We start from the raw sequence: 72089 nt of genomic DNA on the forward strand, positions 1-72089 counted from the left end.
CCAATTCACCCGAAATGCATGTTTTGGGAATGTGGGAGGGAACCAGAGTGCCCGAAGGAAACCCAGGTAAACACAGGGAAAACATCAAACTCCACACAGGAAGGTTTGATCTCATGACCTCAGAACTGTGCCACACATACACCAACCACTGAGCCGCCGTGCTGCCTAGCATTATTCTTATTTATTCCAATTCATCAAATCATCAAATGTCACACAGTAAAATAAAATGTGTAAAATAAAATAAGCTTTTGTCTGAAGAGTAGGTATAGTGGTTTTGTTAAATGTTGTCTCATAATTTAAGGTGACGAGACAATCCGTGTTTTTCTCCCCAGGGGGCATCAGTTTGATCTGTCTGGAGCACAACATAGAGAACAATGAATAGCCATTTTCTAAATAAAGAAGCCGCCTGAGTTGAAACATGCCACTAATCTTAACAGGGATTTGGCTGCTCCGAAACTCAACACCGGTTAAAACTCAGTCGGATTTGCCATCTCATATATAGACCAACATGGCCGCCGTGCCAGTGAGCGCAGTTTGTGAAAATTAGCCTTGCTCAATATTGGAATCAACATCACGTGAAAAATGTTACAATGTTAGTCTAAGAGACACTCGATGGTCAAGCGTAAACTCCAGGGGCGACGATTGATGCAATTCAAATTGCGTTAAAGGGACAGTGTGTATCATTTAGTGCCTCCTAGAGGTAAAGTTAAAAAAAAAACTTTACTCATTCAGAAGAAAACAATATTGATTTGAATACTAAGCAAAAATAAATGAACTATCATATAAATGTGGATATAAAGAGGGGTTGACATATTTGCCGGCCATCTTGCTGCTAAGGGTAGCCCTGAAAAAAAATGATTTTTTTCCTTCTTCTTCTTTGTTTTCTTTTTTCATGTTTATTTCATTCTTTTCCCCTATATAGTGGTACCTCTACTTAGGAATGTCACTGCTACGAAGGTTTCAGGTTACGAAGTACCTAAACAAGAAAATATTGCCTCCAGTAGTTACAAAGGCGTTTCAGGATACAAAGTCAAAAATCCAGTACACGCTGCTATTAGCCACTCCCAGAGTTTCTGAATGTAATCAAACTGCCCATTGCCTAAAATCTGCCTGGCTACCCAGTTTACATGCGTGCTTCCAGCATGCTCTTCGTGTCACTGTCACAGTTCAGAGTTGACAAGGAGGAGGGTCTCCCACAAGATAGCAGGAAAGAGGATGGTGCCACCATTTAATAAACCCAAATTAAAGACATTTTTGCAAAAATCCATATAGTTTCGGAATACCTGGAATGGAATCGCTCAGAAAAAGTGTTGATGAATTGGGCTATCGCTACGTCTGCCTTGCCCATTTCTGATGAATTTTCAAAAGCCAGCAAAAGCAGAAGTCATTGAATCAGTTTCTCAATAAACACAGGGCAAAAAAGTAATTGATTATTTTATTATTTCCTTTATTCTATGTTTTTTTTTTTACATTATGTGCCTCTCGTTTTATGTTTATGGTCCTGTTGTATGTCTTGGACAAGTACAGTCTGGTGGCGCCCATAAGAACTTCTGTGATAAATCTCATCTCATTAGCTACACCGCTTATCCTCAGTAGGGTCGCGGGGGTGCTGGAGCCCATCCCAGCAATCATCGGGCAGTGGGCAGGGGACACCCTGAACTGGTTGCCAGCCAATCGCAGGGCACACGGGGACAGGCAACTCGCTCGCTCATTCACACCTAGGGACAATTTGGACCGGCCAATTCACCTGAAATGCATGTTTTTGGAATGTGGGAGGAAACCGGAGTGCCCGGAGGAAACCCACGCAAGCACGGGGAGAACATACAAACTTCGCACAGGAAGTCTGGAGCTGGATTTGAACCCACGACAGGTTCCCATGACATGAACTGTGCTGCACAAGCGCTAACCACTGCGCCGCCGTGCTGTGATAAATATTATTACTATTTAATTACCAGGTTGCAATTACAAGGAACTAAATTAAAAAGAATCATGTCAGTTAGAAATCAAATTTACTAGAAAATTGCTATGAACCATCATCGGGGAGCTACTTTCAGAACCTGTCCACGGGCTACTCAGGTGTTTAAAGGTGCTGACTACCTGGTGCAGTGCATTGCAACCAAAAAACAATCTACAGAGACTCAGAATGATCAAACCTCACCGTATGTCTGCTTCTTGTAGGTGAGGCCCATGATATATAAAATGGATGCAAAGTTCTTGACCTGTGAGTATTTTGAAAATGCGTGTCTCTATCATAGTTTATGTAGGTATTAAGAATAAGAGGATGGGTGAAGGGTGCAAGGCAATGGGTGTGCTGAACGGACCGTTCAAATGTAGAGATCTGCGAATGGATGCAAAGCACGGATTGTATAAGGTGTGGTGGTACCAACAGTGACGTATGGCTCCAACTTATTAGGCATTATTTCACGCAGTAGGAGGAGTCTAATTTCCTCATATTTCTCATATAATTTTAGAAGAACTTAAAGTGCGTTAACAGAAACCAATTACAGGTTGTCGACCCAAATTAGATTTTCACTCTTTGGCAGAGCAACATTTATAAAGGCACCATAGAAGCGTGAACGGAAACCAAAACAAATGCTGTTTTTAAATCGGAACTGGGACACACTTAAACTGATATGCATTAATGGAAGTCTAAGAGGTCACATATCAATATCAAGTCAGCCTGATGAGTATTCACACCTGGCCCTGTCTCAACAACATCAATGCTGTAAGTCAAACTGCATTGAAAATAAAGGTAAGATATTATGATCAAAACGTGCAATTTCAGCATAAATACGATTTACTTGATTTTATACCGTTCAACTTTACAATCTCCACTAGAAGTTGAATCGCTTATGTGCAGTAGTAATGATATCACGTATACTTTTAAAAACGTGGTTCACTATAATTGAGTGTTTCTCAGCTGGGGGTCAGTACCCAAAAGTGGACCACAGAGCCGTTTTCAGTGGGTCCCGGGCCTTTGCCCTGTTAAAATAATGCTAAGAAGAGGAAAAAAATGAGGGTCAATTATACAGTAGATGGCAATAACGGACGGCTCAATCCCTTCTTCCTGTTCAGTCAATCGGTGCCGTCCCAATCGTGTGTGAGAGGAACAACATCTCATTTTATTGTGATTTTGTTTCTTTTATTTCCTTTTCTGCCCATAAAATGGGTCCCAATATATTTTTAAGGTATGGAAAAGTAGAAAACAGTGATCAGAACAATTGAGTTGAAGAAGGAAATGATTGCAAAATGTGAAGATATCGCACAAGTGTCTGCTTGAAAGTACAGTAAATGGTTTGAAAATGTTATATTTGTAGTTTTTTTAACAGTTTATTGCTCTTTATTATCTACACAATTAAGTAATTCTTCTTCTTTAGGGACACTTTTAAAAAAATATTTCAAGTACAAACGTCTTTTAGCATGTGGCTTTTTTCAAGCATGTTTAGGCTGTTGCTTGTATGCAATGGTAAATGGTGATAGTAAATGGTTTGCATTTATATAGCGCTTTTCAAGTCAATGAAGACTTCCCAAAGCGCTTTACAATGTGCTTCACACTTACCAATTCACACACACACTCACACACCAATAGCGGCCGTGCAGCCATGCAAGGCGCCAACCTGCTTATTGGGGGCATTAAGGATTCAGTGTCTTGCCCAAGGACACTTCGACACAATGCAGGCTTATATGTGAGGTACTTTGAAGTTTTTTGTGTTTTGCCAGTTATTTTGTTTTTGGAAGAAAAAGGTCAATATATTCTATTATCTCCGATTTAAACTGCGAAATCCTTTCATTCCATATATTTAAGAAGTGGTATTTTTCTTTAATTGGGTCACAGCTTGTCATCAGGGTGGAACGGTTGGTCCTGAAGTCAAACCAGTTAAGTGACCACTGCTCTAATGATTCGGAAGATTACAAACATCATTCCAAAATTTTTGTTGCAAGTTCAGCCAAAAATTCCAAATTGCATTTCTATGTTTTCCTCCCTGAATCAGATATGTGGTGCAACTCATCAAGCTTTTGTTTGTTAGCTTCTTGTTTAGCAATCAACGACTTGTGACATTCATAAAGTAAATTTGTTCTGTGTTATTCTAAACATAATTGCATTTAATGATTAAGACTGTAATGCACTGGACTATTTCTTAGTCCAGCTTTGTACAAGTAGGTGCAATGGAAAAATAAAGGCAAACGTTTGTGTACGGGCATAGATTACATAAGATAGACACCATTCTCACCACAATCAGTAGTGTTCCCTTTGACAATTAGAGAAGGCTTCAAACAATTTTGTCCCAAGACGAAAACTTTATTAAGGGGCTCAAGTCAGTCACCAGAGTCCATTTCCGGCACGCCATTGTTTGTCATGTTTTCCAGAATGATCAGATTGGATCGCTGATGAGTTGCAGGAATTCCAGCGCAATTGCTGTCAGGCGTTGTAATGATTAACAGTCCAAAAGCGACACCGGGGTCCGTCTTCCCTGACCTTTCCATGCGGCCTCTTATGTCAGCAGCACAAGGACGCAGCAGGCTGAAGCATCGTTGGACAGCTGCACTTTTATCCCTTGGACTTCACAGCTGAGCTCGGCACCCGGTGGGCTGGGGGATGGTTGGGTGGTTCACGATAGGCCAGAGAGCCAAAAGTAATGGGACGCCGTGCAAAGTTTGCAGAATAAAAGCTTTCAGGTTTCTGCAAACATTTGTAGAATGTGCCCTTGAAGTTATTTTCACACTCAAGAGCACATAAACAGTTCAGTACGCTTTGACACTGTGATGTTTCCTGACATTTTCTAGTTGGATGATCCAAATCATTAAATGCAGCCACAAATCTTGAAAAGAAAAGTGCATCAAGGTTTGTGTTGTCTGGCAAACTAACTTTAAAGGGAGTGAATCTATTTCATGTTCCAATTAAAAAAGTATGAAACCTGCACAATTATTCATGTAATAACCCAAAACAGTATACTACATAACCAATCACATACCAATCCACCAATCATTCCAACTACCTGCTGTACATACATTCCCTCCTACATACTTTGCCATCTATTCTCATCCATCGATCCATCCATCCATCCATACACCTATTAATCCACCCATGGATCGATCTATTATTCCATCCATCAATCCATCAATCCATCCATCCATCCACTCATCAATACACCCACCCATCCATCCATCCATATATCCACCCACCCACGCATCCACACATGCATCCATCCATCTATCCACCCACCCATCCATCCATCCATCCATCCATCCATCCATCCATCCATCCATCCATCCATCCATCCATCCATCCATCCATCCATCCATCCATCCATCCATCCATCCATCCCTTTACCTAACCAATGCCTCACTATCAATTGTCAGGCCGTCCGTATGTATTCAGTGTACGTATGCAACTGTGTCTGTATGTCCAACTCGTCCTGATGTTTGTCTGCCTCTCCCTCTAATCCTCCATCAATTCATTCATCCATCTGTGTGTCCTTCCGTCTGTCTTTCCATCCATTCTTTCGTCCGTGTATCCCCTAACACACAATTGACAGCACCTAGAACTAATTCTGAGAACCTAATGCCCTTAAACTTCTCATCTCATCTCATCTCATCTCATTAGCTGCACCACTTATCCTCAGTAAGGTCGCGGGGGTGCTGGAGCCCATCCCAGCAATCATCAGGCAGTGGGCAGGGGACACCCTGAACTGGTTGCCAGCCAATCGCAGGGCACACAGGGACAGACAACTCGCTCGCTCATTCACACCACAATTTGGACCGGCCAATCCACCTGAAATGCATGTCTTTGGAATGTGCGAGGAAACCGGAGTGCCCGGAGGAAACCCACGCAAGCATGGGGAGAACATACAAACTCCGCACAGTCCGGTAGCTGGATTTGAACCCACACAGGAGGTTCCCAAGACCTTAGAACTGTGCCGCACACGCGCTAACCACTGCTCCGCCGTGCTGCCCGCCCTTAAACTTATTCTCTTGAAATTAAGTCTTCTACGAAAACAATTACAGCTCAAAAATAAGTAAGATAGTTGATCACAAGCTATTTGACAATAAAGGTATATTCTATTCTATTCTATTCTATTCTATTTTCATGTTGCATGATCTGAAGGGCATTTCTTGTAAAAGTATTACTTTTTTACTACATAATATTACTTAGATCTATTATATTGCATATGAATAACCTATATTTTTGTTGACAATATCTGTGTATTGGGAATGTCAGGCTAATCGGCCGGTCCAAATTGTCCCTAGGTGTAAATGAGCGAGTGAGTTGTCCGTCTCTGTGTGCCCTGCGACTGGCTGGCAACCAGTTCAGGGTTTCCCCTGTCCACTGCCCGAAGATGGCTGGGGTGGGCTCCAGCACCTCCATGATAATGGATGAATGGATGAATATCTGTGTATTATTTGTTATTGCAACATCCATTGCTGCCTGGTTATCCTGGACGGGGGATTACCTCATGTGCGGTCCCTTCTCAATGTTTCTTCATTTTCCTCATGTTGAGGTTTTTGAGTTTTTCCTCCTTGCCCCCGTGTAGGTTTTAGATCAGGGTATGGTGTAATAATAGTTTGTGGTTTGCAATAATCTTTGGTCTGTGCAGCCCTTTGAGGCTCTTTGTGATTAAGGGCTATACAAATAAACATGACTTGACTTGACTAGATCAAAAAAGAAATTTGTTCTTTGATGATGAACATACTATAGCAAAAAAGCTTATTTGCATCCAAATATGATGTTTTAAACAGTTCGGCGGTTTTGTTCCACATTTCAAAATCGATTGATTTGTAATGGTTTATCATATTTAAAGGCTTATGTCATTGACGTCATTGGCAATGAAATAGAATTAGGCCTGATCTCTTTTTTGGTCTGTCTCTAACCTTATGTCGTCAACTACTGTATGTTGCAATGTTCTTGTTTCACAAAGATATACAGTATGAATGACATTACGTCGCATGTCGGTGACAGGCAGAGTAATCCAATTCATTACTAGTCCTGTTCCCCTTAACAAGTACAGCATGTTGCTCTGTCTTCTGTTCAACTACGTGCCATCTGCCTTCAATTAGGGCCAAATTGAGTCAAAGGACGAGGCATCCATTTAGTATGACTTTACTCAATTTCAAATCATAGGATTTACTATGGATCGCTTATAAAATGAATTTATTTTCATTAGAGCGCGTAATCGGGAAGCTTTCAATATATTTAGCCGGTTATTGTCGTATGTGCTGTATACAGATGTTCAGCTCGTATTCACATTCATTTTTATATAATCCATGTTATTGCATACTTCAAAATCAGCTATCGTGTTTTTTTTTGTCCATTCAACATTTCATTCTGACTTACAGAGAGTTTTTCTTTCTTCAGTGTTATAAAAAACGTGTGCACATGGGTACAGTGTATAAAACACTTTGAAATAATCCGTGTTCGAAGAGATATTAAATAGCACGGCTGATTCTGTTCTAAAATCTTGAGCAGTCACTGATATTGGTGCCTGGTACTGATACCACAGTACATCTATTACTCTTCCTGGCTAACATTTCTGAAGAAATCGCTTTAAATCCCAACATTTCCCAACAAAATATTTCCTTTTAACTCATGGCAATATATTTTTTCTTGCTGAATTTTAAGCAGACACAAGAGTGCTGCCTTTACTGTTATCAGCCACTGTCACAAGAACCAATATCTTAAAGGGACAGCGCGTAATATTTAGCGACTCCTGGCGGTTAATAAAAACCCTTATCCGTTAAAATACACAATATTTATTCACAGTTAAAAAATAAGTAAACTACTCAAAATCTCATCAAGAGGATCACATTTTTAGAATACCGGTACTTGTAGGTCGAGAAACTTGCATATATTGTTGCAGTACAGTAGCAAATGTTATCCTTGATCAAGCATTAATTTTTTTGTGTATATTGCTTTGCCTTTCTCACTCTAATGCGGACATTGAGAGGGTTTTCTGTCATTGGAGGAAAGTACATACAGAGTATAGGAAGACAATGGCAACTGATTCTCTGACATCTTAGTTGCAAATTAAATTGAATTGTGACAGTTTCTGTTACTGAGTAGAACCATTTGTAGAATAGATTATATCTGTGAAATCCTGCTCTACTACATACAGTAATTCACACTAAATGCAAGTAGAAAGAATTATGGAAGATGCTGAAATAATTGATTGTGTTGTTTATAAAGTATATCATTTTTTTTTACACAAATTATTATTGTTTTTGTTCTATTTAGTCTTTTTGCTATGATTATATACTGTAGGTGCTGCATTGCCTAAACCTGTAGGGTTTATTATTTCTTAATAAGAGGAATTGTGGGATTAGTAGGAGAAGTAATTGCCTGAATTTGATAGGTATTGCTTATTATGTTTACGCTATGAAATCACATTTTTCTATGCATATCATTTTTTGAAATACTTTTTAAGTATAGAAATGTTCCTTTTTTTCTTTTTTAACACAAATACCTTCTTTGCCTTTCAACAGGCATGTCTAACTTGGCTCGGGGGCATGATTAAAACTTTACGTTCTCAGGTGGGTCGGATCCATAAGATAAATGTCAACGCCAAATATTCAGCTTCTTTTTTCAGTATTATGCTTCATCATTCAGCCTACATTAACAATTTACTGTACATATTATATAGATGACAAGAGATCTTTTACAAACACAACTTAATTATTTAAAAACAATGGGAAAAATGATTTTCACGTTTGGCATTGAATGTTCTAAAATCTTTGTTTCTTTTAACGGTTGAGTAAATGCAGCTTTACATCTCAACCAACACGGAACAAACATCCCACTTATAAACATAAACTGGGAGTAAATAATAAACTATATGCTTTCCCCAATTGTGATACTGCCTCAAAATAAATAAAAAATAAATATAAAATGAGCGTTTTATCAGTGAACAGGCAAAATCATCAGCCCAAACTACTAGGCTGGGCCTACTGAAACTGAGAAAATACTGCACAATATTGTCTTTAACATTAAACTAGACCTCGACAGCAGGTCTTTTTCAACTTTACTGCCTTCTAGCAGCAGGAAGGAGTCTTTCTTTTTGTATTTATCACAAACAAATTATAACTTTTGATAAAAAGGAGCTAGAGATTTTTTTTTTAAATAAATCACCCAACAGGCTGCATCCGGCCCATGAGCAGTATGTTTGACACACTTGCCTTATGGCATGCAATATAAGAGAGCTGTTGAGCAGTTAATACATGGAAAGGCCTCGGATGGAGTTGCTGAGATCCACTTTTTGTCTCCCCCCACAAAAACTAATCTCTCTGTGGTGCACCGCAAATAGAGCACTCGGGGCTTAGTGAAGCACTGCTGACGTGTTTCTTGCTGGAGAGAATCCAGGTACCATCGGGTCAGGAAAACTTGAGAGAACCACTGAGGCTTTGAATTGAAGGACCCACTGGAGGCGTGTGCAAGGCTGAAGAAAATAGCGCCACAATTTGGCAGAGTGGGGTGTCTTTCATCACCTGGCCTGGAAACAATATCCAACGCTTTGGAAATTTATGAATTGTGTACGACTTCCCCAGTGAGCGGTGCTAGAAACAGATAAGTTACATGAGCGGGAAGTGGAGGTCGAGAATCCTCTTGGCGGGACACACAACCCTTTGGGGTTGTCCCATCCCATGCAAGAAATAATGCAGAGTTACACAACAAATTTGGGGTCATTTGTGTATTCATGTCATCAGTTTGAGAATAAGGAAGGTGTTCCTGAAACACGATTACTTTTCTCGATAGGGAATACAGTAACGCGTTATTAATAACATTTTATAACTCAACTGTCGTTATAACTTGGTGTGTTACTCTGCTGTTTTAAAAGCGGTCCATAAATTATGAAGTCTTCTAATCTTTCACTGTTCCTTCTTCGCTCACATAGTAATATTTGAACCAGAGTTTACCTAGCAATCAAATACTGATAAATACAAGCAAGAGGGAGTATTAAAGGTTGTCACAAAATAGAACTGAATACAATTACAGTGGCACAGTCTGAAGCACATTACGAGAACATGTAATCTATCCCTACTGATATTCTCTCTACTGTATATCTTCGCATCCAAGCCGTATTTTACGATTATAAGGCAAAACACTGAAATCAGAGGGTCAGTTCATATGCGCAGTTTAGGCGCGTGGGAGGGGGGGTGCATTAAACACGAACAACAAAATCAATGGGGCAAACATTAGAAGTGAGCAGAAGATTTATGTAAAAGATTTCTAAATTTTGGACTTTTTATTTGCCAAACAATTTTTGCAATACACCATTCCTGGAGAAAAGAAGAACACTTTTTGAACATTACCCAGAAATGGAAGAAATATTCGAGCGGTTTTAAGATAAAAGACAAAATATATATGGAGTGTCTCTGCTGTGTTACTTTGCAAACTCTTTGCAAGCCAAGAAATATGAAGGGTTCAATGCTTCCACAGTTTGGTGTACATGTTTTCTTCTAGTCATTTTATTATGTTTGGAAGGTTTTAAGGGTTAGGGGTTGGGGCGGCATTAGCTCAGGAGGTAGAGCGCTCATCTTGGGACCAAGAGGTCGCAGGTTTGATTCCCGGCTCCACCGTGTTGTATGTGGAAGTGCCCGGCACGACACTGAATCCCTAATGCCTCAATAAGCAGGTAGCCTTGCATGGCTGACTCCCTATTGGTGTGTGAGTGTGTGTGTGTGTGAATGGGTAAGTGTGAAGCACATTGTAAAGAGCTTTGGGAGGTCTTCATTGACTTGAAAAACGCTATATAAATGCAGACCATTTACCATTCAGCTTCAATCTGAGTATATACAGCAATTTGTAACTAGTTTGTTAGTAACACACACTACTTTTTGTCATCAGTAATCTGGGGGGGTAACACAAGTACTCTTTAAATGAGGTAAGTGTAACTAGTTACTTTTTACAGTAGTGTGCCCAACACTGGTCATCAACCCCAATCACACTCTAATAAAATAATACATTTTCTTCAAGCAGGAAACTCTATGACGATTATTAGAATAAAACACTTTGCAGTGATTTGTTAAAATAGATAGCATATTGTGGTGATGGTAAACTGCCTGAGTGACCGTAAAAGGCCACGTGGTTGAACTCCGGGGGGCAGTGAGTGAATAGCAGGCCTCGGGGGTTATCTCTGAGAAGTTCTGCTATATTTATAGATTAGTGGAGAAAAAAGCACAACAAACACACACCCTCTTTTAATATTGCTCCTCCTATTTTTCCAATTAGCCCCTCGTGGGTGGAGTAATGCAATTGCCTAAAGATCCTCCGGCGGGTCTTGCCCCACAGTCTGATCCAGACCACGCACAGGCACAAACTTCTCACACAGGAAGGTAAGACTGATTCATCCATCATCTGCTCATCCCCAATCATCTTCATCTTCACCTCCCCATCCATCCTTTCATCTCACTTCCATGTTCTCTTCACCTTTTCATCATCTTTCTTCACCTGCCATCCCCAAAAACGCTGCTGCTCTTTGATTCTTATCATCTCAAATGTTACACTTACTCACCCCAGAGGCCATTTTCCATCTCTTCATTTAAAAAATGTTCACATCAGAATGCTTCAGGCTTTACTTAGGTTATTAGAAGAAACTCTGATCTAAAGAGCAAGTTACATTTTAAGTCATGACTTGGGCATTTGCACGTCACACTGGGTATTTGTATATTGTATTCTTTTGGCTTTATTAGTGTATTGTTCTCAGCTCAGGGATGCTGCTGGAAATGTGAATTTCCCTTAGGGGATGAATAAAGTATCTATCTATCTATCTATCTATCTATCTTGATGTAGATAATGTGACTACTGTAATTGGACATCAGTAATTTGCGTTTTGAGGGTTTGCAGCATCCATAAGCATTATTCTATTTTCGGGCAACCTTTATATGAAAACACGATTGTAAGAAAGCCAAGGTGTTTGAGAAAAAGCCAGAGGGTAAGAATAAATAACAGTATTAATATATAATGCATTCAACTCTGTGATTCTAATTTTATAATAGTAAAGCATTTTTTGATTGATTTTGTTTTTAGTATATTTTCTCTTCTATGCAATTTCAACTATATTATCGTGAAAAAAATTGCTTGAATGATATATTTGAGAAATGTGGGATTCACATCCACGTAAGCCGTTTTGGATTAATGGCCGATAGAAGATTGCATTCAGCTGCTTGGAGTGGTTAGGTGCTGCAGTACCCAATTTGGCCTCCAGGGGGCGTTAGAGACCCCAGGCAAGACAACCACACAAGAAGCAGATGTTTATTGATTTTTGGGGTATTTATTGGGCTTGTATTGACACGAAACCTAGCTGAAGACACTCACAAAGGCCTAAAGTACACCTGTGTACATTTTCAGGATTCAGTTTTTACGATTTCATTTCAGTTCTGCCATTTTGGAGCCTATACGTCACACACAAAAACATACACAAACACAGACACACAAACATAAAACAAAAGGTAGGAAAAATATCACAAAGGGATAATATCACAAATAGCTGCATCAGCATCAGGTTTTAATGTATTTTGATCAGAGGCGGATGTATTTCCTGTTGATGTCAATTACAACAATAATGTATAGAATCTCGTGTTTTTGAAAGGATACAAAATCATGAGTAATTGTGATTATCAATATTTTGTTAATTTGTTCCCCCCAAGACACACAAATTGAACAACTGGCTTGCGCTTTTCTGCACGAACACATTTTATTTTTTTATTTTTTGGGAAAAAGTGTGACCTTAGTAAACAGTTATAATATGCACATTTTGTTTGTTTTTAACCTAATTACATTATCAACCTGCATGCAATATTATTGTGGGGTTTTTTTGCAAATAATGCAAGATTATTTACATTTATATTCATGTATGCGTATTTTCTGGCAAAAGTGTGCATTTATTAAACTAAGTAACAATTTTAAAACGTAGACATTTGGTGGTTAAACCTTTCCAAAATACCTAGTTTGTCATTAACCTCATTACATGATCAATCATGCATGTAATATCATTGATTTTAAAATAATGCAAGATCAAGAATATGTGTGAGTATTCATCAATAAATCTCAAATTGTTCCTCCAAAAACACACAAATAGGGTATCTTGCTGACATTTTCTGGCAAATGTATGAATTACTTAACAAATATAGTAAAGTTTTAATATGCACAATTTAGGTAGGTGATCTTTTCCAAAAGACTTATTACCTCAGTAAACTATTAATAATAATAAGGGGAACAAGGAACTCCCACTATTCGAGAGGGAGCAGTGAGGGCTGGATATCTATCACAACGGAGTGTCTATATATGGAAACACTGCAGACAAATATCATTGGCATCATAGAATAATTGTGCTAGCATTAAACTGTAATACCCAGCCCGAACATGCAGGCCTAAAGAACAGGTGTGGTGGTCTTAGAAGGTTTAGACCTCCAAGACCTGCAGGAGAGGTCATCATCTCTTCGGCTTTAGCATGTCCACCATCAAAGAGACCAAAGTTGAAGTGAAACAGCTGTCGGCCATGTCCCTAAGGACCTCACATATTGCATTTGGGGCAGTTCAGATTAGCTGTTTTTATTTTTAGGAGGCAGATAAATTCTCATGTAAGCTAGGTGAGTCATGATGGGCAGCGACAGACAATAAGAGAATGTGGGCTGGGGAGACGGAAAGTTAAAACCACTTCGGCTTTAGAATATTTTCGGAAACACCAGCGGTGTTTATGCGGATTGAGTGGGACAAATTGAGAAATTGTGAAACATTATATGTCACAGAAGACAAAGTACAGCTATTTTCTCAGGTCGACGGGGAAATTATGTTAACTATTTGGGGGTGATGGACCCAAGTGGGGGAAGCAGGAACTAGAGGCAGGGGTGTTCAAAAAGAGAAATGATAATTGATAACAAAAGGAGTAACAAAAAACAAGGGTTTAGAAAGCAACAAAATGTCCAAACTAAACCAAACCTTAAAAAGTCCGAACCAGAAACAATGACCAGAACCGGAATTGGAAAATGCAAGGAACAAAGTAAAAAACTAGTCCCCAACATATTGGTTGTGTAGTGCCGAGTTTGATGCCACAAAACTGTATTTTCTTATATTTTTTATTTTACAAGACCTTAAATATCGACTCATTTTTGCCATGTAGCTGATGTCCAATACAGGTAAATACTTTAAATATTGTCAAATCATTATAAAATAACTTCTGCGAATGTGAAGCCTGTCAAGTAACCAGATAAAGTATTTATTGTATTAGAACACGGGTGTTTTACTCATGGTTTTCAGGCCAAATGTGGCCCTCTACATCATCTTTCGTTGCCAGTGAAAACGTAAAACTGTCCGACCATCAAAAATAAACTCGTCAAGAGTGCTTTGAAAACAATATTTCCCACAATGCCTGTCTGTTCTTAACATTAAGTATGTGTAATGACATATTTTCAATGCAACTTTAATGCTTGTGACTTGAAATAAATCAATTCAGGGTTATTTCACATGGAAGCATGGTAGAATTTTTTTTATAAACTAATTACATTTTGTATGAATTACATCGGGCCCTTTAAGGGCAGCCATTACGTAGGTGTGGCCCTTGGTGAAAATAAGTTCAATACCCCTGTCATAGAAATACCGTGAATAATACTTTACTCAAAATCACTTATATTGGAGAACATGTCAGTATTTTATTGGATCCAGTAATATTCTTTATTTTTTCATTTTACAGTATGAAGTTTACATTGCAGTTGCGGAGGAATTTAAAGCCGTGATATGTCGTGTAATTTCAGTACAATATGTATATATATATATATATATATATATATAAAAAGTTAATAAAAAATATGAATAACTAAGTCAAAAAGTTAAGAAAAAAATGGGCAGTGTCATGTTTGCACGAGGTTGAGAATATATATTTTTCCTTTTATGTATTAATGTCTAACTTTAAAAGGGCCTGCCAGCAAAAATAGTATAACGACACCTGTAAAACGACTCACACGCTGTAAATTTTACCCATTTAGACACAGGTTCCAGAAGCAGAGTTAGGTTTACTACACAAACAGCTGTGGTAATGGGTATCCATTTTTCCAAGTGCCACTTCTACACACGGTGACAAGAGATACTGTAGTGATGACAGCTGGAGGTTAGCTGATAGATGCATACAGTAGCAGGGTCAGCGTTGGTATGCACAAGTTGTGTGTGTATGTCTATGCACACCCCAAGTAGACTGATAGGGCTTATTTATAACCTCCTGCTCGGAACCAGAATAAAATAAGAGCCTGCTGAAAGAAAGAGTAAACATCAAGAATGTTGAAATGTGGAAAAGCTCACACAGTCGTAACAAAAGACGATCTCTCATTATCGACTCTGTCTCTTGCTTTTCTATCCTAAGTCGAGTGATCTGCGAGTGAAAATGACGGAGCGCTTCGACTGCCACTACTGCAAGGAATCCCTGTTTGGGAAGAAGTACGTCTTGAGGGAGGAAAACCCCTACTGTGTGAAATGTTACGAGAGCCTGTACTCCAACTCCTGTGAGGACTGCAAGAAACCCATTGGCTGCAACACCAGAGTGAGTACTTGTGGATATTTCAATAAAACACACACACAACAATGGTCACTTTTAGTGAGGTAAATATTGCTAAAAACAGTGTATGGTGTTAAGTTTAAACTTTACTAAACACTCAATATAAGGCGAGAAGACATCAATGGATTTTGAACTTGCAAAGCAAGCCAGGAGAAAAGCTCTCAGATAAGAAAATCGCATCTCTTCCCAAAGCCCTCCTCAAAGCAGCCTCCTTTTATTATATCGTGAATATCAGACAAAATTGTTGTTGTGTAATGTTTAGCCAATCACTAAAGAAAGGTGAGAAGACATCAATGGATTTTGAACTTACAAAGCAAGCCAGGAGAAAGACTCTCGGATAAGAAAATTTCATCTCTTCCTAAAGCCCTCCTCAAAGCAGTCTCCTTTTATTATATCGTGAATATCAGACACATTTTTGGTTGTTTAACGTTTAGCCATTCACTAAATAAAGGTACCAATGAGGGATATTTAGGATATCTGTTAACCTTTAAAAATGGAAGTACTCAAATCACGAGTAGTCATTGAAACGAACGCAAAATACCAGGGATGGACGAGTACCAATGCAGTGGCCCCTCTACATATGCAATTCATTTGTTACCGGACTGAGCTTGTATCTAGTATTTCTCGTATCCCGAATGAGAGGTGCAGGAGGAGTGAGGGGAATACACAACATTGTTGATGATACGTAAGTAATGTAATTAAAAAAAAAACACAACCTAAGAGCACGGGATCAAATCTATACGGCGGAAAGTGCACGTGCTAACTGGGACAAGCTGACGTTGACATTGAGCGGTTCCAGAGCTCAGCCCCCGAGTGGTAGCGTCTAGAAATTCTCGTAACTTGAATTTTATCCCGTATCTTGGACAAGATTTTTCTTGAAAGACATTTTACATCTTGAATTTGTCGTAACTAGAATAGCTCATATGTAGATGATATCGTGCCTAAACCCAAATTGTTTTAACATACTGTACTCCCAATGTTGGCCGTTGCCCCTGGAGGAAGAGTAAATTGCCATTAATGTTATGCACCTTTAAACAAAAAAAAATATTACATTTGAACATATTTCTTTAAAAATATCTGTCTGGGTGGCGAAGGAAGTTTTAGATGAGTGTTGTATTGGTATCAACGACTACTCAAGAGTTGAGTATTGATTCTGAAAAGTGTTAAAGAACCCTCCCAAATACTGATATATTAATGAATACGACACATTTGAAAAAAGAATAAAGATAAGATTAATGGCATTCTTTTAAATGTTTGTAATTTATTATTCCGGATCGCAAAACTGTCATCTTTGTAAATATTGATACCATAAAAAGATCAAAATCAAAACATGGTATCGATATTAGCCTATAGTGAGATTAACAGCATACTCAATATAGATTCCAATGTTGGAAAATGTAGAGAACATTTACTCAAACATTTTTTTATTTTTTTTTTGCACATCAATATTATTATTCATTTGTATCAGCATATGTAATGTATGCTGAATGAATACTACAACAGTTTTGTAATGGAAGTTTTTCAAAATCATAAATATTGTTGTTTGGCCACTTTATTCAACATTTTGTTCAAAGATTAGATTTTAAATATATTCATTGTGTTAATAAAACGCTTTTTAATTACTTGAGGATTGTTTAAGAAACAAATAACAGAAAATAGTCCCACACTAACTTTAGCTTTGGTTAAAGCAACATAAATTGTGCTCAATTTCTTTTGATACATCACCAAATTGGATAACACTGAAAGGAAAAACAATGCAGACACTTGCTGCTTGTCTATGTCCACAGGACAAATGTTTTAAACACAAAAAAGGACTGGCCGTGGATATTTCATACTTTGTGAATGCTAGTTATTAGATTCAACACAATTCCACTACTGAGCATGTATTAGAAACAAAATACATCATAGAAAGAGAAATAGCCTCATCTGTTGGTTGAAAGGGGGTTGCACCAATCCCACTAAAATGCCAGATCTCACTCATATATTTTTTTTTAAATACATTGAAAAAAAGTCGAAACATAATTGAAAAGACATGAAAAGGCCAGATTCTGTCCATTTTTCATTTGGTAAAAAAAGTGAAAATATTTCTTTTGAGGGACTAAACTGGGACCACATTGGATGAGGTGAACGGAACACAAGTTTATAGTTTAGTGGACACTCAAAATAGGGAGAGAATAACACAATGAATGTTGAACTTGCAAGGAGAACAGAAGAGGACTGTACCAAAAACACAATCAAAAAAATCTTTTGCAATACAAAATTCCAAATCTGTCCTAAAAGCCCTCCTCCTAAAGGCTGTGGATATCAAAGAAGAACCAGATTAGTGGCCGATAGTGATAACAATGTAAATAGTGCAAAATAGTAAAAACAACAAACAACAGCAAGCAATAATAGTCAAAATAACAAACAACCCTAGACGCAATACACTCTCAGGAATCCAAGACTAAAAACAGAACTCCATTCTTTATCGACAGTGAGCAGAATCAAGTTATGCAGTATGTTAATAGTTTAGTAAACACTCAAAATAATGAGAGAATGTTGACCTTGCAAGTAGGAGAGGACTTTACAAACAACCCTCATGATACAAAATTCCAATCTTTTCTAAATGTCCTTCTCTGAGCCCTTTCTTTTAATTAATAATTCTAGGTAAGAAAAGGAAGAACCTCTGTGGCTATCACAGCAACATTATTGGCCGATAGTGCCAATGATGTAAACATTGCATGATAGTCAAAATAACAATGAGGAATAACGAACTAGCATGTCCTTTGCGTGTGTCCGATATTACAAGAAAAACAGGCTAAATTTAACCCATAACACAATGTCTAGGAGACTTCTATTCTCAGACTGGTTTCTGCAAGCCTTGGTCTTTCCAGTGATTGAGCAACCTTTTCTGGACAGGATCTGTCTTACAAGGACCGCCACTGGCATGAGGACTGTTTCAAGTGCTTCCAGTGCAAGCGCTCCCTGGTAGACAAGCCCTTCTCCACAAAGGACGATCAGCTTCTGTGCACCGAGTGCTACTCCAATGAATACTCTTCCAAGTGTGACGACTGCAAGAAAACCATCATGCCTGGTAGGGAAAAAAGCGAAAACACTCGCTCCCGCCTAAGGGAGGTCCTTTTTCCCACCTTGCTTTTCTCACTGTGTTGTTATTGCCGTGAAGGCTCCAGGAAGATGGAGCACAAAGGCAACAGCTGGCACGAAACCTGCTTCACCTGCCAGCGATGCCAGCAGCCCATCGGCACCAAGAGTTTCATCCCAAAGGACAAAAACAACTTCTGCGTGCCCTGCTATGAGAAGCAGTTCGCCATGCAGTGCGTCAACTGCAAGAAGGTACAGAGTAGGGCTTCAACTCAAGACTATTTAAATATGACTGGTCACAGACTATTGCAAAGAGTGGTTGAATAATTATTCCTTTCTTGAATTAAGCAAAAAGTTGATTTAATTATGTGGAAAATGAAAACACAATAACAATGGGTACATTGAAAAATACATCTTTCATTGGACATACTGCAGATTTGTACAAAAATTAAATAAAAATGCCTTATCCTAAACAAATTAGGCGCAGTGCTTGAGCAGTAGAGACATACAGTATATAAACCTCTGTCCATTTTTTTTCGGGACAAGCACATAGTTAAAAAATTAAAATCAAGTAAACAGTTTTGTATCCCTTTAAACCAGAAACAGTAACATTAGCAGCAGAAGAACAGTAAATTAAACACATTTTTGCATTTTGTGAAGTACATTTAATGGTCAACAGCAAAGTCTGTACCAAAAGGACTTAACACTTGTCACTGGTTTAAAATCAAACTGCTTTAGTCATTTCTTCTTTGGACTGCATGCATTTATTTTCAAGCAGTCCGGCTTAACATTTGAGTTCCCCTTCAAAGTTGGATACAGTGGCTTGCGAAACTATTTGGCACCCTTGAACTTTGTGACCTTTTGCCACATTTTAGACTTCAAACATAAAGATATAAAACTGTAATTTCTTGTGAAGAATCAACAATAAGTCGGGCTAAATCATAAAGTAGAACACACTTTATTGAATATTTTAAACCTTTTTAACAAATAAAAAATGAAAAAGTGGGTGTACAAAATTATTCAGCCCCATTGAGTTAATACTTTGTAGCGCCACCTTTTGCTGCAATTACAGCTGCAAGTCGCTTGGGGTATGTCTCTATTAGTTTGGCACATCGAGAAACTGATATTTTTGACCGTTCCTCCTTACAAAAAAAGCTTGAGCTCAGTGAGGTTGGATGGAAAGCGTTGTGAACAGCAGTTTTCAGTTCTTTCCACAGGTTCTCAGTTGGATTGAAGTCTGGACTTCAACTTGGCCATTCTAACACCTTGATGTTTTTGGTGAACCATTCCATTGTAGCTTTTGCTTTATGTTTTGGATCATTGTCTTGTTCGAAGACAAATCTCCATCCCAGTCTCAGGTCTTTTGCGGACTCCATCAGGTTTTCTTCCAGAATGGTCCTGTATTTGGCTCCACCCATCTTCCCATCAATTTTAACCCCCTGTCCCTGCTGAAGAAAAGCAGGCCCAAACCATGATGCTGCCACCACCGTTTGACTGAGGAGATGGTGTGTTGAGGGTGATGAGCTGTGCTGCTTTTATGCCAAACATAACGTCTTGCATTGTTGCCAAAGTTCGATTTTGGTCTCATCTGACGAGAGCACCTTCTTCCACGTTTGGTGTCTCCTAAGTGGCTTGTGGCAAGCTTTAAACAACAATTTTTATGGATATGTTTATGGAATGGCAAGAAGGAAGCCATTTCTTAAAGGCCAAATTTGTGCAGTATACGACTGATTGTTGTCCTATGGGCAGATTCTCCCACCTCAGCTGTAAACCTCTGCAGTTCATCCAAAGTGATCATGGGCCTCTTGGCTGCATCTCTGATCAGTTTTCTTCTTTTATGAGCTGAAAGTTTAGGGGGACGGCCCGATCTAAAAATAAGTCTAAAATGCTCCTAAACTTTAGAAATGATTGTATGCGTACTTGATATGTTACCGCTCAAGACATAGCTACTGCGCATAAGCAACTCTCAGCAGAGAAAGAATTCATGTAAAGTCATTTCTCTTTTGGAATAAACGTGTCTGGCGACTATAGTCGACAGTGGAATTTATTGTCAACAATTTCTGATGTTGATTTTTGTTAACAACGTCGACTAATCATTGCAGCCCTAGTAAGGAGGATGCCAAAAGTTATTTAACAATCCAACACTGACATCTCCATTAATGTCAATATGTTGTTGTTTGGTCTCAGCCTATCACCACCGGCGGCGTGACCTACCGTGACCAGCCCTGGCACAAGGACTGCTTCCTTTGCACTGGCTGCAAGCAGCAGCTGGCAGGCCAGCGGTTCACCTCCAGAGACGACTTTGCCTATTGCCTCAACTGCTTCTGCAACCTCTATGCCAAGAAGTGTGCTTCCTGCACAACCCCCATTAGCGGTAAACAAATACAATTCAACACTAACAATAGGGATTGTCTTTGTTTAACTCCAAAAGCTGGGGGGGATCAGTCGGGTTCCAGATTCTTGACATGTAAACACTTCTTTAAAATGAAGTTTTTCACCTGAACTTTACTTGCTAAACACCAGTAACGTATGGTTTGGTTCATCTCATTCATCATTTGATTAGCAGAGAAATAAAAGCGATATTCAAAAAGTAGTACAGAAAAAACATGTTTTATAGTATTTCTCAAACTTATAAATTATGTCTATCCACCGATCCTTTTGAATAAAAGTATCAATAGATAATTGTTCCTCTATTATGGGAAAAGTTAATGCAAAAAATATATATGACTTGCTGTTAGCCTGCCAATAGTATCACTACCATAATTTCCAGGACTCAGGGTTCTTACATCTTATTCATGACCAAATTCACATCTTTTTTAAAGACTTTCAAAAAAAAACTTTCACTAAAATTAATTCTCTTATAGTACGACTAAACGCAAAACAACAATTGAATTTATTTTCACCTGTTTCTTTATTTAAGGGATTGCAGTCTGCATTATTTAAGGAAAAATAATGCAGACTGGAAAGTGACAAATATAGCATACAAGCACCAATTTAAATCATTGATTTAATGATTTAAAAGACTTTGATTTTAAGTTTTTTTTTTTAAATGAAAATATTCACCTGAATACGGGAACTTCGCTGTTATGGGCTCATACGTATTGTAGAAAGGAGATCAAGCTTCTTTAAACTTCTGTTCTGCTATTTATTTTAAATTTTGTATTCCCTTAAGCAGCATGTCTATCACTTTTATTTCAGTAAAATAACAACAGGATGGTTTTACTTATTGTCCTTTAGTTGATCAATGGTAGTAAGCAAATACATCCAATGAACATATTTGAAACTGCAAGTTATTGTTTGACACAACGGAGCTCATTTATTCTCTTGAAAATTACACTAGGTTTAGTGAGTGAATACAATTTAAGAGGGCTAAAACTCAACAAGTTGATCCATCTGATTATATCTTCTTTGTACAATTTTGAATTCATTTTTATTTCTTTTTTTTTCAGGCCTGGGAGGCAGCAAGTACATTTCCTTCGAGGAGCGCCAGTGGCACAACGATTGCTTCAATTGCATGAAATGTGCCGTTTCCCTGGTAGGCCGCGGCTTCCTGACCGAGCGCGATGACATCCTGTGCCCGGAGTGCGGCAAGGACATCTGAAGGACGCCGGCAACATGCATCAAAATGATCCGCGACCATACACGCCGTTATAGTGCCTTCACTTTAAAATATACATTAACGGCATCGCTAATATTTGACAAAAAACGATCTATATTGCTAACGGAATTACTTGCATGAATAGGACAAGTTTGCTAATGAGTAGTATTTTGTAGAATCGACATGATCGCAAATTGCACTGCGCTTTTTCAATTTAGCTAATTATTGTGCTGTGCATGGATAACCCTTGTAAAACCGAGTGTTAGCGACTTCTGTAAATTGTTGATGTGCATGGAATCCAGTTTGGGGACATGAGAATTATCATTAATAAAGTTTTAACAAGGTGCATCGCCTCTTGTTAATTGAATATCCATTATTGTTTGAAAAGCATAAGAACAGAGGATAGGACAGATAGTAGAATTAGAAGGTAAAATATTTGCACTTTAAAACCCATCTGGTAAAATGATGAGCCTGAGAAACAAAAAGCTGTTTTTAACATTTTTACAGGTGCTATGGCGGTTGCATCGCAATTAAGAGGTTGCGGGTTCAATCCAAAGTTATTGTAGCAGGTCAAAGTTTCCTTAAATAGTAAATAAGCGAAAGGAAAATTGTGCAATATTTAGATTTTCTTACTGGTAAAAAAACAAACCCTATTCTGGAAGAAAAATGTATTTGAAAAAGCAAAAATACATGAACAATGATACAAACGAGCTTTTTTGTTCAAATACTAATAAGTAAAAGATTTGTATTTAACATAATATAAGGCTCACCTATAGCGAGCTGACAGTATTTTACGTAATCTTGCTGATAAGAATACCCCCCAGAGAAAAATGAGAAGAAAAATGGTGTGAATTGATCAACTTGAGTGTCCTTAGTTTGGAATCTTCCTTAAGCTTCGTAGCACTACACCATACAGTGACATCTAATTATCAAATATTAGAGTGCAGCAGTCCTTGTTTTGGAACTTCCCTTTCGACAACAGATGATCTGCTCACCAGATCCTGGCTAGTTGAGTCTCTAGTGTTGGGGAGTAACCTCATGTATCGGATTTACACGTCCCTTGCTTCATTTAAATAGGATGGATAGTTCTTGGCACGTCTCGAAAGGAATAAAGGAAAAAAAGAAGCACAGCTCATTTGTATTGGACACTTTAATGATTGAATCGAAAATCAGCTCTTAGTATCAGTATAAAGTTGGCAACTGTCACTTCCAAAAGGTTGGTAAAGTTCATTAAAACATAAAAAGTTCAACAAGCTATTTAGCTCATAGACGGGTGATCAGATTAAAGCATTTTTTACTCAAAAGTCTTAATTTTGAAAAACAAAAAACAAAAAAAAAACAAATCAATCTTAAAAGTCCTTCCAATTTAAAACAACAACTATCCACGACTCAAACACACCAAACATTAAATAATAACCTTCTTGAGGTTGCAACGTCAGAATATAAACATACACTATTGTGTACACAATCAAAAACACCTGATGCTTGTGTTTGTTCTTACAAAAAGACATTGACTTCTACCATCTGTAAACTCATCCCTTAATAGCGTGAATTGGCCAAAAGTTTATTTGATGTCATTGGTTGAAAATACGGTGATTTACCGAGGGTTGAAAGGCTGGCATTTGGTGGTCACGGCCAAGTCACGTGCTGGATCTTTTTCTTCACCTCTGGAGACGTTAGACCACCCTGAAGAAATGCAGTAGATTGAATTAACAGCACTATAAAAGGCACTGGAAGAACTCACTCACTGATTGTGTAAACTCAGATACTTTAAACATGAACAAGTCATCTGAGCCACAACATTTTAACTTGCTGACACATAAGAGGGTATTTTACTTGTTACTTGCCTGATCTGTAGCGGGTTCTTAAATAAAGTGAAAAGTCACAAAAAAGCTTCACAAAGTGGCTTGCTCAATCTATGTGTAGCGCCAATCAAAAAAAATGTATTTTTTTGGGTCGACTTAGATCACTAAGATAATATTGCTTTCTTGCTGTGCACATACTTAGTGCTGATTTTATATGTTGTTATCTACGGTCAAGCCATCCTTTTTTGTCAATCGGCTGGTAAATACTGCATCAACAATGTGCATGTAACTAGGCAACGTCACACTTGTAGGCGGTAGGGCGCTTAAGGGGCGATGACACTTTACATGATAACGCCAAACAAACTAATACCAGCTGCCGTTAATCACAAGAACAAATGCTAGGAAAAAACAAAGCCACAAGAGAGCAGAGTCTGCATCATTCTTAAGCACTTTTAAGTAGTTCTTTTTATGTAATGCTTGGTCTATAGAGTCACGACTATCAAGAAACATGGCAACAATTTCATGGCAAAGTACTTCACCCTTAATTCAAGCACTTTTTAAACATTGACAACACATCATTAAAATTCAAGCATTTCACGGATTTCATGCACCCGCACGAACCCTGCTAGTAGCAACAGTGCAAGATGTGGTTCTTACAGAGCAGTATGCATCCCGTTTGAGGCCCGCTGCGCCAGGGTAGTGGTTGGAAGAAGATAAGCATGATGTTGGTGACGCTGACAAAGTTGCTGAACTGCCGGATAATCGACGAATGGGGTTGGCCAGATTTAGCGCTGGAGGGGGTTTTAGCCTGTCAGCCACTCCTGATGATGGCACTGCATTCGTTTCTGGTTTCTGAGCTTTTGGCGAGCCGCAGTAAACCGAGAAAGAGGAACTAGGGTGGTCCCTGAAAGGTAAAACACAAACAAAAAACAAATCTAATTAATAGGACTTGGTGCATTACTTAGTACCACCTACTGGTAAAAAATGTCATCCATGAAAAATAATGGTGTACGCTGTCAGTCAAACAGCAGGCATTTTGCACAATTGTCCATCAAAACAAACTGTGATGCGACAGCTAGTAGCCTTAGCAGCTCGTTACATAGAAAATAAATTTATCAATTAAAACAGACTCCAGGGAAAGTCTGAGGAGTGAGAAGAAAAGATCACCAGCAGGTTCTCTGTGGATTGTTGTCGGGTCCGAGAATCGACTGAGGCGGCGTAGGGAGAGAAATGTCCGGACTACTACGGCTAGGCAAACAGCTCTCTTAAGACTACACTGAGGAGGCTATATTTCACCAAAGCAAGATCCCTTACCCATGAATGGGATGACCTGGATCTACAGCACATGGGAAATTACTATACTAGGGAAGATTGTATTTAAATCATCACAGAGACCTGGCTAAAGTCAAGGGTACCCAGTGCAAGCGTGTAGCTAGTCATCCGCTCTCTAAATCCCTTTCTTTCACACTTGTATCCTTGTCTGGGCGGCACAGCAGCTGAGTGGTTAGCGCGTCCAGCCATCAGGCTTCCTGTGCTGAATTTGCATGTTTTCCCCGTTATTGCCCGCGTTTCCTCCAGGCGCTCCGGTTTCCTCCCACATTCCAAAAGCATGCATGTCAGGTTAATTGGCTGGTCCAAATTTTCCCTGGGTGTGAATGAGCAATTGAATTGTCACTCTCTCTGTGCACTGCAACTGGTTGACAACCAGTTCAGCATGTCCCCTTCCCACTGCCCCAAAATAACTGGGATGGGCTCCAGCACACCTGCGACCCTACTGAGGATAAGCAGTGCAGATAATGGATGGATGGTGTGCTCGTCTGTGTTGTGCCGAAAAAACACTAGGAGGGGCTTAACAATACACACTGACCCTTAACTACGACTGTACTGCCGTGTCTAATAACCCAACCTGGGGCAAGGTAAGGTAAACACTGACATTTAGATTGTATGTTCAGACTTGAATGGCAAACTGTTTAGTTCAATGGACCTTCATCAACATTTGATGTTGCTCAGTGATTTGGAGAAACACGAAAGTATAGTTAGATGGTTGAGAAGATATATACTCTTTTAAAATTAGATACAAATAAATTCACCTGTCCGTTCGCAGGCCGCCTGGTACTTGCCTCCCACGTTTCTTCGCCATCCTCCTTCCCCAGTGGCTGTTGGGCAAAGTGCGCTGTGGCCGCGGGATGACATGTCGGATGTAAAGGTCTACGAGCTGTTCCCGACTGTGACAATCTTTGGAAGTGATATTTTTCTATACCGCAAAACAACAATGGGTAATACATGTCCGCCATTCATAGTTTACAGTTCAAACAACAATTTTACTGTTAGCCGTGCATTCTAACAGCGCTATTTCTTTCATGAACTCAATTTTTTTTACTGCACTTTTTGCCTAAATTGCATAATATCTCACCTCATTTAAAATTAACAGCAGAAAATCACGAGAAAGGAGCTCGGGGTGGAGTAAAACATCCAGGTCTGACGATTTGCCGGACGTCGCCATTGTTGCTTTACCCAGCATGCACCACGTCACCAGCGTCTTCTTCGTTCCGCAGTTTAGTTTGGAAGACTGCTGCCTACTGGGAAACACTACCCTAAATCAGGGGTGTCAAACTCCTTTTTTCTTGGGGCCACACGGTAGAAGAAATTCACGTGTGCTCGACTAGTAGATTAAAAAGAGAAAAGAAGAAGTATAGAAAGGGAAATAGAAAGGAAGAGAGAAACAGAGGAAGATAGAGAAAAAAGAGCGAGAACAAGGGATAGAAAATTAGGAAGAGAGAGAAACAGAGGGGGAGAGCGATAAATATAGAGAAACAAAAGGAGAAAGAAAGAGAGACAGTGAAGTGAGAGAAAAAAAGAGATACGGAGAGAAAAATAAAAGATGAAGGAGAGAAAAAGAAAGAGAGAGAACAAAAGAGGAGAGAGAGAAAGAAAGAGCAAGGTACACATAAGTAGGCAGAGAGAGAAAAATAAAGGATGAAATAGAGAGAAAAGGAAAGTGAGAGAACAAGAGTTTTAAATAAGAAAAATAAATAAAAGAAAAATATATTACTGGTGGGTATGATCAGGCTCGTGTGCCGCATGCTGGACACTCCTGCTCTAAATTCAAATCATCATCAGAGGATGATAAAATGATCCTTTTTAAAGAAGAGAGATCAGAAATGTAAGTTTTAATCTTTAAAGGTTGTTTCTGAAAAATAGTAAAGTAGTTTTGTGATGATAAATTACAAAAATTATTGGTCATAATTTGTGAATTGGAATCCTTGCATATCAGTGACTTGTGGTGAGGTCTGTGTCCTATGAGGCACATTCAGATTTACAAATACATGAAACTATATTGTTCTTTATTCAATTGGCTGAGCAGAAAAAGCACCATATAAACTGCAGATAGAACAATATATTTTATTGTCTTACCATACCTTATAAATGCACTGCTCCTATTGAATAAAAAGCCTCAAAAGATGGGTTGTCATGCTTACTGATGTGGCTCATCTGTGACCGCTCATTTGGCACCAACTGCCCTGGGTTCTGATTGGCTTCTTGTCACTATTTGAACCCAGTCCTGTCAATCCCCTGTTGTCAGTCCGTCTGTGAACCGCAGTGTATACTAGGAAAGCCATTTTCGACCCTGACTCCCACCTGTCCCATTTTTGCTCCAGTCTGTTTCCAGCTGCAACCTAAATGATCCTGACCACGTCTGTTCTCCCGTCCCGGCTTACGACCTCTTTTTGTCCCCAACTACATCTACTCTCTCGCTCTGACTTAGGACTCGTTCCCGACCCCGACCACGCTCTGCTCTCCCAGTCCCGGCTACTGGCTAGTTTTTCTGTCCCTGACACCGCCATCGCTCCACCTCTGTGTTCGGATCACGATCCCAGTACGAGAGCGCCTTTCTTCCCGCGTCCAGCGAACACCGGATCGTGGGTGCAGTCCTTCCTCTTTCCTTCAATAAAACTTGTGGTAAACGCTACGCAATTGGGTCCTGTCTCCGTTCTGGCATCTTATGAAGACAAAGTCCATGCAAAGAGAAAAAAAATACTGGGTGGCATAACTTGCTATTACCTTGCTAATACTATCACTAATACTATAAATCACAATCCCTGGTCTCACTATTGCCCTCTGCCATGAGACAAGAGAATTGCATGCCTCACTTTGCATCTACAAACACTGGGGCCAGTAATATGTTAATTACTAGCTCTTTTAATATCACTGTATTCATAGTATAATTTTGCTTCACCTGCCTCACCTGACTACATGTCACTATTGCGTATAGTTCTTAAATTGATAAAAACCACTAACATGCCTATTTACTTTTAAATAAAATTTGACATTTTGGGAGAACTTCTTTTGAATAATATGAATGATAATAATAAGATAAATGAGTCAGTTTACATGTTGCTATTCTTTTAATCTTGATAGGTCAATTCTCCAAATCAAAGGATTTGGATTTCAAGCCCATTCATGAGTCATTCTTTGAACAGTAATGATTAGAATGAATAATCATGATTGTTATATTATATATTGTTATATTTATATTATTGTTATATAATTGTTGCGCTTTTTCTTTGTGTTTTATATTATACAGAGAACACTGTTACCATTGTTGTTGTTGAAATGCTCTACAAAACCTTTTTTGGGTGTGTACGATTAAAAAAAAAAATCACATTTTGTGTAGCATCAGTCCAGCTTGCAATCAGAGATTAAAAGTTACAGTTAGTACTGTAACAAACCCCATATAGGGTTAGTGAATGTTTAAACCTTTATTTGTATATCTTGATAAATAGTGCCTTGCATGAAATATATGTATTTAAAAATATGGACCGGTATATATTTTTTTCTAAGAGTCATCAACTTTTGACACACAAAATGAACCTAGTTCATTCAACATGTTCTATTGTGCCAACAAAAAAAATTGAAAGGTAGGAATTGCAAAAGTATTGGCCCCCTTTGAGTTAATACTTTGTACAACCTTCTTTTGCTGCAATCACAGCCACAAGTCTTTTGGCCATCTCTATAAGTTTTGCACATATTGAAACAGAATATTTGCCCATTCTTCCTTACAAAACAGCTCTAGTTCCTTCAAGGTGTGGTGCATGGTTTAAGATGTCCTTAAAAATGTTAAATTTAAATATTTTCTGTAGTAAGTATGTGTCAACAATGCCCGGAGTTCAAAAAGCATTTATATCTATTTTTTACTCCACCTATTTGCTTTTATCTTACTTTTATCATTGGTCTTCTGGCCATGAGGTTCTTTAGGTTAGAGCAGTGCGTCTCAAGTATTTTCTGTGCTGCCCCCCTATCAGAACAAGAAATCCTCTCAAAAAGATGGTCCCACCTCAGCCGTGTATGCCTACATGTCATACAATTCCTCTTGGTTGCTTATCTGATTAGTTTTCTCCTTGTTTGGGCCGAAGGTTTAGAGCAGGGGTGGCCAACCCGGTCCTCGAGGGCCGCATTTTCTGCATATTTTGTAGGTTTATCTTCTCCAACTTGTTAGCAAGCTGTGTAGAAGCTTGGTAACGGTCGCGGTGATTGAAATCTTCTGTGTTGCCCACAACTTGTCCAGAGGGATGGCTTGGTTTTGGTTGGTTTGTAATGGTTTTATGCTCTCTCCATTTTGATATCATTGCTCGCAGTACTTCCAAAGATGTGTAAATGTTGCAAAACCCTTTTGTTTCCCATTGCTGCTTTGAACTTTTCCAAAACTTTATCCCTGACCTACCTGGTGTGTTCTTTGGTCTTTATAATGCCCTTTGTTCTCCATTGCCACCTCTCAGCTCATCACAGAGCAGGCACATTTATATTGAGACTTTATGACACACAGGTGCACTCTGTTTGTCGTTGTTAGTCATTCAGGTCAACATTGGATCATCCAGGAGCCATCAGGAAAATTCTGGAGTCAGTTGGCTGAGCTGAGAGCACGGCACCTACTTTTCAGTTTTTTCGTTACAACTATAATATAAAACGTTGATATAATTTGGTTCCACTTCACGATTGTGTCTTACCTGTTGTTGATTCTTACAAAATATTTTCAGTTTTTTAGCTTTAAGTTTGAAGCCTGAAATGGTAATATGACAAAAACCTCTTTGGGGACAGATACTTTCGCTAGGCACTCTATTACTAGTACATATTTTTTTTCTTTTCCATTATGATAAAAAGGAAGTAACATGAAAGAATTGTCACCTTTATTCAATTTCGCAGCCTTTTTTTAGTCTGATACCTTAAGAGTCAAAACATCCTTTTAGTTTATTCAAAATCATTTCACTCCAGTAAATTCACCTGCCTCAGTAGTTTTTAATGAAGTGAACACCCGCTGGGAAAATATGTGTATCGTATCCCAGCAACATGGCAATAATATTCGCATTACGTGACCTTAGTTCTGTTTACATTGTGGAGGTAGACAAGCTCCTTTTCCTCAAGCAAGCTTCCGGGCTTTTAAAAATCATGTTTATTTGTCTGGTTTGGTTCCCGGTAATCCATTGTATGTTCAAGTAATTTTTTACAGCATAATGGACAACATTGCCTCTCTGTACACATGTCTGAGAACATCACTGGACAATAATTATTTTTTTTCTTTTTTTGAGAGAAACACAACTGATATTATAATGATCACCGATAATAATGGGGAAAAAAACAATCAATAAAAGGACGACAGTTTTTTTCAACATTTCTTGGTGGTTCTTCCTTTCCGCCGGTCAAGTGCAAAATTTCCAACCCATCTATCTCTGATGGTTTCCCTGTACCCCACCATGTATTTTTACATCAATACATTATAATTTGCGACCACCCCTACCTCCAGTTTTATTTCCTTAAAATGTTCTCAGAAACCTAACACATCGATCGACAGTCATTAATCCGTCACCAGTCCAATTTGAATACCATTTGGTAAACACTAATCGGTTCTGTGTACGAGTTGGGACCTATCAAGTTTTGCACAAAAGCTATACTTCATCCTGGAACACACAGAAACACCAACAGATTCACACCATTACGAAGCAAAAACCTACCCCACTTGTGCCGATACTAAGAAAAAAACACAATCACTAAAATGAAATCATTATAATGACCAAACCTTATCGTTGTTTTGACTCAGTGTACAAAACTACAGTTCATCAACAAGCCCACTCTAAAGACAGTTGGGTCTAAAAGGAAGCAAAAATAACCCAATCTGGGACAAAAGTGGATTTTTCTATAATAGTAATTAGAATCTGGGTTAATTTAATTGAGCTTCTTGGGTTGTTTTGCGCAAACAATTCCAAATAAGACATTTTTTTATGGGAAATGTATTACAGTGGTCTTATACGAATTAAAACCTAAAATTGGGTCATTTAATATAGAAAGTCTCAAATCCCTAAAATATGTTTTGGTGAAGATCAGCCAAGGTTAAAAACATTCACTGATCTAATTAGATGTATGGGCCAATACGCTTGTTTGAATAAAAAAATGTATGTGCCATCGACACTGTGTATAGTGCCGATGGGGCGCTGTTGACCTCGACCCGGAACGTTGTGAATCGGTGGGCGGAGTACTTCGAAGACCTCCTCAATCCCACCGACACATCTTCCTCTGGGGAAGTAGAGCCTGAGGACTCTGGGTTGGGCTCTCGTATCACTGGGGTTGAAGTCACCGAGGTGGTCAAAAAACTCCTCGGTGGCAGGGCCCCGGGGGTCGATGATATCCGCCCGGATTTCATTAAGGCTCTGGATGTTGTGGGCATGTCATGGTTGACACGCCTCTGCAACATCGCGTGGACATCGGGGACAGTGCCTCTGGACTGGCAGACTGGGGTAGTGGTTCCCATCTTTAAGAGGGGGGACTGGAGAGTGTGTTCCAACTACAGGGGAATCACACTTCTCAGCCTCCCTGGTAAGGTCTATTCAGGGGTACTGGAGAGGAGGGTCCGCCAGGAAGTCGAATCTCGGATTCAGGAGGAACAGTGTGGTTTTCATCCTGGCCGTGGAACACTGGACCAGCTCTATACACTCTGCAGGGTCTTTGAGGGTGCATGGGAGTTTGCCTGTCCGGTCTACATGTGTTTTGTGGACTTGGAGAAGGCATTCGACCGTGTTCCTCGGGAGGCCCTGTGGGGGGTGCTTCGGGAGTATGGGGTACCGCACAGTCTTATCCGGGCTGTGCGGTCCCTGTATGCCCGGTGCCAGAGTCTGGTCCGCATTGCCGGCAGTAAGTCTGATTCGTTCCCGGTGAGGGTTAGGCTCCGCCAGGGCTGCCCTTTGTCACCGATTCTGTTCATAACTTTTATGGACAGAATTTCTAGGCGCAGCCTTGGCGGGGATGGAGTCCGGTTTGGGAGCCTCAGCATTGCGTCACTGCTTTTTGCAGATGACGTACTGCTGATCTTCAGCTCTCGCTGGAGCGATTCGCAGCCGAGTGTGAAGCGGCCGGGATGAGGATCAGCACCTCCAAGTCCGAGGCCATGGTTCTCAGTCGGAAAAGGGTGGTATGCTCCCTCCGGGTCGGGGAGGAGGTCTTGCCCCAAGTGGAGGAGTTCAAGTATCTTGGGGTCTTGTTCACGAGTGAGGGTAGGATGGAGCGGGAGATAGACAGACGGGTCGGTGCTGCGTCTGCCATCATTCGGACCCTGTACCGGTCCGTCGTGGTGAAGAGGGAGCTGAGCCGAAAGGCAAAGCTCTCGATCTACCGGTCGATCTACGTTTCTACCCCACCTATGGTCATGAACTTGGGTCATGACCGAAAGAACACGATCCCGGATACAAGTGGCCGAAATGAGTTTCCTCCGCAGGGTGGCTGAGTTCTCCCTTAGAGATAAGGTGAGAAGCTCAGTCATCCGGGAGGGACTCGGTGTAGAGCCACTGCTCCTCCGCGTTGAGAGGAGCCAGTTGAGGTGGCTCGGGCATCTAATAAGGATGCCTCCTGGACGCCTCCCTCGGGAGGTGCTCCGGGCATGTCCCACCGGCAGGACGCCCCGGGGGCGGCCCAGGACACGTTGGAGAGACTATGTCTCTCGGCTGGCTTGGGAACGCCTCGGGGTCCCGTCGGATGAGCTGGAAGAGGTGGCTGGGGATAGGGACGTCTGGGCTTCCCTTTTAACGCTGCTGCCCCCGCGACCCGACCTCGGATAAGCGGAAGACAATGGATGGATGGATGGATGAATGGATCAGGGGATTACCTTGAGAACAGATTGAAATTTTTGCATTTCAAGAGTATTGTCCTCTCCTGTTCTCTTTGCAGGTCCAAAATTCATTAACGTCTTTTCTCCTTGTTCTGAGTGTCTAATAAACTAAACACTTATCATACTGCATATCATTATTACTTAAACTTTATCAAATTACAACCAAAATACTTTGCCCATGCTCAAAACTAAGAAAGATGCAAAGGTAAAGTTACACCAATCAGGAATTACTTACCAGGCAGTGAGTAAAAACGAAGAAATACCTCAATTTAAGTTTCTTTTGTATTTGATTATCCAAAACGTACCAGTGGCACTGAATCGAGTAATGTGGTGTTGAACGGACAGTGTAATATTTAGTGCCTCCTTTTGATAAATAGAACTTTCATTTAGTAAAAAAAACATTTAAAAAAGCTTAGGTAGAGAAAATGTGTTTCTTTTAAATAGTGCAATCCATACCTAGTGGTCACCGCCATGTTTGTTTAGCTACGCTGTGCTTTGTGGCACTGATTTTCGTTCGTATTAGACATTACAGTGCCATCGAACACTGGGGCTTCAATGATATAATGTGTGGTATTGATTGATATGTAATTGATTCTTCTGATAATAATGAATTAATAAAATGAATTATCGCATTAAATCTGATCACTGAATTTGCATGCCTAATATCACATTGATCAGATTGGTATAAAGTGTAGTTTGTAGCAACCTAAAAATCCCTCCCTCCCCTTCAAGAAAAATAAATAAATACAATTTACTCCAAAAGGGTTAGTGGTGAAAGTTGAATTCATTCATGTAGAGAACAGTTCATTTTAATCCAACTTTTTTTTGTTTTTAGAGTGGCGGTTCAAAAATGAAACAGGTCTTACTAGCATAGTACAAATATTTTCGAGCTGCAAATTCGTTTATTTAATTGTGACATATGTGGCTAAATGGAAATGGAAATAATTTAATCTTTTATTTTAAAATATATGGAGGTAAGTATCAAATTGTGTTAAAAACTATTTTGGAACATAATGGCAGATTTTTGGCATTTGCAAGTTCACCTAAGTATAGGTAAACAACCCAAAACGAACTGTCTTGGAGTCAAATCATATCTTATTGAGTCATTCCTCTATCCAATGGAACTGCCGTTAAATCGTGCCAAAACTACTAATTTGGGGAAAGATTTACAGCAAAGCTAAGATCTTAAATCCAAGCCCTAGTCTGAGCACACCTGAATTTGGCCCGGGTCAAGCTTAAAATGGCAGTCATTACGCTCGAGTTGGGCAGGGCTTCTCTCTTGCTGTCTTTTAAAAAAATGAATACATGTTTATAAAATACTAGAACGATGTGTGGGTACAAAACTTAAAAAAAACTTATTTATTGAAGCAAGAAAAAAACCTCTCTAAGCTTTGGCTCTTGCTGACCAAACACAGTTCTTCTTTGTTTATCTGCCTCTCTCTGTCTTAAAGTGGCGCTAGATTCTTAAGGACATACTGCTGCTGTGATTTATGGCCCAATTTTCAACCCGTCAAAATAACAAACTGCCCAAATATTTTTACCTTCATCTATTGAGAAAAATCCATCAATGAGGGAAAATAGTTTGTTAACGTAACAACTGCAGAAACAGAAATTTAAAAATGTAAATGTTATTGGACCGTAAGAAGAACTGTAGTGGTATAGTCACATCAGAAGATTATCAGGGCTGGCCAAGATTGTTCTCCAGGGCACATTCAAAAGGGGCAAGGAAGACGGAAAGAGAACTGGGCTGCGAACGACAATAAATGCACTAGTGCCAATTTTGCCTCGACTCATACATAGGCCAAGAACTGTCCGCGGTGGAGAAAGCTGTCCAGAGTTGCGTCCTTAGCTGTGCCCTGAGGAACCAGGGGTTAAGGGATCAGTGAACCTTGAAACGATGATAAAGTCTTGTTTAAATTAGATTTTGTTTTCATAAATCACCTCTCCTCCTCCCGAGTCCTCTCAGATAAAATACGAAATTTCAGGTTTATTACGGGCCGGGTCCTGCAAATCAAGTTAAATGGTCAGGCTTGGTCTGGGTCAGGCTTTGACACCCGTGAGCCCAGGTCGGGTTAGGCTGGATTTTTCAGGCCCCATCTTACCTCTAATTTATAACCATGTTAACATGGAGTGATATAAAGTTTTGGAGGCAATTTGAAACAAAAAGAAAATAAGACGTAATAACCCTGGCGCCCTTTGTGTCTTTCACACAGCCGACTGAGTCTCGCTGCAGACGTATATGTTGCTGGGACGCACTCTCCTGCGGCTGCGGCCGGCCACCCTTGGACAGAGGCGGCAACTCTTGGGAACAAACTCTTGGCAGGCTTCCCGGAACTTCCGGATCCTCCAGCAATAAATGATGGGGTTAAAAACGGTCTTTAGGTAGCTCAGCCACAGGGCGCCTACACTGACCGGGTAGAAAATGGGGCTGAAGTAGAAGCTCCTGCTGAAAACAGCCAGCAGGCTAACCACGGTGTAAGGCAGCCAGCAGACGGAGAAGCCCACAAAGAGGATGAGGATGGTGGTGAAGGCTCTAGTCTTGAAGCTCATGTCAACCTTGATCTGTGGAGGTCTTTGCAACCCAATGAGTCTCATTTTGCTAACTTGGTTGAGTGCTGGTAGGCAGGACGGCTCGCTGGTGTGGCTGTGGACACGCAAGGTGTTGCGACGCACCGTATTTAGGATGCACATGTACGAGTACAGCATGACGGAAAAGGGGGCGAAGAAGACCGCCGCTGCCAGGAGTACGATGTAAGCGCGGTCGGCTAGCGACTCACTGTAACCCAGCACGCACTGCGGCACCCAGACCACACCCACGCCAGCCGCACCCGACCTCCACCCGACAATAGACGGTAGGGAAACGCACAGACTCAGCAGCCAAGAACCGGCAATCAGAACCTTAGCCCTGTGCGGGGTTAGTTTGTCCTGGCGCTGCACGATGATAAGGAAGCGATCCACGCTGATTATAAGCAAAATGGACACGCCCTCCAAGACAAAGAGCCAATAGAGCATGATAGATGCCCGGCAGAAGCCACTCCCGAAGTTCCAGTTGGCTCTCCCTAGGGTAACGGCAGTGAAGGGGACGCAGAGCAACGAGAGCATGATGTCCGAGAAGGCCAACGTGGCCAGCAGGAGGTTGATAGCAGAGCGCATCGCCGGTTTCTGGTAGACGATCAAACAAACGATGGAGTTGCCCAGGAAACCGATGGTGATCATGAAAATCATGATTGCCGCCAGAGTTACACGCAGGGTGACTGATAAAAAAGGTGTTCCTGCTTCAGAAGGATTGTCTGTGGCCTGAAGGGCGTCAAACGGCTCCATGAAGTCACATCCTTCCAGCAGGCTTTCATTGCAAAGAGCCATAACGTCGCTTCATCAGAGAATACAAATGGGCATAGAATATCCGATCCTTGTCAAAGGCATAGCAGCAGTTTGGAACCCATCTGAAACACAAAGCAGCAGATTTGATGGAGATTTTTTTTCTTTCAAATATTTAAAATGTATTATTAATTTGATTTTCAAAACACAGACAACATCTTCTTTTTCCTCATGGAACCACTTGCTACCAGGTGGGACGTGTTATGATCTAGATGTCTAGAAATTTGATATATTGACAGACATAGATCCGATGTTTCAAAATTATAATTTTGAGTATAATCTAAATAGTATTCCTAAAGGACTCTTTATATTTTTGGACCACAAGATGTCGTTGTGGTGAATCATGCGACCGAAAAAGAGTGCTTAAAAGTACAAGGAAGACTACAAACTACGGTGACTCAGAGTAACAAAACCACATCATTTTACATTGCCAACATCTGCTGCTGAGACTGTATCTAGTTACTAGATATACAAGTATATAATAGCCAACTTGGCTTGATAGCATGTCTATTAAACCTTATTTAAAAACACTCAAAATGACTCCCCACTTATTTGTTTACATATATGAAAACACCATGACAGATACATGCTATTTGTTATAATACTTAATTGTTTTTTTGTCAAAAGTTGTGAGAGAAATACAGGGTTGGGTAGGGTTACTTTAACTTGGTTACTTTCAATTACTTTTGGATTACTCCAATACCAAATATGCTAATAAAAGACAAAAGAAACTAAATATGAATAAAATGATGACTCACAACACGTGGTAAACTTTCTCTCCTGGCTTTGATCTCTTTGATCTCCGGCAAAACGAACATAAAATGCGACAGAAACAAAATGAAAATAAATCCAAACAGCTTGCCAACATCATTTTGGCCATTCCATGTATTCCGTTACTCCCCAAGCCTGCACAAAATTTAGTAATTTTATTCATATTTAGTTTCTTTTGTCTTTTTTTAGCATATTTGGTATTGGAGTAATCCAAAAGTAATTGAAAGTAATCCAGTTAAAGTAACCCTACCCCACCCTGGAGAAATAGTTCAAACAACCTAAAATGATCGATATAAAGTAGTCACGCTGTCTAACTGGTTATAATTGACTTCATTTTTGATGGCTTAGCGACCACCTTCCTTCCTCCCACACGATATGTGTCATGTCTCACACTTCAAGGCAATCGAGGACACTTCAGGATCAGATAAAATCCGGATGAGACGTGGAAGTGAAGCGCAAACACGACTGTTACCATGGTGGTTGCCAACATTTACATCATAATTACACATTTGAAAAGACAAGAAGCAAGATAATGTTTCATTTGAATGTATTTTTCCTATCTGAATAGTAAGAAGTAACAAGAAAATATAGTGAAGTAATACATCGTATTCCATACAGCTGTTGTGTTGGTCATCAGGTTATCAACCAGGCTTACTGCCTGTGAGAAAGTTGTTGTGGAAGTAAATCTAGAAGTGACAATTTGATTGCACTATTTATTTCAAGATAAAGACAGTGTCTGGCTGTGCATGTTCCAATAGGAGGCGAGAAAAATCTCCAGTAAAGAATTGTATTGCCATATATGCATATGTGGAGGCGAGTAGATGCAAACCACAACTTGACTGAGCGAGTGTTTGTACCCGTTGCCTGGGTGAAGAGGATATTTGCCCTTTTTGCATTACCTTCTTTTGTCATGTAGATGATCACATTGAGGAAAAACATTGTTTTTAATTGACTGGAAATAGGCCATAAACAAATGAATATGATATAAAAGCGTTATTTAAAATGCAAGTGTTTAACTACCCCTGGTCAAATACTTCTGGTGTGAAATTCCTTATTTTATAACTGATAAAATTGGCAATGGTTTTAAAAAATTTTTGAAGGATAATAATAGTGGTAGTAACCTATGTCACTGAGATATAAAAAACATAGCCCAACGAAACCTTTGTTGCCAATAGTCAAGTTCATAGTTTATTAGCCACTCAAAGATATCAAAGAATTTTGTGTCATGATTACATGATTCCTTTGGCGCCAACTGCCTTGGACTCTGATTGGCTCCCTGTCCATATTTAAACCCATTATTTTCTGTCACTTGTTGTAAGTCCGTCTGGGAACCTCAGTGTACTCTAGGCAAGCTTTTTCGACCCTGACTCCCACTTGGTTTTGCGCCCGTTTGTTTCCCGGCTTCGACCCGTTTTTTTTATCCTGACCACGTCTACTCTCCTCTCCTGGCTTTTGACTCATTTCTGATCCCGACCACGTTTATTGCACTCCTGCCCCGGCTACTGACTCGTTTTTTCCCGTTCTCGACGCCGCCATCGCTTGCCCCGGAAGTCCCACTTACGCATTCAGAGTGACCTGCTTCCCGCGTCCAGCGATCACCGGATCATGAGTGCAACCCTTTCCTTTCTTCTAATAAAACTGAGTCCTGTCTCCGTTCTGGTCCTGACATTTTGAACTTGCAAAGAAAAAAAGGACAAGAAACCCTTACGATGCTAATTTCCAAATCTGTTTTAAAAATCCGCCCCTGAGCCCTTGTTTTAAAAATTTAATGTTCTAGATCAGATGAGCCCTAAAGAGTGTAAAAATCAAAGAACAATAAAATTATTTGCCTATGGTGACAATGCTGTAAACAGTGCATGGTAGTCAAAATAACGAACGACAGTAATGTATAATAGTAGAAATAACGAAATGGTCTCCTATGCAATCCTTTCTTGCATGTGTTTAATTTTAAAAACAGAATAATACTTATCAGCTCTCCTGTTATCATAATAGATAGATAGATAGATAGATAGATAGATAGATAGATAGATAGATAGATAGATAGATAGATAGATAGATAGATAGATAGATAGATAGATAGATAGATAGATAGATAGATAGATAGATAGATAGATAGATAGATAGATAGATAGATAGATAGATAGATAGATAGATAGATAGATAGATAGATAGATAGATAGATAGATAGATAGATAGATAGATAGATAGATAGATAGATAGATAGATAGATAGATAGATAGATGGATGGATAGATGGATAGATACTTTATTCATCCCCCCTGGGAAATTCACATTTCCAGAGCTGAGAACAATACAATAATAAAGCAAAAAGAATACAATATACAAATACCGTGCAAATGCCCACTGTAGCGTGTTATATAGAATATCTAAATAGTGCTACACAGAATACATATTGCAATAAAATTCGGTAATATGCAATGTAGGGGGTGTGGTTTAATGTTGGATTTTACTCTGCCGGGTAGAGTTAAATAGCCTCATGGCATGAGGAAGAAAAGATCTCTTCAGTCTGTCCGTAGTAGATTGTCCATGATTGACCGCAGCTTTTCCAGTGCCCGTCTCTCAGCTACTGTTGTCAGGCTGTCCAGCTCTGTGCCCACAACAGCTCGCTTAATAGCTGAATTTTGTATTCACAAGTCCAAATTCGTGGGTAATAAAATGTCTTTCAACACCTTGAAATGTAAAATTAAACCGTATATTTAGTTTATAGAGCTTCCCCCAAACCAAAAGGCCATTGAATGTCATGATTACTGATTGGCATCACCTGTGCCCGCTCCTTCGGCGCCAGCCGCTGGGGACTACTTGATTGGTTCCCTGTCCCTATTTAAACCCAGTCCTGTCACTCTCTGGTTGTCAGTCCGTCAGCGAACCTCTGTTGTTGCAAGGCATGGACCCTGACTCCCGCCTGTCCCGTTTTTGCACCACTTTTTCCACCTGTCCGTTCCTGACCTTCCCCTTTGTCTCCGGCTTACGGCCCGTTTTTGATCCCGACCACGTTTTGACCTGTTTTTTCGTCCTTGACACCGCCATCTCCCGCTACGGAAGATCCACTTCCGTATTCGGATCACGATCCGATTGTCTGAGCGGCTTGCTTCCCGTGTCCAGCGAGCACCGGATCGCGGGCGCTGCCCTTCCTCTTTCTATCAATAAACTTTTGGTTAACGCTACGCATTTGGGTCCTGATTCCGCTCTGGTTGTGACATCGAAACCAATTTTGTCTGTTAACATTTTTGTATTTTGATGTAATGTATCTGTTCCCCATTGGCATAATGACAAGTTTTTTTCTCTTTTTAATATTGGAATGCCATTTTTTGGGGGGACGATTACTGTAGTGCTACCTTTTGTATATTTTTTTTTACTATTATACAAAGTTTACATCACTGTCACTATTGGCCAATAAAGTTGTTGTTCTTGGATTTTTACACACTTTAGGGCTATTGTAACCTGGAATATTTAAAAACAAAGAAAGGGCTCAGGGAGGTCTTTTAAAACAGGGCAATATTTCTTATCTAAGGTTTGGGCTCCCTCTGTTCTCTTTGCAGAGTTCAAAATTCAATGATGTGTTCTCTACTTATTTTGAGTGTTTACAAAATCACAAGCATATCACGTTTACTCATGATTCCTGTAATTTGAATTATTTGTACGGTTATTTTAAAATGCACTCAAAACTCCTGTGATTATTTGTTTAGAAACGTATATCGGTCTGTTCAGTAAATAATTCAGAAAAACACTTAGAATCTCCATATTAAACCACCTTGCTATTGCAAAGTGACATTCTTGTACAAAAGCCACTACGTGTGCGGTGCATAGTTTTGCTGGCTGTCGCTATGGTAACAGGTTCACCATCTCCATGGCAACAAGCATCCCATATACGCTGATGCTTCCACGACCAAATATATTCTATAGCTCGGCCTACTATTGCCAACTTCTTTACGCACAAGGTCACCTGATCTCTCTGGACCCAACAGTAACTAATCTTGGAGTTTATGAACATGACTGCATATTTCTAAGAACCTACTCATCATCCATTACATTGAACCAGGCACGCCTGTAAATCCTGATAACGCGTTGACGCCGTTAAATAAGGCGTTTTGAGGGATTGAGTTCCAGTGCCATCGTGTATTCAAGCCAAATAGAGGAAATGTTTTGCACACAATGATCCTTTTCCTTTTTCTAGGTCTTGTTCCTCCAATATCATAGCACAGTACCGGATAATTACTGTACTACTAAATGCAGATTTTTTTGTATGATAACACGAAAAAAAAAAATATATATATAAAAATACCCACTTTGAATCGTTCACGGTGAGACACTCAGTGACAGCATCCTTGGTTCTGATCTTCGGGTGCAGGGACGGTGGTCATCCATGGCATCCAAGAAATGAAAATGAATGATGAGGAATATAAATAAATCGAGGAGGAAGAAGGCTTCATAGCGAGCTCGGTCGTCATTCTGCCGCCTGCAGACGACGCAGAAGCCACAAGAGGCAGGTGGTGGACGCCGATTTAAAGGAACAGCAGTTTCAAGTAAAAAATGCATAAATACATATCAAAACAAGTTTGGCTCTTGTTACGCCCAATACAAACACACAAAAAATAGTGTGAAATTAAATAGGCCCGATACAAAAATTAAAAGCGTGTTTTTTAACTTGACGCTAAAACAATTTTGGCCAGAAGATAGCAGCATTTCACTGTGCATAATTTTCAGTTCAGAAATAAACTGCTGACTAGTTTTGGATTTACAGTTCAGTGTAAATGCTAAATCAGATTTTATCAGTTTATTTGTTTACTTTGGGCAATTTTATCTTGCAGAAATGCAGAAAACAAAGGCTGGTTTGGTTGCAAATCTGGTCAGAGACTAATAAGAACATTTTTCCCAAACTTTTTGTTCACAGATTGTAAATAACTATGAACTCAAGAATAAATAGAATTAGAACGGTCTTTATTCTCATTGATGACATTGAGAGAACATTGTTTACAACAATACTAGGCGTAGCACTCTACGATGACCAGGCAATTAGGACTTAAATGAAGAAAATAAGTATTAAAAAGAATTTAAGAATAAATAAGCAAACATATTTAGAGGGTAGTGCTCGGAGACTTGCCTAAGTTTTACTGCGTCAGAACAATAGTCCAATGAAAAAAAAGTGCTATAAAATTTAAAAGCCAACGATGCGAATAAGACTTACGATTTAGATCAAATTAAGATTATATAAAATAAAACGCTAATTTATTGAACTTTATTTAGTGAACAGTACAGTATTTTGTTCAGTGTGTATATTTGAAAATCAATAGCTAATGAAAGGTTACAATGGAGATTAAAAAAAATCCACAGGAATACTAGTTCCTGACTAGTTTCGCATGTGAATTAGGTTATCCCAAGTAAACAAAACAAATTACATGCTGTTCAAAATGTGCATGTATGGCCTAAATATGTTCAGAGGAGGGGTGTCAAACTCATTCTAACTCGGGGGCCACACAATAGAGAAAATATTCTCTCGGGTGCCGGACTAGTCTATTGAGAAGAGAGAAAAAAGCAAAGAAAGAAATAAGAGAAAGAGAGTGCGAGAAAAACAGAGAGTGTGGGACAAGGAAAGAGAAAGAGAGAAAGAAATAGAGGGAGAGAAAAAGAGAGAGAGAGAGAACGTGAGAAACAAAAGAGATAAAAAGAGGAATAGTGAGAGAGGGGGGAAAGAGAGAGAAAGAAATCCAAAGAGAAATTGAAAGCATGAGAGAGAGGAGAGAAAAGAGGAGAGAAAGAGAGAGGGGTAGAAAGAGATTAGGGTAAAGAAAGAGAGAGAGAGAGGAAGAGAGAAAAGAGAGAGAAAAGGAAAAAAGGAAGAAGGTAAAAAGATACAGAGAGAGAAAGAGACAAAGAGGAACAAAAAATGAGAAAAAAGAGAAACAGAGAGAGTGAAAGAGAGATAGATAGAGAGTGAGAGAAAAAGGGAGGAAGAGAGAGGAAAAAAATACAACTACAGCGTCTTTGTAAGAGGCACCTGGCTTTGGCAACATCAAGTGGACATACAGCATTTCAACCTGCAGCTCATTTTTATCTTGCGCTTCCCTTAACGTTGTCGGACACCCCTGGTTTAGAGGCATTTTATTTATGAACTGCACACCAAATTTTTTTATTTTATGAATTTGCGTAACTTTATTAAGTGTTGGAAGGTTGGATGAGTAAATTCAATTGACTATTTACACATATACAGGTATACAGTACATGCACATACTATATATATATATATATATATATATATATATATATATATATATATATATATATATATATATATATATATATATATATATATATATATATATATATATATATAGTATGTGTATGTATATGAGAGAAATAAAACTAATCAGTGAAGCAACCAAGAGGCTCATTATGGTAAATGGTCTGGTTTTATATAGCGCTTTTCAAGTCACTGAAGACCTACCAAAATGCTTTACAATGTGCTTTACTCTTAACACATTGAATGACCTGCACGCATACACAGCTAAGGTGGGACGAACTGTGCATAAGACATTGGTTCTCAACGAGGCTTCGTCAATAAGGCCGTGGGCTCATTTGACTTTGGGGAACATTTTTTTTTTTACTTTCTCAGAAAACGTGCAATTGCACCACCACTAGACTCGGGAGTAGTGGCACTTTCATTGGCAGAGTGTTCTGTTTACATTTTGCCTTCACGCACTGCACTGCATATAGCAGAGTTGTAGCATACCCTCAAGTGACCCCATGAAAAACATATTCAAGCAGGATGAGGAGACGGGCAAAAAGAGACGGGGTAAACAAAAAATGGCCTCGTTTCGAACGCTAAGACGAGGAAGTCTAACGTAGAGTACTTACGTTTAAAAAGATGTTTATTATTAAACATGCCTATTTATTCATATTATCTTTGGCGATAGAATTTCTTCTTCTGAGGAAGGGGTGTTATAAGCACTGGCATAAGACAACTATTAGTCATACTCTGCATAAACCTGCCCTTTATGGAAGAGTGGAAGGAAAAAATCCCCCTATTTTTTAATTTGTTGGCACAATATAAAATCTTGGATACATTTGGTTTATTTTCACAATACGGTCCGGAGCCATCACTCTGAAAATGCTGGTTAACTAGTGATCCCAAGAGCCAAGAAGAGATCCGCAGGTTCGAGATCCTTCTCCGTTCGGGCCCCAGTGCTGTGGAATGCTCTGCCCGCTGAGCTTTGATCTGCAACCTCAGTGGAAATGTTTAAATTGAAGCTTAAAACACACTTCTATTCTATTGCATATGAATAACCTACCGTATATTTTATGTTGACAATATCTGTGTGTTATTTGCCCTCATGTAGGTTTTAGATCAGGGGATGGTGTCACTTTATTAAGGCACTGTAGCTTGCTGCTTGTGAATGCACCCCAACTAATCCAAATCGGATGAGGTGAGGCAAGCATGCACATCACGAGGGAGAGAATTCATTTCTTTTATTCCACATCCCTGGCGAGACGTCACTCCATCATTCAGCTCAAAAGCAAACACGCAATCCTGTCTGTGAGAAAAAAATGTTCCTCTCCTTGAATCAAAATATTGAGTGCGAAAAAAAAAACACATGCACATACACACACAAAGGGAACAGCGAGTTACATTTAGGGTCTTTTAAACAAAATCTTATGATACACTTCCTGAATTTTGTATTGACACATTGCTGCTTGTGATCACAGCTTTAAGTCCAGAGTAGTGATGGCTCGTTTGTGAATGAGACGGCTCTATAAGCCGGCTCTTTAAAGTGAACGACAAGGGCCAGCTCCCCGGCACTTTGGAACTGTCTTTCTTTGAAACGCTCCCTTCAATCTCTCTCACTTTCTCTTTCCCATTTTCTCTATTTCTCTCTCTCTCACTCTCTTTCACTCCCTTTTATTTTATTTTCCCTTTTCTCTTTCTCTCTCTCTATCTTTCTCTCTATCCCTTGCTTCACGACCAGTTATCAAATAGAGAGGCTTTTGTGGCTAACAATTTTAGAAGTGGGATTTTTCGTTTTCTTTTTTTAAGAAAGAAAAATAATTTCTTTAAAAAACAGAAAATAGCACAAAAAAGGAAAAAAAAACAGGAAAAGGATATAAGAATAAAGAGAAGAAAAAAAGCAAAAAAAGTTAAGGGTGAAGAAAAAGAATAGGAAAGAGGAAAATATAAAAAGAAAACAATAATGGAGAATGATAAATAAATTAAATTAAAATAAAATAAAAAACAAACTAAGAAAAAGTCAAAAAAAGAGAAAAAAGGGGGGGAAAATTGGGGGGGGGTTGAGGTACCTGTAGCAAGAAGATGGCAGTTAAACTCCCTCTAGGTGATCCTCAAGTTATTTAAAATGAATTCAAATAACAATAGTTAATGATATTTTGCACGTTGTTTAAATCAGTATTGTTTTTTCAATATTTTGTAATCAATGTTTGGTTTTCTTACTACTGGAGGTGTTAAATTGTGGGTTAGGGTTAGTATTATGTCCCTTTAATTTAGTGAATCTCAAATAATGGGGCATGCAGCTTGACAGCTTGAAGCCAAATAAATGAAGTCGAAATATTATGTGATCTTTTAGAAACATCGATCTTGGAGGGGCGCGAGAGGATTTCCTCTTTCGAGGGGGAGCTTGACAGAAAATAATTGAGAAGCACTGCTTTAAGTGAAGTGGCGACAAAAATACTGAAATAAATGTCATGCCTGCAATATGCTTAGAGCTGTGCATGTTTTGTCAAACGATTTGCCGGCCGCATTGCTCAACAAACATGAATAAAGCCAAAGTGGGTGAGGACACAATGTTAATTTGATGGAACAAATACCATATGTTGCGTCTTTAACATTTTCAAACCGTCTGGGATTTATTTTTCGAATTGATTGACGGGTCTAATCAGTGTCTGAAACTCATGACAAAAAGTTACCATATACCAGGGCAGACTCTGAAAAGTTGCCTGCCCAGTCATAAAGTTGCCTGCCTCATTTTTCACATCTTGAAACCCAATAAGACAACTAATCGTAAAAAAAAACACTGTTGCAAAGTATTAAGGATTGATAATCAGAATATATAACAGAACAACAATTTAAAATTAAGTTTATTATAAATCTACTTATAACATTCATTGCATGTATATGATATCGCTGTTTTCCACCTGCCATCAGTATATACCTGTATTTACTCACCTTCATTCATGCAATGTTTGCGTTGCGTCGTCTGCTACAAGCCACGTGAACTCCTCTTTCCACGATACTTTTAATGTACATTTACGTTTTGTTGCGTCCTAAATTTTGTTAGCTTCTTTCGAATCTTTTTTCTAGGGCTGAGGTTTTGGCTTGATTCCTAACCACTCATCCATTTTTCTTGTGTTCTCTGTGCGTCTATTTTGGAAAATGATATGCAAATGCACGACCTTATAACGCTCGGGAAAGTCCGGAAGCACGAAGTTATTCGACGCGGGCTTCTAATCGGCTGCCGAGTATGCAAATTGCCAAAGGAACCAAAATTCTGAAAATTCCATACCGAATGAAGATTTCAAAATCGGAATAAAGCAAACATATGATTCGAAAAAATAACCAATAATAAATAAAGAAAAAAGAAAAAAAAAATCTTGAAAAAGTTTTTGGCCACCCGGGCAGAGACGTTGTGTAAGTTGTACGCCCGACGTAAAAGATGGACGCCCCGGACGTCCAGGCAGACGTTATTTCAGACACTGGTCTAATGTACATATCCTGTAGCTGCCCGTCAATAATAATAAAACAAATATTTCACTGTGCCTTTTTGATAAACTTTTTGTTTGTCATTTTGTCTTCTTCAAATAATAAGCAGCATCCGTCTGTCGAGTGACTCGTTGATGTCTTCTACAAATGTGCAATGAAGTACATTGCAGTTTTTTTAATATCAAAAAAGTGTCTACTACAATAGAATTTAACTCTGCCCGCTCACACACTGTATAAAGATATAATCTTATTGAAATATTAGCCTTTCCGCGAGCTAATAAAATTCAGTACACCATCACCAATTGCATTCTTTGTACTTGATTCATGCTGCTAAACCAGATTTATTTGGTACTTATGCAACATTCGACAGTGTTTCACGCGTAAAAACGGAACAATTACATTTACTGCTTTTTATTGTCAAAAGGTTGGCATGTATGTCTTACAGTATTTACATCTTGAAAGACAGACAGATAGACAGATGTACAGGCAGAAGGACAGAAAAAGGCAGTGAGGTAATTGTGCATGTGCAGTAAAGATGTTCAACTCACGTATCGTCTTCCATGCCAGTCCAATTTATTAAATAAGTCATTTCTTCACTGCATATACAGTGAAAATGAGGGGCGGAGAGAAAAGAAATAGTGCAAACTATCACATAAAAATACACATTTCACTTGTAAATGTAAAATAATTTTGAAAATCATACATCTTGATAAGAAATGACAAGGAAACGGGTGGCTTGAACTGTACGTCAAATTGCACGAAACACAACTGTAAAAAACGTAACCGTCATGGTTATGAAAAAAGTATTGCTTTAGGAAACAAGTCAGTGCTGAATTAAAGACATACCTGTCAACTTATACGTTTTCCCCATATTTGGTATATTTTTTGATCATCTCAAATTGTGTCCCCTCTATCACAGTTTTTGTATGGTATTTATCTGTCTTTCTAATCGTTTTTTGATATCCTATTCTAGTTTTGCCCATTTTGGCTCTAATCCAGATCCTTTAGGTCAAGAGTTGCCTAACTTTTTCAACCCGAAAGCTCCTATTTTTGTTGATGATTAGCGCAAATGGCTACCAGTTTGAAATGCATTTGTAAAATAGCAACTTATGTTAATACTATGTAGCTACAACGTTATAATTATGTTATTACTGTGGTATTAGTATTGGAAGTAGGGTTAAAAGAAGCTAACCAAATCATTGTTTTTAAAGAGACTGATCATGTCAATGATTTCTCATACCAGATAGAAATCACATTTTCCAGAAAATCACTTCGATCACTGGTGAGCTATTTTCAGAGCCAGTCCGTGGGCTGCTTAGGTGCTCTCAGGGGGCTTACCTGATGCCTGCTAGCACAACGTTGAAGACCCCTGGATCTAGGTTCCCTGGTAGTAGACGAAAAGGTCTTCGTAGATTGCTAATATTGTCACAGTTTTAATCCAGAGTCTTTTGGGCCACACATGTTTATATAAAAAGTGCATTTGGGCAAGATCGCTTTCCACTGATGAAAGAGATTTACAAAGTTTTGCTCTGCCATACTCACTCTAATGCCGGCAGTGAGAGTATTAGGTCATGTGAGGAAAGTACATAGAGTTTAGGGAGAAGATGGGAACCGGTAATCTGATATCTTTGTTGAAATAGATATTGTTTTTCTTACAAGGAAAAAACAGCCGGAGAGCAGATAAATCCGGCAAAATCCTGCACTACTACACTTAATAAGCAATGCTAAACTTACTGCAAGTGGGGAATGAACTAAGAAAGATAGTGAAAGAATTGTTTGTGTTGTTAATCTGGTGAGTAAAATATATATTTTTAGACAAATTACCTTTGCTTTTATCTTATATATTCTTTCTTGCTGTGAGTAAATAGGTGTCGTGTTGTGATTGTAGGGTAAATTTATTGCTTATCGAGGGAAATTGCAATTTTTGAAAAGGGGGGCGATTGGCTGAGGTTGACAGGTATGCGATAAGGATAAAACGGAGGTGGATTTTATCGCACGCGCGGAACACAAGACACAGGAGTTTATAACGAAACGCTGATTAACATCCGTCTAAAGTGAGAAAAACGACAGTGGCAGGGGCGAGGGGGTGGGTTTGAAGCGTTGTTCACGTGTCGCTGTACATCCTCTTGCAGTCTATGGAGGGTGGCGGCGTGTCTGCACCCATGCCTCCCACCTGCGAGTATGCGTTGTCGGGGCTCCGGGGGAGCCCCGGAGGCGTCATGCGCTTCTCCTTCTGCCTCCGATTGCAAAACCAGACACGCACCACTTCTTTCTCTAGCTGCAGCGTGTCCGCCAGCCCGTTGATCTCCTGCGCTGACGGCTTGGGGCACTTGAGAAAATGACTCTCCAGCGCGCCTTTGACGCTCACCTCGATGGATGTGCGCTTCTTCCTCTTGCGCCCCTGCGTGGCGATTTTATCTATGCTGGCCGGACTGCCGGTGCTTGAGTCAGCCTCCTCCAACCACTTATTAAGAAGCGGCTTGAGTTTGCACATGTTCTTAAAGCTCAGCTGCAGCGCCTCGAAGCGGCAGATGGTGGTCTGCGAGAAGACGTTGCCGTAGAGCGTTCCCAAAGCCAGACCGACGTCAGCCTGCGTAAAGCCGAGCTTGATGCGACGCTGCTTAAACTGCTTGGCAAAGTGCTCCAGGTCGTCCGAAGTCGGCGTGTCCTCGTCCGAGTGCGCCTCTTGGTGGTGATGCTGGTGGTGGTGGTGGTGGTGAGGGAGATGTGCATGCTGGGGGTGAGAATTATTTGAGTGAGGATGATGATGATGGTGGTGGTGGTGGGGGTTTTCCAGCTCCGGGGAGTCACCACGCACTAGTGCACCAGGGTGCATCAGACTCTGTGTGCTGAGCATGCCGTTGACGGTAAAAGCAGCAGGTTGGGAGTAAACGAGATTCTGCTGGTGTTGGTGGTGGTGCTGTTGCGTCTGACCCTCACTGATGTTGATGGAGCCCCCCCAGGTGCCCGGGTGTGCTTGGTGGCCCCCTAAATGGGAGCCGCGGTGGTGCAGAGCGGCGCCCGAGTGGAGGTCCTCCCTCCTCTTCGCCTCCTGGGAACCGGCCGGCCACGCGGCACCTACCTCGGCTGCTGCCGCTGCCGCTGCGGCCGCTGCGGCCGCTGCAGCTGCGGCGTGAGGAAGGGACGTCACCCACTGGTGGGCATGGCTGAGCACATGCCCCCCATTGCTAGAGACCATGGTAGCCCCCTGCATGAAGTCACTCTGCACCATCTTGATCGAGGGGTCCCCCCTGAACGCGCTGGAGGATGTGACCACACCGTTGCCCGGCTGCATACTGCCGCCTCTCCGGTCAGGGTGGGGGACCGGGCCAGTTAGAATCCTGCTGCTGGCTAAGTACGGGTTGGAGGTGGCAGTAGCCATCCCCTGAATTTAGTTTTTATACTATAAACACTCAGATAAACTCACAAATGTCCTGTGGATCCGCTCACAAATGTGCTTCACAAAAAGCAAAAGCAGTCCTTAAAGGTAAAAAAGCCATTTAAAAAATGCTGCCGAACTAAAAGTACGCGGTTAAAAAAAACTTTCCCAGTGCTGAATAATCCACAAACCACTTGACCATTCAATCCGCGCTTGCCTTGAATGAGTTTGGGGTGTGCGTAAAAGTCTTGCCCCCCTTCTGGATTTTTCACAATGCGATGAAACGATAAGGTCTAAAACTCCCCGCTGAGTCTATGAGCATCCTCCACGGAGCGAAGGAGGGTGAACATGTGTTTAACTGGGACCCCAGCCGAGCTCCCCCCTCTCTCTTCACCGGCCAATTAGCTGCAAAAGAGTCTGCGGAGTTCTCACTGATTGGTCGCTCAGCCTGCAGACGAATCTGTCGAAATACTGGGGGCTACTCAAAACTGGTCAGTGCACTCAATAATTACAGTTTAAGAAATAGTGATCACAAAAATAGGCACACTTTTTCACACATTATTTCTAAACAGTCAACCTATTTCTTCAAAAAAATTTTCAACTATATAACAAAATGGCTGTGGAGCTTATTTGTTTTGTGTGTGTGCTTTACCTCTTAGTGCATTTTGGTGGTCCTAATGTGTCTAGAACTTTTTTTAGGGTGATTAGCTTGGTGTTAGATTTTAGGTTTTAGTTGGACTATAATTGTGGTTTAGGATTAAATAATCAGTTGTCGAAGGGGAAAGGAAATATTTTATGCACATGGATTGTCCCAACCAGGATAGAAACGAGAACTGGGACATGGGTTCGTCAGTGATGTGCACCACTGTCAGATTAACAAATTAATTAACCTAGATAGATGTAAAGATACATAGACATATGGATGTATAGGTATATATAGATATATAGATAGCTGTATAGATGTATACAGGTAGATAGATGTATAGATAGATAGATGTATAGATAGATGTATAGATAGATGTATAGATAGATGTATAGATAGATAGATAGATAGATAGATAGATAGATAGATAGATAGATAGATAGATAGATAGATAGATAGATAGATAGATAGATAGATAGATAGATAGATAGATAGATAGATAGATAGATAGATAGATAGATAGATAGATAGATAGATAGATAGATAGATAGATAGATAGATAGATAGATAGATAGATAGATAGATAGATAGATAGATAGATAGATAGATAGATAGATAGATAGATAGATAGATAGATAGATAGATAGATAGATAGATGGGTAGATAGAAAGCAATATTTTTTAAAAATTGGTCTTACTTCAACTTATAATTAAGGTCTATGTGCTGCCCCTTTCTCTTAAAAGCATCATTAAAAAAATCGAATCAACAAAAAAAATACTGGAAGGCTTGACTTGCTTTGAGCCTGCTAATTATATCACTAATTCTGTTGTTTAGAGGTGAGGTGTGCGTCAGATAAAAAATCATTGATCTCACCAATGCCCTCTGCCATGAGGCAAAATAATTGCGTGCCTCACTCAGAACATTAATACATCACATGATCATTTTATTGATAATAGTTGTAACATTATGTAAAAATTCTGTGGTGTTGTAAAATAAAATCCCCAAATTTTATACACATATTTACAGTAAATAAATATAACCATTCAATAGATTTTTAATTTCCTTGATGAAAGGTGGGGCACAGTCTCCTCTGACTGCACATAGCCAGTGTGTGTCCAGGAGGTGTTTTTGTGTAAGTACAATTGCACTGAATCCACCAAAAACGGCGCTAACCAAATCATTAATAGCCCGCCCAAGTGTAGACTTTTGTTTATCATATTATTATACTGATGCAATACTCACATCATTTTCTTTGACATTTCTTGTTTATTGATTTGTTCTATATGTAGGTTGTACTAACAGCTCTAATGTCCCAATTGCACCTAGGGTTTGTACCAACAGAGATTGACTTCTTTGAATGGCTGAAAGTGAAAAAAAAATAGTTGCACAAATACAAATTTTAGTCAATCAAAATGTTGTTTTTTTACATATTTGTAACAAAGGTAATTTGTTCCAAATTATATTATGTTACTTTGTTTTTGTCTTCAATAATTGCAAAATTCACAGAAAGTTTCATATTTTTTACTCACTCTTTAACTTTGCTAAACTATTTTACTGGGAAAATGTAATACTTGACTGGTTACTTCTGTTACTTTCCCAGCACTGGCTGAAGAGTACAGCCAAGAATTAACAGCACGGGAAAGTGAAGTGTCCTTGCTGCATTTCAGTTTTCAATCCAAACTTATCCAAATTTCAAAATCAATAAGCTTCACCCTGCGAAGTTGTTGGAATTTTGAAAAAGTCCATCTTTTCTGCCATACCAATGTTGTGCAATAACGAAAACACGAGTTGCATATCGATGAGGTCGGACAGCCTGGCTGGATTCTTGTCGTCTTCCCTTTCGGAGCTTTTCTCAAAAAGTCCAAATCTTTTCAAACGAGCAACACAGCTTTTGTAGAAAAGGTGTGGAAAAATGCCGATAATGGCAAGAAAAATGCACTTTTTGTCCCACGGCAGCAGCGTAAATGCTTGTCTTTGGCAATAAACATACAAATATATGGATGAAATTGGATAATAGCAGGAACCTTTCTCAGGGATCCTCAGCTTTGGACACAAATAACGTGTGCACGCTTTTCGCATGCTAATACGCTTTGCCTTTCAAGTGAGGAAGAAAGAAAAGAGTTGCACCTCACTGTTGAAGTGCAGAAAGCTGTCACCATGCAGGTTGTAACACATTTTGGGGGGCATAATTTTCCCGCATTGAGAGACTAGATGACTTGTTAACGCGTTGTTGAAACTAATTTCCAAAGGCCGTATAAGACAGGGGTTGGCAACCAAAAATGTTGAAAGAGTCGTATTGGACCCTATACCGCCCCCCTCCCCCCAAAACACACACAAAATTGACAACACACGTTTGGAGCCACACAAAAAAAAGTTTAAAGAAGCCTTTTAAGGAGGGCAACACATACTGTGTGTGTATTCTATATGTCTACATTCCTTAGAAAATGTTAATAATGTTTGTGTCATGATTTTTCTTCTTCGAAATTTATATAATTTTCCATTATCATAGATTTTTGAAAAAGCGCCAGTGAGCCACTAGTGACGGCAAAAAGCTGCGCGTGGCTCTAGACCCATCTGTCCCGGCATAAGAGGACTACGAACTGTGCATCTTTAAAAGTAACAGACAAACTCTGCGATCACGATAAGATTTTCTCAATTTTTTTAAATTTAAAATTCTGAAAACGGTGAACTATAGCAAGCTAGACATTTTGGCCAATAAAAGCAATCCATGAGCATCTCTCATGAAGTAGACATGCACAATTTTTTTATTTTTATTAATTCCTACAGAAAATTTAAAACATATGATAAAGTCCTAAAGTCACTCCAAATCCTACCTCCTAGTGCCTTTGACAATTTGGTTTCAGAAAGTATATAATATTTTCGACAAGATAAACACAGGTTTGTGTGGTCAGGACACAAGATCATCAGGGCTGACCAAGATCATTCCGAAGGGCACAGTCCAAGTGGGCAGGAGGAGAGGAAGACTGAAAAGAACTGGGCCGACAACATTAAGGAATGGACTGGTGCCAACTTTGGCAAAACCAAACCATCAACAGTTGTGAAAGCTGTCCAGAGATGCGTCCTCATTGGTGCCCCGACAACCCAGGCGTTTAAGGCATCCGTAAACCGTGAACTGTGAAAAACAGGTCTAATGTGTGGTGCTGTTGGATTTGCTCAAGACGCAAACAGACATTTTTAACTAAGTGCATGGGGAATCATGTTACTAGAGATAGTCATTTCCTTTTTGTATAGACATATCTTATTTTATTGTATCCTGTTTGAAACTTGTTTTTTAAATATTGCATATTGGGTTGCAGAGAAAATTGCAGTGGCATTTAATATTCATTATCTCCACCACTTTTCCTCAGTAGGGTCGCGGGGTAATGTTAATGATGATAATGACAATCTTAAATATTAAATCTCTTGAATTGGTTCTTTTCCATTGGAAAAACATCCATAAGAAGGAAATCTGCAGCCATGCAAGCATGACAAAGTGAACCAGAAACTTTGGTGATGAAAGAATTTGAAATATTAAAATAAGACACTAATTTAAAGTCATTTGGACAACTTGTCCATTTATGTTGGATATTACAATCAATGTCTTTTCCAGAGAAAAATTGAACCATCTGAAAATGTATTTTGAAGATTTCGCCTGCAAATCTAAGGCAATTTAAAAAAAAATCCTCAGTTTAATTATAGTGCTTTAGTTTCAGGAGGTTCTGACAAGACCAGTAGAAACACTTTAAGGTACGCATAATCACTTTTGTGTGGAAAAAAAAACGTTTTCTATGTCTTTTTTTTCACTCATTTGGTTTTTTGGAACGTTTACAATCCCAACATCATTGGAAATTGGCAAAACATATGTAATGGTAATGATATTAAATAATAAAGTTGCAAGTTAGAATGGTCTTTTTTTGTGTGACTTATAACTTATGTTTAAATTCTCACAATCATTATTACAACCCAAATATTGAGTTCCTTTTATCATTTAACACAATAAACAAAAACTGTCTTTACAGAAGCAATAATTGGTCGTATGTTTCTTTTTGTATTTATTTACATTAGTTTTTGCAGCTTACCACGATTTTGCCCATATTTAAGATTTTTTTCACTTCATGTTTAAATGATGTTTAATTCGTCACAATCTCCAATGGAGCTCTTACAATTTATTTTTTTTCATCATCTAACAAAATGAAATAACAAACAACTTTACAGTAGCAGAAGTTGGTGATTCGTTTCCTAATGGACATGTTTACCTTATTTGAGCTACCGTAAGTTGTTTTTTTTAAACATCCTTATTTGTGTGTTTTTAAACATAGGCACTTTTTTTTAAGCATCCTTATATTTCTCACATTTGAGTGATGTACAATTTGTCAAAAATGGAATTCTTATTAGAATTTAGTTCCTTTCATTATCCAACAGTAAAGTAAAAATCTTTCCAGAAGCAGAAGTTTGGAGTATAATATATTTCTGCAAGAATAAAAATAATTATTTCTAACCTAAAGAATGTCTTGAACAATACTTTCTTATTTTATCTTGCAAGTTATTTGATTAATAACAAAAAAGTGTGACTATATATATATATATATATATATATATATATATATATATATATATATATATATATATATATATATATATATATATATATATATATATATATATACATATACAGTATATATATATATATATATATATATATATATATATATATATATATATATATATATATATATATATATATATATATATATATATATATATATATATATATATATAGAGAGTTTTACTGACATATTAATTCTAATTTAAGTCTTTATGAAAATTTACAAACTGTATATGCAGCACACACTTTAAACACATTAGTATTTTGAAATTATTAAAATGAGCAGTTCTCCAACCCTTTTGAACAGTATGAACTTAAAAAATGTTTTTCTCTCACATACTTTAATTTGATGTGCATTTGAAGCAATAGGTCGAACCTTCCTGTGTGGAGTTTGCATGTTCTCCTCGTGCTTGCGTGGGTTTCTTTCGGCACTCAGTTTTTTTTTCCACATTCAAAAAACTTGCATGTCAGGTTAATTGGCCGGTCCAAATTGTCCCAAGCTGTGAATGAGCGAGTGAGTTGCCTGTCTCGGTGTGCCCTGCTACTGGCTGGCGACCAGTTCAGGGTGTCCCCTGCCCACTGCCCAAAGATAGCCGGCTCCAGCACCCTCGCGACCCTACTGAGGATAAGCGGTGCAGAGAATGGATGAATAAATGAATGAAACAATAGGTTTTCCATTTCTGAATCAGTTTAAATGATTTGTCAAGATGTCATTCAAATCAAATATTCACAAAGCTCTAATAAAAAAAAAATCGCATTTGTATGCACTTCATGTGAAATCTTTCGACATGAATGATGGATTGCGTTCCAATCCTGCTTCTTGAATCTGTGAAACAAAAACATGACGGCAAAGCGTTGCGGCGGGTTCCAAAAGCAGCAGAGCACGTTCCAAGTCCGGCGGCAAATGTTGAGTATATTGGGACGTGCTAATGTTTTGCATGTGTTGTGTCGGCTTCTCGTCTTATTTGTTATTCATGAAGGAAGCCGGGTGAAGAGGCCGACTCGTGATGCGCCTTCCTCTGGTTTCGCCCACGTTCGCTCTCTTCTGGTTTTTACCATTAAACTCTGCTTAATAAGCACAATGTTGTCAGCTAGTCACTAGTATTTTGTGAGGGATCATCCTCAAATGTGTTTCATTTGGTCTCTTTGCAGTAGATTGAGTGCTTGTAATCCACAATTTGAACCCCCTGGCTATGTTTTTGGGGGGTGGACCTTTGAAATATGCAAATGTCAAAGAAAACTGCAAAGTAGGAAAGGGCCTGAGAGGGGGAAAAATTCATCTGGACTCATGTAGATTGTGATCAGAAGAAACAGATGTTTTTGTTTTTTTTCTTGGCTTTTGTTTGTGTCGTCAGTGTCATTAAGAAGCGTTGCAAAACACAAAACAGGACAAATAAATGCAAAGTTCGTATTTTTGTGTCAAAGTTAGTTTGCCCTAAGCTAAGAATACTCTATGCTTTAAACCCGGGGGTCTCAAAGTGTTGGCCTAAGGGCCACACGATAATTTGAGGCTCCACTAAAATATCTCATCTCATCTCATTAGCTGTACCGCTTTTCCTTATTAGGGTCGCCGGGGTGCTGGAGCCCATCCCAGCTGTCTCCGGGCAGTGGGCAGGGGACACCCTGAACTGGTTGCCAGCCAATCGCAGGGCACACGTGGACAGACAACTCACTCGCTCAGTCACACCTAGGGACAATTTGGACCGGCCAATTCACCTGAAATGCATGTCTTTGGAATGTGGGAGGAAACCGGAGTGCCTGGAGGAAACCCACGCAAGCACGGGGAGAACATACAAACTCCGCACAGTAAGGCCGGTAGCTGGATTTGAACCCACGCAGGAGGTTCCCACGACCTCAGAACTGTGCCGCACACGCGCTAACCACTGCGCCGCCGTGCTGATTTCTGTTTTTAACCAGGGGATCCTGAAGAAGAATGTACGGCCATCAGTTCATGCCCTTAAACTCAAATGAAATGATCTGCATTTCTATAGCGCTTTTCAAGTCAATGACTTCCCAAAGCGCTTTACAATGTGCTCCACATTTCCCAATAGCGGCCTTGTATTGCAGCCATGTAAGATGCTAACCTGCTTATTGGGGGTATTAGGGGTTCAGTGTCTTACCCAAGGACACTTCGACATGTATTCAAATTGGTTTGATAGTCTAAAACCTTTGTAGGTGATAAATATGCAAAAAACATCAGGAAGGCGGCAAATACACTCTCACGCCATTGTAAAATTTAAGTATTCCGCAAACCTTGCCTTTTTCGAGTCAATAGTATTTGTCATTGTTTTTCCCCTTATCACTAAATTTCTTGGGACCCAATATTATGGGCAGAACAATGAAACTAAATTACAATAAAATGAGATGTGTTCCTTCTCAAACCCTATTGGGACAGCGCCAATTGACTGAACAGGAAGAAGAGATCAACAGGGCATTATCATCATCTGCTTTGTTATTGACTCTAAAATGTTTCTTCTTCTTTGCATTATTTTGCTAAGGGAATGGCCGACCCACTGAAAACGGGTCTTTGACCCACTTTTGGGTACGGACCCACCAGTTGAGAAACAGTGCTTTAAATATAGAATTTAATCGCTACATAAGGGGGACTCCTTGGGTTTTGTATCATAATTTGTCCTGCTGTGGTGTCATCCTGAGGACGCGATCACGCGCTTGTTTTGACCTTCAGCTTTAGCGAGGCTTCGCAGCGTGAGTTTCTACTTGCGGGCCCCCCGCCGGCCGCTTTAAATCAGAAGCGGGCCCCAGCGGGGCAGGTCGGCCTCAGACGGGGGAGAAAAACAGGGGATGTGGAGGGGGGTCAGGGAGGATGCAAATGCCAGGCCCGCATTTGTAGAGGTTAGAAAGCACAGCACAAGCGGTAGCAAGATGGAGGAGAACTTGAGGATTTGACTGGATCGCTTAAGACATTTCTTTAGTTGTTTATCCTGGTACCACATGCAGCAATGATTTTCACTAAGGTCAACAGTTTTTATTTGTTTTCAAGATACACCATACACCAAAACAGGGGTCAGGAACCTGTGGCTTTTTTCATGAGTACATATAGATCAGAGAGAAAATGATACTCAAGCAAAACTCTCCTATTGCGTTCCTATTCTGCTGAGCGCGTGGACGAGTCTAGTGCGTGCATTGCTAATGCAGCACTGATGAAATATATAGTTCGGTGCAGTGTATAAAAAGCATACTCCCTACTACTGTTTACAGTCAAGTTGTCACACCAATAGACTCCATTTTGGCTGTCCGTCACTAAGGAATCCTTTGAATGGAAGCTCATTAAACAAATTAGGTTCACTATTGAGACACTTGTGGTGAAAATCCACGAAAAACTGTAAATAGCCAGAAACGCCAACCAAGCACAAGGAGCAATTTGATTTAGTGAGCGGTAGGGGTGGGCCGTCTGCACCGAAGGTAAAAACACCAGTATCCTCGTTTGCAGTATTTTGTGACATTTTTACAAAAGAACCCTGCTTGCATCTTGTTTTGAAACCATTATTTGAAAAAAAAGGAAGGTCAAAATGGACCTCAAAGATTTTGAGTTTTGCAGGAGGGAGACAAGTTAAAAGTTGTATATTTATTAATTTGGGACACAGGCCTTGGCATTATTCTTATTCCATAATTTTTTAAACCATCAAATCATCTAATGTGTCGGAGTGAAATTAAATGGGCCGAAAAATTCGATTTTGTCTTTTGAGCGGGTTTGGCGGTTTTGCTGAAGTGTCTTTTACAATATATGGTATGGATCTTTCTCAACAACAACCAAAAAAATCTAAACAGTTTGCTATCACGGCTTTTTGGGTCAAAAAGGTTCCCGACCCCTGCACTATTCATTAAGTTAGGGGTGGGTGGTACTGGGACTTTTTGTATCGATCCGATTCAAGTAAATACAGGGTAGTATCGATTTATACAGATCCAATACTCATACTTTTTGCTTGTCAATCGAATGATCATTGAATAATTGAAGTGATATTTGAGAAGTGAACTAGTTTATAGGATTTGAAGAAAGGGTGTTGTTATTATTCAAACAAAAGTAAGCATGTGCATACGTTTGGGCACCTTAGCAGAACAATGACATCAATATTTAGTAGATCCTCCTTTCGCAGTGATAACAGTGTAGCTTCCAGTGAGGGTCTGGTTTCTGGTTCAAGGTATTTTGACCGTTTTTCACATCAGTGGTTCATGACCTACCGTTCTACCCTAATTACATTCAGTGACCCAAAGAAATCAAGAAAAAGATAACTTCTTCTTAAAGTTATTGAATGAAAGGATTGTACAGTTTAAATCAAAGACAGTAGAATATGGTCACCTTATTTTAAAAAACAAAATAACGATCAAAACTAAAACAAAGTAATAATATTACTTAGCTACATTTTCAACAACAAATTATTGCATTTTCAAAAAATTCATGTCGAGTTTGTACAAACATAAAATGAAAAAGTCCAACTACTGATATATATTGCACAAAACACGCAGAGGTTGTGGTCCTGCGATGTCTTCAGAATAATAAAATCAATATTATTCTATGATGTACCTGAGTTTGGCCTTGCTCAACAAGTGTAGGCAAACATTTCTCTGTGCTGTGAGCATTATCACACTTTTCTGTAATGGGGTCCACATGATCCTCAGTTATTTTTCTTTCTTAACAGATTTGTTAAGTCTCCCGATTTGGTCGGGAGATTACCGCTTTGGCTACGATTCTCCCGCCTAACGATCTGAGAGCAACATCTACCGATTTCTAAAAATTTCCTTTTTTTTTTTTTTGGGTCGCCGAAACTGTTTTGTCACCGAAAAGATATGTGAACAAAGTTTTTTGCCGTTCTGCACCAGAAAAAGCTTTGATCGAGACTCGACAATCATAATGACTATGTTAAAGAACACCAGAAAATTTGGAATGATTAAACATTGTAATAATCAAATGTAAACATAAAAAAAATAAAGTAGATTGAAAAACGAATTTTATTGTTGTCTTTTCAAATAATAATCACTTCAATGATTGACATTGTCTTAATTTGCAATAATTCACCACAACTTAACATGTATGTTATTTTACCAAGGGTATGGCTCATGACCCACTGAAAATAGGTCTGCGACCCACTTTTTGGTCCCGACCCACCAGTTGAGAAACACCGCTTTGCAAAGCCTCAGTTGAGTGAGGTGTAATAGTTTCATGAGTCTGCTTCAGTCTTTAGGTATGCTAAAGCCAATTCGGACAAGCAGCTTCATTTTGGAATTAGATACTCTGGACTGATGAAGCTGAAATTGAGTAAATGGAAGAAAAAATATTTTCGGGGTATCATTATTTCATTTAGAATACTTTGTCAATGTAGTTTACAGGTTTCAACAACAACACAAAACAAACAAAAAGATGAAAACAATATTTTAGTAAGTTAATTTTCTTCCTTGATGTTCACATCAAATTTTAGGTGAAAAAAATAAGGTTCTTCAATTCAGCAAAATGTTTACCAATCTTGCTTTCTGAACTACATCATTGAGTCCCTACTTACATAGTTTAATGAGTGTAGTAAGATTTTTTTCGGACACTCTTACTTCAAATGAGTGGTTGCGGTGGAGAGACTTAGAGGATGGGCAGAAAGAGTGGGTGCAATCCTGTTTTCTCATTAGGAACAATTGTCAATTACCTACCCTTGCTGAGATGCAAGTAATGACACCCAATGGACAGATGTACTGCACGATCCCGTTGGCGGGTCCCCCATTATGCATGAAAGGGGGAGCTAATGGGTGAAAATTACTGCCATCAATCCCAAGAGATAATTTGAGAAGGGCCAAATGGACAAGAAATCGCAGGAAGATATTTACAGTGAGAGGAGGGAAGGAGGACAACTTTCACTCTTATCTGTCTGTGCAGGTGTGCGAAGATGACTCAGATGGCTGGAAGTGTTTATTAAGGTAATGACAGGAATGCATATGGATGCTGACGTGACAGAATGCAAAAGAACACACGCACAAATAAACAAAAATACAGCAAAACATCTGCTGCATATCAGGACAAACTGTTTGAACATCAATACCAAATAGATAGAGGGCCTTGCGAAAGTATTTGCCGCCCATAAATTGGTTGACATATCGCCATATTCCAGGCTTCAAACCTGTACATAAAAATCTGAATATTTTCTAAGAATCAACAACATGTGAGACATAATCGTGACAAGGAACCAAATATATTTCAAGTGTTAAATTGCGCTAACAATTAAAATATCGAAAGGTAAACATTGCCTTGTTTTGCTGTAATCAGTCTTTTTGGGTATCTACCGTAAAATCCGGACTATAGAGCGCACCTGATTATAAGCCGCACGCATCACATTTGCGGACATTATTGATTTTGTCCTTATACAAGCTGCACCTGTATCTAAACTGCATGTGCCAACATTTAAATATGTAACACAGTCACAAGTATATCCCAAACCTGACTTTCGGTGCCGCGACTGTAACTGCAAATATAGTACACAATCCATCCACCACAATCGGCAACATGAACAGAAAATGATACCGGTAGTTAGAATTTAATGCAAACCTTTAAAGTCCAGGTCCCGTTGAAAGTAATCCCACAAAAAAAATGTATATTTCCAAAGTTAAGGGTGGGAAAAATATATATCCACAACAAAGAGATTAAACTCAGCTTTACCCCACTTCTCGTCAGCCCGTGTTTGCTCCGCCCCTTCTTTTTGATTCGCTCGTAGAAAACATATCACAATAAGTCTCTAAAATAAATACATTACAAAAATATACAGTTGCAAATACATATTATAGATGGTTACACATATTTACAAAGAAAGACGGTACACCGAGAGAGTTTTCAAAGCTTTAATAATAATAATATAACTTTCATCCCAAACCGTGCCTGTGAAAGGTACCACCATGCTACTCCTAACACGCTCGCAACGCACAAAGCGTAGCTGTAAAAAAAAGCCGTACCGCAATTGCGAAATTCATGGTAGACCGTCCTCGTCTTTCTCCTCATAACTGTCGCCATCAAGGGCGTCTTCCTCATAATCCGAACGAACTCCTGTCCTCTGTCATACGGACAATTCGAACATAGACTAAGAGGATGCAGTCTACCTCGGCGCACAATTCCACCGGTCTAAAACTTACCTTTTGTACTCGAGTGCCGCTGGTGGCCGTTAGAAAAATTACATAAATTGGCCGCTTCACTGAATAAGCCGCAGGGCTGAACATTTGGGAAAAAAGTAGCGGCTTAAAGTCCGGAATTTACGCTATATAAGTTTTGCCCAGGGGCAGCACGGCGGCGCAGTGGTTAGCGCTTGTGCGGCACAGTTCATGTCTCGGGAACCTGTCGTGGGTTCAAATCCAGCTCCAGACTTCCTGTGCGGAGTTTGTATGTTCTCCCCGTGCTTGCGTGGGTTTCCTCCGGGCACTCCGGTTTCCTCCCACGTACCAAAAACATGTATTTCAAGGTGAATTGGCCGGTCTAAATTGTCCCTAGGTGTGAATGAGCGAATGAGCTGTCTGTCCATGTGTGCCCTGCGACTGGCTGGCAACCAGTTCAGGGTGTCCCCTGCCCACTGCCCGGAGATGGCTGGGATGGGCTCCAGCCCCCCCGCGACCCTAATGAGGATAAGCGGTACGGCTAATGAGATGGGAGAAGTTTTGCCCAGCTTGAAACACAAAAATTTGCTAATCTTTTACAAAAAAAGCTCAAGTTCCTTCAGGTTTGATGGTGATCGTTTGTGCACAGCATTTTTCAGATCTTTCCACAAATGGATTAAGGTCTGGACTTTGGCTTGGCAGTTCAGCCTTTTATATTGTTAATTATGAACCATTCCATAGTAGATTTTGCTTTTTGTTTTGAGTTGTTGTTCTGTTAAAAGATTAACCTGCGCCCCATTTTTAGGTTTATTCCTGACTCCAACAAATTGTCTGTCAGAATCCCTCTGTACTTGCTCCATCCATCTTCCCATCAACTCTAAAGATCCTACCGGCCCCTGCTGATGAAAAGCAACCCCAGAGCATGATGCTGCCACCAGAATGTGTGACAGTGGGGATAGTGTTTTCAGGGTGATGTGCAGCATTACTCTCACGCCAAATGTAAAGCTTTGCATTCAGCCCAAAAAGTTCAATTTTGGTCTCACCTGACCAGAGGGCCTTGTTCCACATATTTTTTTTGGATTCTTGCAAACGCCAAACAGGCCTTTTTATGGTATTCTTTAAAAAAGGCTTTCTTCTTGCCACTTCTTCATAAAGGGCAGATTTATGCAGAGTTCAATTAATGACTGTCTTATGCACAGATTGTACTACCTCAGCTGTGTTTGTCTGTAGGTCATCCAATGTTGCCATGAACTTCTTTGTTGCTTCACTGGTTAGTTTTCTCCTTTTTTGGGCCAGAAGTTAAGAAGGAAGATCAGGTCTTGGTGGTTTGGAATGGTTTTATGGTCTCTCCATTTGGATAATAAAGCTCTTACAGTGCTCAGAGAGATGTGTAAGTATTACAAAATATTCTTGTATCCCTTTCCGGATTTAAACATGTCCATAACATTATATTGGGGCCTGTTCGTATAAGACCGTGACCATAAGCTCTACTAGTTGAAACTGTGACGTATATATTCTGGACCAAACATATCCTTTTTAAGCATCGCTACGGCTTTGAATATGCTCAAATTAAACCAACACAGAGCAAATTAGCATGGGCTATACAGTAGTTTATCTCGGGGCCATATGTACTCATGAGAAGAGCCATGTCTGGCTCACAAGTCATAGAATAGAATAGAATAGAATTGAATAGAATATGCCTTTATTGTCATTGTTACAACATGGGATATGCTGTGACAACGAAATTGGACGACTCCAGTTCCACATTTACAGTGAGGATAAGGAAACAAAGAGATAAAGGAACAAGAACTAACTGTCTTTGTTACCGACCCCTGGTATGTACCGTTAGTGTGCATAGGGCCCAACGGTTATGCACAAATACACACAGTAGGTCTTAATGAAGTCTCAATTTCATGCTTAGATTTGAAAAAAATAAGACAAAAGTATATTTTTTGGCGAGAGTGCGCATTATAATCCATCGCATTTTGCAGTGCCGAAAATACGGTACATTGTGTGTAGATGGACTGTGAATGGGTACGAGGCCAAACGCTTAAGAAGGGATTGATCACTTGCTTAGGCAATAGCAATCGATGTCACGTCAGGACCTTAGCGTCTACACAATTTGACTTCAAATCTTGGGGGCCACATCCCTCCGGCCCCACAGCCAGCTTCCCGCCATGGAGGTTCATTGTGCCGATGCCACACGAGCGGGATTAGAGGCGACCTTGGCATGCGGAACGCAGTCCGATTCATCGGCCGTCTTTGATGTACATCATCAAAGCCCGTCCTCCTCCTCTCCTCCTTGGACCAAAGGCTACTGTTGTTTTTGTTGTTGTTATTGATATTGTTTTGCAGCCGTACAGCACAAAGGAGTCTGACCATGACTCTGATGCTGAGGCGGAGGTGGAGAGTGTGTTTTAATTAGCTGCATAATAGATCAGAGGAGCTCAAAGGGGGTTAGAGTAGGTAGCAGCCGACATCAAAACGCCAGCTTCTGTTTTTCTCCAGCCGTGACCTCTTCGCGCAGGGACGGCCCCGTCGACATTCGACATGGAAAGTTTTAAAGCGGGTCAACCGTTTTCAATTTAAAAAAAACTCAAGAAAGAGTCCAAATAATTAAGTGTAAATGGTTCATTCAACCTAAAAAAATGAATCATGTGAATTTTATTTTGTCAATCAATACCATAATGCCAAATTGTCCGTCAGTATCTTTTGATTGCTTCTCCCTGGTTGTGCGGCACCAGATGTGTGATTTTATATTCAAGCCTTTAAACGATCAAATTTCCGCCATTAGTTATGGCTAGGCTCTATATCTACCCGGAAGCCTTGACAAAAAGTCCTGTAGGCCATGTACCGTAACGTCTGTGTACGATAAAGCTGTTGGTTTAGCCAATCAGATTCGAACTTGGAGAGTCAGTGCCTGCTAGTGGGCCTTTTAAAACATCACCAGATTTTCAAACTATGGTTGGCTAAGGGCTGATAATCCATCAAAGCAATCGCACCAACAACAGTTAATTTGAGAAGAAGGAGTTTCACAAGGAAATATATTGTTGTGTTGATTTAATAGATAATATTCAGATAACTCTTAAGCGAGCAAGTCTTTTGCAAGCAGGAAAAGGTTTTGTCTGCCACTTACAGCCTAAAGGTAAGATCTTAAGCCTGAGCCCAAGCCCAACCCGAGCTGAATTTTGGAAAGCGTGTGGCCTTCAATGTCAATCATTACATTTGGGTCGGGTCAAGCTTCTCTCTGGCTGCTTTTCTTTTTTATTATCACCCACTCATCATTGGTTGTTTTTTTGTCTGTTTATACAGTCTCTTTTAACTTAAATTTCATTACAAAAGACAGGTTTTGCGTGTCGTGCATCTCCGCGGCGCAGGGCCCTTCGCGTCCTTCTCCTCTCCCTCTTGCTCAGTCCGCATTTCCAGCTACCTCTGCGCGCTGCTCTTTGTGAGCAGCGGAGTCTGTCACCGCCGGACTCACAGAACTGGACACGCAGGGGGTGGTACTTGGGTCGGCACAAAATCACCTTCCACCCGAGTCCTGACAAATAAATAGGAAATTTCACTTCGAAGAAATGGCTCATAGAGACTGTTCGTTCACAAACGACATATTACTAATTTAGACTGGAGCTAAAGGTCTTTGTGTGAAATGCACGGGCCTCCACTGACTACAACTCACTTTAAAGTGGTTATATGCAGATGCAATCACGAAGCCACGTTTTGACCCTACTGCGACGTATACCTTTCTACATTTGCAAACAGCATGAAATTAGTAAAACTCTATCGGCGCTTTCTGAACTTTAATCCAAAAAGTGTGCTCGCTGGAGAGCCGAGGAGCAAAAAGACTTGTTTACCTTTGCTCCCCATGTGCGTAAAAGTGAGGAGGGGGGATTCATTAACGGCTGTGTAAATCAATCTGCTTCTTCTTAAAGACCTGTCAATTTGGGCCTGATGTCTGGCAGCCTGACACCACTCACTGGATATTTAACTTGAAAGCCAATTAATCATCATGATTAATTCACTGACAAACCACACGGAACCGTTCAACTTAACCTTACGGAACCGGAGCGGAATACTGAAGAGAGGGGAAAGTCTCGTACCACAGCAAAACTGAGCCTCTGTTGTATGATCCACGACTGCACGCAGGTCCAGAACTACACTTGTTTTTTTTAATACTGCAAATTGTGCTCTCAGTACGAATGGGTGCAATGGCGGTTCGACACAAATTTACTCCCTGGGTGAGGGTTTACATATATAATAGTCCTGACAGTCTTCAAAATAAGAATGTGATTTGGTCATATATAACGGAAAGGACTGAACTTTTGGACTGTTTTGTTCTTTCAGGAAGACAAAAGCTGCCTCCACCCCCTTTCTCCACCTGAAATGCCAGAGTGATGACTTAAGCTGACCCCACACACGAGCAGAACTTATACAGTAATACTTGATGCAATGTCAGAAAATGATCAAACCATGCCAAAACCTGTGAATTGAATAGATAGATAGATAGATAGATAGATAGATAGATAGATAGATAGATAGATAGATAGATAGATAGATAGATAGATAGATAGATAGATAGATAGATAGATAGATAGATAGATAGATAGATAGATAGATAGATAGATAGATAGATAGATAGATACTTTATTCATCCCCTTAGGGAAATTCACACTTCCAGCAGTCTACCCTGTTGTTTATTAACAGATGAACATGATGCCCGAGGGGTGCTTGTAGCGAAGTGGATGACGTCACGCCAGTCCAAAAATTCGACATCCCTGCGGCAGATGGAGAACTTTTCTTTGCGAAAATCCAGGGATACACCACCTCGTGTTAGCAAGTCCGTCCGCCTTCTCTCCGATTCCCCCGGCTTTCGTGTCTCTGTTTAGCGGCGTTGAAGCCGGATCGCTCCGGGTAGCTCCGGGTGGCTACACGTTAGCGTCCGGAATGCTAAACGTGAGCCACGTTTCCGCAAAACACTGTGTTGAAACAGGATTTCTATCAAATTACAATAATATAATAATTAAGCCATCGTTGTTTTCTTTTCTAAATGGTGCCAGACTTTGATCTTTCTTTGTTTTATTTTTCTTATTACTTTGTTTGTGTTCTTTTTAAGTTTCTTCTTTAGGATTAGTAAAATAAAATCCAAGTGTGTGTGTGACATGATTAAAGTACAATGTCTGAGACTATCACAGTGCAGGTGCATTTAAACAGAGACTTGATTACACACAGGTGGATTCCATTTCTCATTGTTAGTCATTTAGATCAACAATGAACCTCTGGACAGAGTTTGCTGCACTGAAAGTAAAGGGGCTGAATAATTTTGCAGACCCACTTTTTGTTTTTTTCAGTTGTTAAAAAAGTTTAAAATATCCAATAAAGTGTGTTCCACTTCATGATTGTGTCCCACTTATTGTTGATGCTTCACAAGAAATTACAGTTTTATATCTTTATGTTTGAAGTCTGAAATGTGGCATAAGGTCACAAAATTCAAGGGGGGCAAATAGTTTCGCAAGCCACTGTATATTAAACTATCCAAAACAGTCGAAATAATCCATTTAAAATGGCTATGTAGCCAATCCTTCAAATTATGAGACTGGAATGTTCTTTCATTCTGTTTCCCTGATATCATTATCCAAAAAACAAATTTGGTGCTCAAAAAAGGCAGGACCAGTTTAAAAAGAAAAAAAACGACTCTTTAATTTAATTGGTCAATAAAGTTTGAGTTAAAACAATTTATTGAGCACCCATTTTTGCTGCAATAATTATATATTCCATTCCTCATAATCTTTCCTGGAAGTCAAAAGGAGCTTTAGTATGCAGTTAAAGCACAGACGACATCCTTGCTAATCATTCAATCATCAAACACTTCATCTTATTCATAGATACAAGTGGAATGTAATCCACCCTCTTAGTGCATTTGCAGTTCCTCACCACTGCAAATTGGAGTATTCAACACTTGGTGAGGGACTCATAATGCAAATCAGGGCAAGTACAATCTTGTCTTTGTGGCCAAGTTGGACTTAGTTTTGTAATGTAATGGTTATCTTTTAATTATATTTGCTTAAACACGGTTTTAGTCAAATCCAAGTCACCAACCCGCTTTTTCAATGACTGATTTAAAGAAAAGTATTACTGTAATATAAATGTAAATGTATTGTAAAGTGTTGGGACCTAAGGGTATGTCCAGGACTACAAATATCTGAAAAGTTGCAGTGTTTTTTGATGTATGACACTATATTTTGGTTTTGGATCTCTTCAACTTCACAATCGTTTTTTTTTTAAGATAGCGCTGACCCAGACTTATTTTTTTCCTAGGCGAAGAATTTGAAACTGAATTTTCGTTTAACATACGTCAAACAGGCGCTGGAGTTGCGCAGTTTTGTTGAGGTTTTTTTTTTATTATAATAAAACAGATAAACAAAAATACAGTAAAACTGAATATTCTGGGCTACAGGACAATGCAATGTTGGTTTGAATGCAATGTGATGCCTTGTGCAAAGGGTCATACTGTATATACTGTGTCTATACTGTGTACTTACTGTACACATCTATATTAATCGAAAAACGTTAAGAATGGCTGTGTCATGTTTGTCTTCCTACAGTAACCTTATCCTTTTAAATATGTTGATATTATTGAAAAAGTGCCAGGGAGCCACTAGGGAGCGCCAAAGAGCCTCATACAGCTCCAGAGCCGCTTGTTTCTGAACCCCACACCAGAGCGATCTATTGATAGGATAAGAATTAATTCAAAGCTTTCTCTTTTCCAAACTGTTTATAACTAAAAACAAATTGAAACCTAATGAAACATCAATTCGCAAAATAAGTATTATTCCACCTATCTTGAAAAATACCTGCAAGAGGTTGAATGATGATTGTCCCCTCCCACATGGGGGCAATCGTCAAAAGCTGACTCAACAAAGTAATAAAGTTAAAGGTTGAATGATTCATGGCAGCGGAAGGCTGACTGAAGACTTTCTGTCATGTGCGACGCTGCTCCAGCAACTCTACGAGGACGCGAGTAGCCAATCAATCAATCAATCATATTGTCCGTGACGGGAGATTTCCACCGAGAGAACGGTTAGAGTTGCCGTCTAATCACTTTCAAGGCGTCGAATGATCACTGTCTCTGCAAAGTGTGTATACGCCCCTGACAGTTGATTCAGCACTTTTTGGCTTTCTTGTCAACCAGATGTTACTGTTTATGGGTGTGGGTTGCAGCGGAAATGGTCAGGTACAATGAGATTTCAGGTACAACGACATTGCAAATACAATAATCCCCCCAGTTATCGCGGTTAATGGGGAGCAAACCCCCATTATTTTTATTGCACTATTGATATGATTCACTTACAACTTAGGTCAGTCTTTAGAAATGATGCCAGTCTCCAAGCACTACCTTGGCATTAGAAGTAAGAATTTGAATTTGAAAATGAGGCATCTAAAATTTTCAAAAAAGTAACATAATAATCAACTGCATATAAGTCATGTTTATTTGAATAGCCCTTAATCACAATGAGTCTCAAAGGGCTGCACAGACCACAGAGTATTATAGTCTACAGACTATTATTACACCATCTGATGTCAAAATAGTCCGTAGTTTGCAATAATCTTTGATCTGTGCATCCCTTGAAGACTCTTTGTGATTAAGGGCTATACAAATAAACATGACTTGACTTGACAAAAACATTATCGTTTGGGATCAATGTGCAATTTAATAAACAAACATAAGCTAGCACGAGCGTTGAGGAAAAGTGACCAAAAACGCTACAAGCTAAAGTAAAGCGAGAGAGGTGGAGTTTAACTTTGATCTAGGTCAAAAAACATTTTTTCTGGTTTCCATGTTGTTTTTTCACATACTGGTTTTTAAGCATTTTTAATTCAATAATAAGTAATTTATTAAAAGATCAAATGTGAATTTCAGGTTAGCATTTTCCATTCAAACATTTATAAGCTTCACTACGCTCATACACGTGTAAATGTCCGAAATGACAGTTGGTATCCATTTCATTTTAGCTAAAAGGTTTACGTTAGGGCCCCATTATTATTGCACGATGCTCAACTTTGCTCCAAAGTGTTTTGGTGCCGATCCAGCATTGGCCTTTATTTGAAGTCCAGTACATGAAAGCAAGTACTCCATGTTGGGGCCCGATCGCATCTTAATTAAACTCTTGCATAAGATTTTCTGTAACAATGGGACATTTTGGTGCAGGGGTGGAGAGGTTCATTTAAATCCAATTAAACCTGCACTGATGCCTCAGAAGATGAGAGAATAATTGCTGTTTGAACATGAAGGTCTTTGTTCAGGGCTACAATAGATGGATGAAGATAATACGAGGATACAATGTGGAGCAAGGAAGACCGACCTGGGAACCTGTGCCAGGACTTTTTACATGGCAACTCCTCCTTGCGTGACTATTATCGTTATGAATTTTTGCATGAATGTTATTTCTTCTTTTAAATTCCAGTGATGTTTCAAGTGTTTCCTACATGAAAGGCAGAGGCAGAGGGCATGTTATTGGAGTTAGTAATGTGTATTAGGCGTAACATAACTTTCTTTAATTTTATGAATTAGAATTGTCACGGACCAGAAACGGACACAGGATCCAATAGCGCTTGTTTTCTCAGTTTTTATTAATAAAGAGGGAGAGCGGGGCTTGCTTCCACGATCCGATGGCTGACGGACAAGGGGAGCGGGCGATGGGGAAGTGGCACTTCCGTGTCTAGCGAGGAGGATCGGACACAGGCGGGAATTACAAGTCGTTGGCCGGGACTGGAGAGCAAAAGTGGTGTCAAGTTCGGAAATGAGGTCGGTCACAGGAGGCAGGCAGGTAACGGGGCAAATCAGGTCAGGTAACAGGCAGGCATAAGGGGGCGAAGTCAGGTCCGGAAACAGGTTGGTAACGAAGATCAGGCAGAGAAAAATAGGGCAGGAACTGAGTCGGACGAAAAGGCTTACTGAGCTGGTGGCAACATCTCGCATAACGATCTGACGGCTTCCTCTAGGAAGCCGGGGTTTAAAAAGAGTGCATGACCCAATCAGCTGTCCTGGCTGTTGGCGCCGATCAAACAGTCGCAGGTGCTCTCAATCGGTAATCATGACAAGAATTATCTTCATTGTCATCGAATACAACGTAGTGAACATTGTTTACAATATGATTAGACAAGACACTCCAGGATAAACAAGTAATAAAGAGTAAATGATTTAAATAAATGTCAGGACAAATGGGCAAATATATTGACAAAATAATGCTTGAAAACTGGCCTAAGTTGTAGTATACAGTTCATATCAGTATTATTACATACTGTGTAATAATAGTGCAATGAAAAAATAGCGCTATGAA

General features: G+C 39.6%; 4 protein-coding genes across 5 annotated transcripts; 1 reads left to right on the top strand and 3 right to left on the bottom strand.

Moving 5' to 3' along the window:
- The first annotated feature begins 11220 nt into the window (after window positions 1–11220).
- fhl2a (four and a half LIM domains 2a) lies at window positions 11221–22561 on the top strand. The gene is made up of 6 exons (XM_088352367.1): window positions 11221–11325; window positions 15345–15521; window positions 18435–18609; window positions 18700–18869; window positions 20805–20991; window positions 22067–22561. The coding sequence occupies exons 2-6, from the start codon at window positions 15366–15368 to the stop codon at window positions 22216–22218; spliced, it is 840 nt and encodes a 279-aa protein (XP_088208493.1). The 5' UTR covers window positions 11221–11325; window positions 15345–15365; the 3' UTR covers window positions 22219–22561.
- A 786-nt stretch (window positions 22562–23347) lies between these two features.
- tslig2 (tRNA splicing ligase complex subunit 2) lies at window positions 23348–26567 on the bottom strand. 2 transcript variants are annotated; one of them, XM_088352876.1, is made up of 4 exons: window positions 26434–26567; window positions 26141–26274; window positions 24678–24924; window positions 23348–23901 (listed from the first exon to the last, which is right to left on the bottom strand). In XM_088352876.1, exons 1-4 carry the CDS (start codon window positions 26539–26541, stop codon window positions 23845–23847), a joined length of 546 nt encoding a protein of 181 aa, XP_088209002.1. In that variant the 5' UTR covers window positions 26542–26567; the 3' UTR covers window positions 23348–23844. The 2 variants fall into 2 exon arrangements, with proteins under 2 accessions (XP_088209002.1, XP_088209001.1); XM_088352875.1 differs by having other exon boundaries at window positions 26111–26274.
- A 3761-nt stretch (window positions 26568–30328) lies between these two features.
- Window positions 30329–41788, bottom strand: gpr45 (G protein-coupled receptor 45). Its single transcript, XM_088353353.1, has 2 exons — window positions 41627–41788; window positions 30329–36614 (listed from the first exon to the last, which is right to left on the bottom strand). Exon 2 carries the CDS (start codon window positions 36532–36534, stop codon window positions 35377–35379), a length of 1158 nt encoding a protein of 385 aa, XP_088209479.1. The 5' UTR covers window positions 36535–36614; window positions 41627–41788; the 3' UTR covers window positions 30329–35376.
- Window positions 41789–47460: 5672 nt separating this feature from the next.
- Window positions 47461–50726, bottom strand: pou3f3a (POU class 3 homeobox 3a). The gene has a single exon (XM_088352474.1). The coding sequence runs from the start codon at window positions 50426–50428 to the stop codon at window positions 49151–49153; it is 1278 nt and encodes a 425-aa protein (XP_088208600.1). The 5' UTR covers window positions 50429–50726; the 3' UTR covers window positions 47461–49150.
- Between the last annotated feature and the right edge of the window lie 21363 nt (window positions 50727–72089).

The sequence above is a fragment of the Urocampus carinirostris genome, chromosome 14 (assembly GCF_059441175.1).
Source record: "Urocampus carinirostris isolate Australia breed hairy pipefish chromosome 14, RoL_Ucar_1.0, whole genome shotgun sequence".
In the NCBI taxonomy this organism is placed as follows: domain Eukaryota; kingdom Metazoa; phylum Chordata; class Actinopteri; order Syngnathiformes; family Syngnathidae; genus Urocampus; species Urocampus carinirostris.

What these genes read in the sequence shown, in the direction of transcription:
- fhl2a (XM_088352367.1), top strand. Translation starts at nt 15,366, where the DNA reads ATGACGGAGCGCTTCGACTGCCACTACTGCAAGGAATCCCTGTTTGGG. An exon ending in CCATTGGCTGCAACACCAGA is followed by an intron (nt 15,522 to 18,434) that starts GTGAGTACTTGT and finishes TTTTCTGGACAG; the next exon opens with GATCTGTCTTACAAGGACCG. An exon ending in CAAGAAAACCATCATGCCTG is followed by an intron (nt 18,610 to 18,699) that starts GTAGGGAAAAAA and finishes ATTGCCGTGAAG; the next exon opens with GCTCCAGGAAGATGGAGCAC.
- tslig2 (XM_088352875.1), bottom strand. Translation starts at nt 26,541, where the DNA reads ATGCTGGGTAAAGCAACAATGGCGACGTCCGGCAAATCGTCAGACCTG. An exon ending in GGCGGCCTGCGAACGGACAG is followed by an intron (nt 24,925 to 26,110) that starts GTGAATTTATTT and finishes TTTACCTTTCAG; the next exon opens with GGACCACCCTAGTTCCTCTT. An exon ending in AACGGGATGCATACTGCTCT is followed by an intron (nt 23,902 to 24,677) that starts GTAAGAACCACA and finishes GCATTTCTTCAG; the next exon opens with GGTGGTCTAACGTCTCCAGA.
- gpr45 (XM_088353353.1), bottom strand. Translation starts at nt 36,534, where the DNA reads ATGGCTCTTTGCAATGAAAGCCTGCTGGAAGGATGTGACTTCATGGAG.
- pou3f3a (XM_088352474.1), bottom strand. Translation starts at nt 50,428, where the DNA reads ATGGCTACTGCCACCTCCAACCCGTACTTAGCCAGCAGCAGGATTCTA.